At 48.4% G+C, this 72089-nt stretch overlaps 2 protein-coding genes across 4 annotated transcripts; both read right to left on the bottom strand.

The window, feature by feature from the left end:
* Positions 1–2591: 2591 nt before the first annotated feature.
* Positions 2592–8320, bottom strand: INKA1 (inka box actin regulator 1). Of its 2 annotated transcripts, none has more exons than XM_075832466.1 (2): positions 7571–8320; positions 2592–3558 (listed from the first exon to the last, which is right to left on the bottom strand). In XM_075832466.1, exons 1-2 carry the CDS (start codon positions 7595–7597, stop codon positions 2686–2688), a joined length of 900 nt encoding a protein of 299 aa, XP_075688581.1. In that variant the 5' UTR covers positions 7598–8320; the 3' UTR covers positions 2592–2685. The 2 variants fall into 2 exon arrangements, with proteins under 2 accessions (XP_075688581.1, XP_075688582.1); XM_075832467.1 differs by having other exon boundaries at positions 2592–3555.
* Positions 8321–19615: 11295 nt separating this feature from the next.
* On the bottom strand, positions 19616–37772 carry LOC142656950 (RNA-binding protein 5-like). 2 transcript variants are annotated; one of them, XM_075831986.1, is made up of 24 exons: positions 37664–37772; positions 33971–34043; positions 28584–28749; positions 28324–28482; positions 27783–27852; positions 27163–27236; positions 25652–25735; positions 25507–25567; positions 25232–25294; positions 23468–23646; positions 23277–23374; positions 22898–22985; positions 22628–22702; positions 22410–22547; positions 22082–22187; positions 21902–21993; positions 21631–21807; positions 21404–21550; positions 21245–21322; positions 20978–21160; positions 20820–20894; positions 20641–20738; positions 20429–20558; positions 19616–20023 (listed from the first exon to the last, which is right to left on the bottom strand). In XM_075831986.1, exons 2-24 carry the CDS (start codon positions 33985–33987, stop codon positions 19898–19900), a joined length of 2484 nt encoding a protein of 827 aa, XP_075688101.1. In that variant the 5' UTR covers positions 33988–34043; positions 37664–37772; the 3' UTR covers positions 19616–19897. The 2 variants fall into 2 exon arrangements, with proteins under 2 accessions (XP_075688101.1, XP_075688102.1); XM_075831987.1 differs by having other exon boundaries at positions 23468–23628.
* Positions 37773–72089: the final 34317 nt, after the last annotated feature.

Raw genomic sequence — 72089 nt, 5'->3', positions numbered from 1 at the left:
TGATAACAGTGTAATTATATTATATATCAGTGATGTCAGTAACAGGGGGCGGGGCTGTGACAACCTCTCACACATGATATACAGGCTGGTTGTCAGTAGTAATAGATGAATAGCTGTTACTGTATATAAGATGTGTGGATCTCATGTCTGATCACAATGTAATTATATTATATATCAGTGATGTCAGTAACAGGGGGCGGGGCTGTGACAACCTCTCACACATGATATACAGGCTGGTTGTCAGTAGTAATAGATGAATAGCTGTTACTGTATATAAGATGTGTGGATCTCATGTCTGATCACAGTGTAATTATATTATATATCAGTGATGTCAGTAACAGGGGGCGGAGCTGTGACAACCTCTCACACATGATATACAGGCTGGTTGTCAGTAGTAATAGATGAATAGCTGTCACTGTATATAAGATGTGTGGATCTCATGTCTGATCACATGTAATTATATTATATATCAGTGATGTCAGTAACAGGGGGCGGAGCTGTGACAACCTCTCATACATGATATACAGGCTGGTTGTCAGTAGTAATAGATGAATAGCTGTGACTGTATATAAGATGTGTGGATCTCATGTCTGATCACATGTAATTATATTATATATCAGTGATGTCAGTAACAGGGGGCGGGGCTGTGACAACCTCTCACACATGATATACAGGCTGGTTGTCAGTAGTAATAGATGAATAGCTGTGACTGTATATAAGATGTGTGGATCTCATGTCTGATCACAATGTAATTATATATCAGTGATGTCAGTAACAGGGGGCGGGGCTGTGACAACCTCTCACACATGATATACAGGCTGGTTGTCAGTAGTAATAGATGAATAGCTGTTACTGTATATAAGATGTGTGGATCTCATGTCTGATCACAATGTAATTATATTATATATCAGTGATGTCAGTAACGGGGGGCGGGGCTGTGACAACCTCTCACACATGATATGGGGGCTGTGATGATTTGGTCTCTCATGTTCTTCCTCTTCTTATCTTCAGTCCTGTCAGGGGGATAATCACCTCTTTGTAGGATGTTGGGTGTAATGGTTCCTAATTATAGCAGATGGAGCGCAGGCTCCGCGAGGTGTGAACATTCAGATCCTTCAATGTGTCCTGAGCGCTCGCTGCCTCATTAACCCCTTACACCCCTGCAGCAGCCTCCTCAATTGTATTATATGTCGTGGTAAAATGTGGGGGATCAGCTGGATTATTTTGGGGCGCCCCTTTTCTTTGTCCATATGATTATTATCAGTCTTGGAGTCGTCTGTTTTTGGGCGAGGTGGGTGACAACCAGTATGGCCGCCATCACAGCTTCACCAGGCTCCTGAATGGCAAATCTACCGAGCGGTGTGGGGGACGGATCTCCGGACATCTTGGTCATGACTCCACCTTCCCTGTATAGGACCAGAGATGAGCGGAATCCATCACCGTTTCCGCGGTCTGTAAATCTTTCCTCGTCGCACTCCAGGATCTGCTGCTTCTTACATTGGATTCTCGAACGGATCCAGATTTACAAACCGATAAACTGCGAAACGCGGCGTTGGCCCAACTGCTAATTCATGTCCATTGTTTGCCTCCCCTTCTAACCTGCAGCGAGGAGTGTAAACCTGACTGGTAGGAATGTCGCCGTGCGATGTAGCGCCGGCCGCTGCGTTATAACGTCACATATAGATCGGAAAGTTGTTTAAGGACGGAGCGCTGCAGCGCAACACGGAGCAACCATCGCTTGACACGCAGAGTTGGCGTCCATAATGACGGATCTCCTGTAACGCCGTCTCAAACCAACCACGACCATTACGGTAAGAGCGGACGCCATCGTACAATCCGACGGTCAACATGGCCGATTAGGGACGTAAAACAAAGTGGTGAAGAAGCGTCTGTAGTCGGCGATCACACCACAGATCACGAACGATGGTCGGCGACTTTTATGTCGTGTCGGAAGCTCCAGTGATGAATTGCTGGTTGTGGATCCCTCCCCCCCCCATCTGTGCCCCCCCCCCCCCCTGGAGGTGCCAGGACATGGAGCTTCACATTTACATAACAAGAGGGGGGGGGGGGGTCTGACGTCTATGAAGATGGCGCCTTCCTGCGGAGACGCCACCGATGCTGCTGAACACAAGGACTATTTGTTGCTCTGCAGATTAAAGGGCCGGTGCCGTATTATCAGACTAGAGAAACGCTCTGCAGCTTTCTAATGGACTTTGTGTTTCAATGGCTCACTTTTTTTTTTTAAATATAATTTCTGCTTGCTGTCAGTGAATTAAAGCATTCTTATTTACATCCAGAGGTTTCCAAATACTTCTCACTATACTCTGGACAATCCTCTGTGAGCTAAACATCTGGACTCTGGACTGATACATTGTAACAAACTATCAGGACAGGAGAGATCGGTGCGGCTGCTGTGTTCAGCTCAGAGGATTGTCTGCACTGATACATTGTAACAGACCGGTCACGTTATAGAGGATTGTGGTAACTGGCTCCGTTTTTTTATAATTGACACAGATCAGGCAGCATCGCGGCTCCGGCCTCGGGGGTCACCGGTCGCAGCCGATTCTACTGAAGGCGCGGACAACGTCTCATTCCAGGAAGAAAAGTGTTTAATATAAAATAATTATAAAAATATAATAATAATATTAGCTCTGTACATATGAACATTGGCGCGGCCCCTCCGGCCTAGAAGAGTCCATCGCTGCATATGATTGGCTGCCGACTGCGGCAATGTAAGAGGCCCGATGACGCCTCGGCAATGTCTGACAGGGATTGGTGGTAATAGGGGGAGAGCGGCCGGCAGCCCAGCTGGGGGCAGGATAAGCGCTTGCCGGCCTCTTGTTCGGGGTGGTCGCGCGTCCGTGACATGTTACCCAGGCGTTTCTTTACGTTACCGGACAGGCTGACCAGGAAACCGTGCGGCTTGTGTAACCAGCGCGTCCTCCGGTCGTCTTCAGCCCCGTTTTCCGGTAAGTCCATCCACTGTTTGACCAGGTCAGCAAAGCTGTTGTCCCCCAGAACTAGCGGCTGCCGGCTCCGGCTCTGGGACAGTAAACAGCCCGTCCAATCCTGGGAGCCGCTCCCCACGGCAAGGCCCCCCCACTGTTCCAGGCAGACGTCCGATGTAGATTTAGGGCGGATTCTCCCCTGTCTAGAGCGTAGTAACCCCCCGGAGGTCAGGCGTGAACATAGCGGCTGGACGTGCCGGCGCAGGACTGGGGGGGCTGCCACCTGTTCATCTTCCACATCATCCTCCTCCTCCTCCCCCTGCAGCGAGCTCCCCGACACCTCCGAATAGCCAGAGTCCCATTCTAGACCGCGCTGTCCGCAGCTCACCGGAGAGACGTCACTGGGCAGATCCACGCAGCAGGCGGAGTCCGCCTCAGACAGGTCCGAGGTGCGATGGGAAGAGCGAATGTCTCGTTTCAGAGGTCGGCGGGCAGGAAGCGCAGAAGATTCCTCTGCAGAAGCGGGGGAGGAGCGTTTCAGGTCCTGCAGCACACGGAGCATACAATCCATCTGATCAGACGCCACCGATCCGGGAATCTTCACACGCTGCTGAGGCGAGAGGAGAATATGAGGTGAGAACAATGTAACGAACAATGCAGCGACACAAAATATTCAACGTCTACCCCCCACTAATGGCCGCTATACCACCAATAATGGCTACTACACCACCAATAATGGCTACTACACCACCCCCACTAATGGCCGCTACACCACCAATAATGGCTACTACCCCCCACTAATGGCCGCTACACCACCAATAATGGCTACTACACCCCACTAATGGCCGCTACACCACCAATAATGGCTACTACCCCCCACTAATGGCCGCTACACCACCAATAATGGCTACTACACCCCACTAATGGCCGCTACACCACCAACAATGGCTACTACACCACCCCCACTAATGGCCGCTACACCACCAATAATGGCCACTACACCACCAACAATGGCTACTACACCACCAATAATGGCTACTACACCACCAATAATGGCCACTACACCACCCCCACTAATGGCCGCTACACCACCAATAATGGCTACTACACCACCAATAATGGCCACTACCCCCCCCCCACTAATGGCCGCTACACAACCAATAATGGCCACTACCCCCCACTAATGGCTACTAGTGGCCACTACACCCCACTAATGGTCGCTACACCTCCAATAATGGCTACTACACCACCCCCACTAATGGCCGCTACACCACCAATAATGGCCACTACACCACCAATAATGGCCACTACACCACCAATAATGGCTACTACACCACCAATAATGGCCACTAACCCCCCCCCACTAATGGCCGCTACACAACCAATAATGGCCACTACACCACCCCCACTAATGGCCGCTACACCTCCAATAATGGCCACTACACCACCAATAATGGCTACTACACCACCAATAATGGCCACTAACCCCCCCCCCACTAATGGCCGCTACACCACCAATAATGGCCACTACACCACCCCCACTAATGGCCGCTACACCTCCAATAATGGCTACTACACCACCAATAATGACCACTGCCCCCCAGTAATGGCCGCTACACCCTCAATAATGGCCACTGCCCCCCAGTAATGGCCGCTACACCCTCAATAATGGCCGCTACCCCCCCATGTCATGTTTGCTGCCTCTACACTGACAATGTTATTATACGCGACTCCTACTCTCTCCACGTAGACGCTCAGCGCAGATTTATTCAGGCGGGAGACGAGCTGAAACACGACGTGACGGAGCTGGTTTTGGCAGTGGCTGAGTGGGCTACAACACTCCCCAAATCCCTGGCACACGCCCGACAGCCGTGGGGAGGGGGCACAGCCAGCAGAATCCATACCCTGAGGCAGAGCCCTCCCCGCAGGGAGCAAGAAGAGACACGAGCCCCACCGAGCACGGAGCCTCAGGGCCACCACCTACAGCAGCCATGCTGTTAACCCTTTACTGCCAGAAGGAAACTGCTCCCCCCTCCCCCTTCTGTTTGTTTTGGCTGCAGTTTAACATTTCTCTCCCATCTGCTCAACATCTGTGTGCGGAGCCAGACACGCAACTACTCCGAGAGATCAATATACATGTAGCAGAGCTGAATTTGTTATTTAACTTTCTTTTTGTGTATTGTGAGAAGTCTGATTACAGATAATGTAGTAGATGTTACCCGCAGTCCTATGTAACATCACAGATAACACAGTGATAACTCTCTGATTACAGATAATGTAGTAGATGTTACCTGCAGTCCTATGTAACACCACAGATAACACAGTGATAACTCTCTGAGTACAGATAATGTAGTAGATGTTACCTGCAGTCCTATGTAACACCACAGATAACACAGTGATAACTCTCTGATTACAGATAATGTAGTAGTGTTACCTGCAGTCCTATGTAACACCACAGATAACACAGTGATAACTCTCTGATTACAGATAATGTAGTAGATGTTACCCGCAGTCCTATGTAACATCACAGATAACACAGTGATAACTCTCTGAGTGCAGATAATGTAGTAGTGTTACCTGCAGTCCTATGTAACACCACAGATAACACAGTGATAACTCTCTGATTACAGATAATGTAGTAGTGTTACCTGCAGTCCTATGTAACACCACAGATAACACAGTGACACTCTCTGATTACAGATAATGTAGTAGATGTTACCTGCAGTCCTATGTAACACCACAGATAACACAGTGATAACTCTCTGATTACAGATAATGTAGTAGATGTTACCTGCAGTCCTATGTAACATCACAGATAACACAGTGATAACTCTCTGAGTACAGATAATGTAGTAGACGTTACCTGCAGTCCTATGTAACACCACAGATAACACAGTGATAACTCTCTGATTACAGATAATGTAGTAGATGTTACCTGCAGTCCTATGTAACATCACAGATAACACAGTGATAACTCTCTGATTACAGATAATGTAGTAGATGTTACCTGCAGTCCTATGTAACACCACAGATAACACAGTGATAACTCTCTGATTACAGATAATGTAGTAGTGTTACCTGCAGTCCTATGTAACACCACAGATAACACAGTGATAACTCTCTGATTACAGATAATGTAGTAGTGTTACCTGCAGTCCTATGTAACACCACAGATAATGTCTAGTTGCTGCACTTCCATTATAGGGGGCTTCATATTCTTCTATAGGGGCCATTATGAATCACATTAATATTACAATCAGAATGAGGTGACATCATGCACTGGGCTCCTTCCCTGGGGGCCACGGTTCTTCCATGTTAGTCACATGTCCCCCCGCACAGGATGCCAGTCCCAGGCCCTCTCCCTGCTGCACCCTGTGATTAAGTGAAGCTGCATTCTCAGACCCTGTGCCAGCACTACAAGCTGCGACAGGATGACGGATGTGCGCCCAGGCCCTCGTACGCCTGTCACATAGATTGCAAGCTCTGGGGGTTGATAAGCTGCCTCCCTGCTATTGACCTTGACTGCTAAATGACCACACTGACCCCTGCCTCACTCCACACACACAACAAGCTGCAGCTAATTTATGGTCCGGTGATGTGGAGGGTGTTTACACGGTGCAGTGATCTGTACACATTGGACAAGGACCGGAGAGGGGACCAGGACCAGGGAGTGGGGTACAGGGCTGAACCAGGACCAGGGAGTGGGGTACAGGGCTGAACCAGGAACAGGGAGTGGGGACCAGGGCTGAACCAGGAACAGGGAGTGGGGACCAGGGCTGAACAGGACCAGGGAGTGGGGACCAGGGCAGGACCGGAGAGAGGGGACCAGGGCTGAACGAGGACCGGAGAGAGGGGACCAGGGCTGAACGAGGACCGGAGAGAGGGGACCAGGGCAGGACCAGGGAGTGGGGACCAGGGCTGAACGAGGACCGGAGAGAGGGGACCAGGGCTGAACGAGGACCGGAGAGAGGGGACCAGGCCGGACTAGGGCTGAGCTTTATTAGGAGTTGTCTATGAGGAGGATTTGGGCTCCGTCTGACACATTCCTCCATCCTGTCCCAACTTGCCGCTTTCTCTATCTCGTCCCAACCCGGCATTAACCCTCACAGTCCGCAGGAAGAGCAGCAGAAGGAGTGAAGACAGAGGGGGACACCTGACTAATGGGGTAATAGCCCAGGAACCCCTCATGTAGGATATGAACAATGTACAATCTCCACATGTGACCCCCCCTCTCTGCAGCCTCCACATGTGACCCCCCTCTCTGCAGCCTCCACATGTGACTCCCCTCTCTGCAGCCTCCACATGTGACCCCCCCTCTCTGCAGCCTCCACACATGTGACCCCCTCTCTGCAGCCTCCACACATGTGACCCCCCTCTCTGCAGCCTCCACATGTGACCCCCTCTTTCTGCAGCCTCCACACATGTGACCCCCTCTCTCTGCAGCCTTGCACTAGGGGCAGTTTATATCCCCACTTTACTGTACACACAGGGAGAGCAGCATGTAGTGCCGCACTGGAGTGTAATGAAGTGGACACAATGACTTAACCCCTTCACTTCCACTCTTATAACGTGACATGAAGCGCACGGAATAGGCAGCAAATGATATTCTATGTAATACTCACCAGCTGCGCGGTGCGGGGTCGCTGCATGCCCCAGATATCCAGGGAGCAGCAGGCTCAGTCTCGGGGTGCAGGCTCTGGCTCAGTCTCGGGGCTCTGGCTCAGTCTCGGGGCTCTGGCTCAGTCTCGGGGCGCCGGCTCTGGCTCAGTCTCGGGGTGCTGGCTCAGTCTCGGGGTGCAGGCTCAGTCTCGGGGTGCAGGCTCAGTCTCGGGGTGCAGGCTCAGTCTCGGGGTGCAGGCTCAGTCTCGGGGCGCCGGCTCTGGCTCAGTCTCGGGGTGCAAGCTCTGGCTCAGTCTCGGGGTGCAAGCTCTGGCTCAGTCTCGGGGTGCAGCTTCTGGCTCAGTCTCGGGGTGCAGGCTCTGGCTCAGTCTCGGGGTGCAGGCTCTGGCTCAGTCTCGGGGTGCAGGCTCTGGCTCAGTCTCGGGGTGCAGGCTCTGGCTCCTTCTCGGGGTGCAGACTCTGGCTGTCTCGGGGCGCAGGCTCTGGCTCAGTCTCGGGGCGCAGGCTCTGGCTCAGTCTCGGGGTGCAGGCTCTGGCTCAGTCTCGGGGTGCAGGCTCTGGCTCAGTCTCGGGGTGCAGGCTCTGGCTCAGTCTCGGGGTGCAGGCTCTGGCTGTCTCGGGGTGCAGGCTCTGGCTCAGTCTCGGGGTGCAGGCTCTGGCTGTCTCGGGGCGCAGGCTCTGGCTCAGTCTCGGGGCGCAGGCTCTGGCTGTCTCGGGGGTTCCTAATCTGCTGCTTCTGTCCTGATCTCTGAGCTTCAACTTTCTGTTCTGTCCCTTTACATCCTAAATTTCCCTTAAAGCTCAGCCTGACCCCGCCCCCGTCTGAGGAGCAGCCAATCACAGGGCCAGGATCACACCCCCTGGATTTGGGGTCCGGCTCAGAGTAATTTGGAGAAATCTGACCCTGGGGGAGACTGAAGGAGCAGGAAGAAGAGGGGAAAGTCCTTACATTACAGATTATTACACATGGAAAGAATCAGGGGGGGTTAACTCTTTATGTGACAGCAGGAAGAGACAATGTAACCAAGAAGGAAACTCATAGAATACACGTGGTCTGTTAACCCCTGTGTGGCTGGAGGGTCCAGGATGGAAGATTGATACCTGGAGGGGGCGCCGGGGGCATTCACTGCAATAATTGGATCTGACCTCGCAGGGGGTAATTACCCGGCTGCTTACAGTAAATCTGGCCTCAGGCTGCGGCATATTATGGAGATGAACATGTAAATCAGACGCGGGGGGAGGGGCAGACCTGAATCGGGATTGTTCACACTATACCACAAAACGCGATTTTTACAGATTCTCAAATCATCGATAAACCAACCGATCCGAGTTCTGAATCATCATTTCCAAACCTCTGCTTGCTATCAGCTAATGGAAACATTCTTGTTGACATCTAGAGGTTGAAAACCCCCTCCTGTTAAGGCGACATTATACCGGCCGGTGCCGCGAGCGCCGATCAATGAGACATGGTTGATCGGCGCTGGTTTGCTCCTGTCACACGGCGCTATGAATGGGGAGGAGCGCTCGTTACTCCGATCCCTCGTCCCCGCACATCATCATGTCGGCAGCGCGTCTCCTGTTTACACACAAGTTGTGCTGCCGACGATAATATTTCACTTTTTTTAAAACGATGCGACCGGCAGATGATCAGCGATTTCTCAATTATCTCCAGCGTTTGCTCGTCGCATCGGCTGATCGCTGCCCTGTTTACACGTCCTGTGACCCCCCTCGTCCTGCTCACACAGCTGAGGCCATCAGCCTGACGTCTAGAAAAGAAAAAAAAGATCTGTGCGGCTGCTGTGTTTAGCTCACAGAGGATTGTCTGCACTGATACATTGTAACCGACACTCAACTGTAAGAAGTATTAGTTCGGGACGAGTATTATAGCCTTTGGATGTAAGCAATGAATGTTTCCATTCACCAACAGCAAGGAGAGATGTTAAAAACGATGACTTGAAATGCGAAGGAGGCAGCTCTACTACTGTGTCTGCGTCTACGTGACGCAAAATGTCATTTTAGACTAATTTAAAGAGGCTCTGTCACCAGATTTTGCAACCCCTATCTGCTATTGCCTGTGATCGGCGCTGCAATGTAGATTACAGTAACGTTTTTATTTTTAAAAAACGAGCATTTTTGGCCAAGTTATGACCATTTTTGTAGTTATGCAAATGAGGCTTGCAAAAGTCCAAGTGGGCGTGTTTAAAAGTACAAGTCCAAGTGGGCGTGTATTATGTGCGTACATCGGGGCGTGTTTACTACTTTTACTAGCTGGGCGCTGTGAAGAGAAGTAACATCCTCTTCTCTTCAGAACGCCCAGCTTGTGACAGTGCAGATCTGTGACGTCACTCACAGGTCCTGCATCGTGACGGCCACATCGGCACCAGAGGCTACAGCTGATTCTGCAGCAGCATCAGCGTTTGCAGGTAAGATCGACTTACCTGCAAACGCTGATGCTGCTGCAGAATCAACTGTAGCCTCTGCTGCCGATGTGGCCGTCACGATGCAGGACCTGTGAGTGACGTCACAGATCTGCACTGTCACAAGCTGGGCGTTCTGAAGAGAAGAGGATGTTACTTCTCTTCACAGCGCCCAGCTAGTAAAAGTAGTAAACACGCCCCGATGTACGCACATAATACACGCCCACTTGGACTTGTACTTTTAAACACGCCCACTTGGACTTTTGCAAGCCTCATTTGCATAACTACAAAAATGGTCATAACTTGGCCAAAAATGCTCGTTTTTTAAAAATAAAAACGTTACTGTAATCTACATTGCAGCGCCGATCACAGGCAATAGCAGATAGGGGTTGCAAAATCTGGTGACAGAGCCTCTTTAAGAACAAATATTTGCGCCTCACTGGTATTAAATACGTCTAGAAAAGGGGTGTGGCTTAAAATGCTCCAAACGAAAACTAAGCCAAGCAAGCGGAGGAATAAGGAGAAGCGTCTGACGTGTCTACAAGATGCGCTAATGATCACACGCCTCATCATGGTCACGTGGCAGGAGGTCTCCGCATACGCATAACAGCCCTGGCGCTATTAGGGAATGTTCACGCGGCAACGCCAAATACGTATGAAATTACGGAGCAGGCGAAAACAGCTCCTGAACTTCAGACGTTTTTACAAGTGCACGCGTTTTTTGCGGCGTCCATTACAAACGTAATTGGAGCTGTTTTTCAATGGAGTCAAATGAAAAACGTCCCAAGAGGTGTCCTGCATATAATGTATAGAGGTGTCCTGCATATAATGTATAGAGGTGTCCTGCATATACTGTATATAGGTGTCCTGCATATAATGTATATAGGTGTCCTGCATATACTGTATATAGGTGTCCTGCATATACTGTATATAGGTGTCCTGCATATAATGTATAGAGGTGTCCCGCATATAATGTATAGAGGTGTCCCGCATATAATGTATATAGGTGTCCTGCATATACTGTATATAGGTGTCCTGCATATAATGTATAGAGGTGTCCTGCATATACTGTATATAGGTGTCCTGCATATACTGTATATAGGTGTCCTGCATATACTGTATATAGGTGTCCTGCATATAATGTATAGAGGTGTCCTGCATATACTGTATATAGGTGTCCTGCACTTCTTTTTACGCGCCGTCTTTTGACAGTGACGTGTAAAATGACAGCTCGTCTGCACAGAACATCGGCAAACCCATTGCAAGCAGCGGGCAGATGTTTGCCGACGTATTGGAGCCGTTTTTTCAGGAGTAATTCGAGGCATTAAACGCCAGAATTTCATCCGTAAATAGGCCGTGTGAACATCCCCTAAGACTTTACCTTTTTGGTGTAACATAAAGACGATCGGATGACGGAAAACATTTACCCTGTGATTGTCTCATCTACGGGACACACAAAAATTATACATATATATATGCTTGAAAAAGTCCCAATGTTGGACTGAAACGTCGCACCTTTATATGTTGGCTTGAATAAACGACACTTTTTTTTCACCTACTTCATTTGAGTGCTGCAAGATTTATTTTTGGATATCGATTTGGTCTTTGGATCTGGACTACTTGCTCGGCCCCTGTTTACATGTAAACTCGATTGTGTTTGAGTGCTGCTGTCTTTTCTGCTGGTATGTTATATGATAGATAGATAGATAGATAGATAGATAGATAGATAGATAGATAGATAGATAGATAGATAGATAGATAGATAGATAGATAGATAGATAGATAGATAGATAGATAGATAGATAGATATGAGATAGATAGATAGATAGATAGATATGAGATAGATAGAGATATGAGATAGATAGATAGATAGATAGATAGATATGAGATAGATAGATAGATATGAGATAGATAGATATGAGATAGATAGATAGATATTAGATAGATAGATAGATAGATAGATAGATAGATAGATAGATAGATAGATAGATAGATAGATATGAGATAGATAGATAGATATGAGATAGATAGATAGATAGATAGATAGATAGATAGATAGATAGATAGATAGATAGATAGATATGAGATAGATAGATAGATAGATATGAGATAGATATTAGATAGATAGATATTAGATAGATAGATAGATAGATATGAGATAGATATTAGATAGATAGATATTAGATAGATAGATAGATATGAGATAGATAGATAGATAGATAGATAGATATGAGATAGATAGATAGATAGATAGATAGATATGAGATAGATAGATAGATAGGAACAAGGGGGTTGGATCCAGCGCTGTAGATGCGATGTCTGTTAAAACGGGAGTCTGTTCCCAAGTTTTATTTTGTCTTGATTAAAATCGTAGCATGTGAGCTACGTGTAGTGGTTGAAGTGACAAGTGGGTATCGTCCAAATACAGAGGGAAGAAGAAAGATAAAGATAGCTTTAGTGCATATTTATTTATATTTAGTGGTTTAGGTGGCATTAGTGTCGCAGGGTGCTGTCACCATTCTATGTTTGCTAGATAGATAGATAGATAGATAGATATGAGATAGATAGATAGATATGAGATAGATAGATAGATAGATATGAGATAGATAGATAGATAGATAGATATGAGATAGATAGATAGGAGATAGATAGATAGATAGATAGATAGATAGATAGATAGATAGATAGATAGATAGAGAAGTCCAAAAGCAAATGGCCAGCTCTCCAACATACCATAGATTAGGCCATTTGCTCGTTTCCAGGGGATGAATCAGTTCCCAAATTTCAATACAAAATGACCATACAACAAAGTAACGGCACCAGGACCTCAGAACAGATGAAACGCAGGATTTATTTACCTCCAGTGAGCGACTTTTTGCCTCGGTCCCTGGGGGCTTTGGTGGGTGGTTTTATTCGAAGGTGTACTTGGCTTATACAGTATATATATATATACACACGATTTGGAGACTTATTTGGACCCTTCTCACCTCTTTTTATCTAGATTGTATTTCTTTGACATGCTGTAGATGAATTCTCTTCTCTTGTATTTTGTAGATGATGTTCTTGTTGTTGTGGCGGCCGCAGGTTTATCCTTTATTCAGGTCATAATGTGTCAAACCAAAGAGATATTTTTCTGTCTCTTTGATAATATTATGTGGTATAAGGTGGGTCTGAGCCCGGTCATTGGTTCTGGCTCTGTCCCTTTGATAATATTATGTGGTATAAGGTGGGTCTGAGCCCGGTCATTGGTTCTGGCTCTGTCTCTTTGATAATATTATGTGGTATAAGGTGGGTCTGAGCCCGGTCATTGGTTCTTGCTCTGTCCCTTTGATAATATTATGTGGTATAAGGTGGGTCTGAGCCCGGTCATTGGTTCTGGCTCTGGCCCTTTGATAATATTATGTGGTATAAGGTGGGTCTGAGCCCGGTCATTGGTTCTTGCTCTGGCCCTTTGATAATATTATGTGGTATAAGGTGGGTCTGAGCCCGGTCATTGGTTCTGGCCCTTTGATAATATTGTGTGGTATAAGGTGGGTCTGAGCCCGGTCATTGGTTCTGGCTCTGTCTCTTTGATATTATGTGGTATAAGGTGGGTCTGAGCCCGGTCATTGGTTCTGGCTCTGGCCCTTTGATAATATTATGTGGTATAAGGTGGGTCTGAGCCCGGTCATTGGTTCTGGCTCTGTCTCTTTGATATTATGTGGTATAAGGTGGGTCTGAGCCCGGTCATTGGTTCTGGCTCTGGCCCTTTGATAATATTATGTGGTATAAGGTGGGTCTGAGCCCGGTCATTGGTTCTGGCTCTGGCCCTTTGATAATATTATGTGGTATAAGGTGGGTCTGAGCCCGGTCATTGGTTCTGGCTCTTTGCTAATATTATGTGGTATAAGGTGGGTCTGAGCCCGGTCATTGGTTCTGGCTCTGTCCCTTTGATAATATTATGTGGTATAAGGTGGGTCTGAGCCCGGTCATTGGTTCTGGCTCTGTCTCTTTGATATTATGTGGTATAAGGTGGGTCTGAGCCCGGTCATTGGTTCTGGCTCTGGCCCTTTGATAATATTATGTGGTATAAGGTGGGTCTGAGCCCGGTCATTGGTTCTGGCTCTTTGCTAATATTATGTGGTATAAGGTGGGTCTGAGCCCGGTCATTGGTTCTGGCTCTGTCTCTTTGATATTATGTGGTATAAGGTGGGTCTGAGCCCGGTCATTGGTTCTGGCTCTGGCCCTTTGATAATATTATGTGGTATAAGGTGGGTCTGAGCCCGGTCATTGGTTCTGGCTCTGGCCCTTTGATAATATTATGTGGTATAAGGTGGGTCTGAGCCCGGTCATTGGTTCTGGCTCTTTGCTAATATTATGTGGTATAAGGTGGGTCTGAGCCCGGTCATTGGTTCTGGCTCTGTCCCTTTGATAATATTATGTGGTATAAGGTGGGTCTGAGCCCGGTCATTGGTTCTGGCTCTGTCCCTTTGATAATATTATGTGGTATAAGGTGGGTCTGAGCCCGGTCATTGGTTCTGGCTCTGTCTCTTTGATATTATGTGGTATAAGGTGGGTCTGAGCCCGGTCATTGGTTCTGGCTCTGTCTCTTTGATATTATGTGGTATAAGGTGGGTCTGAGCCCGGTCATTGGTTCTGGCTCTGTCTCTTTGATATTATGTGGTATAAGGTGGGTCTGAGCCCGGTCATTGGTTCTGGCTCTGGCCCTTTGATAATATTGTGTGGTATAAGGTGGGTCTGAGCCCGGTCATTGGTTCTTGCTCTGGCCCTTTGATAATATTATGTGGTATAAGGTGGGTCTGAGCCCGGTCATTGGTTCTGGCTCTGTCCCTTTGATAATATTATGTGGTATAAGGTGGGTCTGAGCCCGGTCATTGGTTCTGGCTCTTTGATAATATTATGTGGTATAAGGTGGGTCTGAGCCCGGTCATTGGTTCTTGCTCGGTCCCTTTGATAATATTATGTGGTATAAGGTGGGTCTGAGCCCGGTCATTGGTTCTGGTTCTGGCCCTTTGATAATATTATGTGGTATAAGGTGGGTCTGAGCCCGGTCATTGGTTCTGGCTCTTTGCTAATATTATGTGGTATAAGGTGGGTCTGAGCCCGGTCATTGGTTCTGGCTCTGGCTCTTTGATAATATTATGTGGTATAAGGTGGGTCTGAGCCCGGTCATTGGTTCTTGCTCTGTCCCTTTGATAATATTATGTGGTATAAGGTGGGTCTGAGCCCGGTCATTGGTTCTTGCTCTGTCCCTTTGATAATATTATATGGTATAAGGTGGGTCTGAGCCCGGTCATTGGTTCTGGCTCTGGCTCTTTGATAATATTATGTGGTATAAGGTGGGTCTGAGCCCGGTCATTGGTTCTTGCTCTGTCCCTTTGATAATATTATGTGGTATAAGGTGGGTCTGAGCCCGGTCATTGGTTCTGGTTCTGGCCCTTTGATAATATTATGTGGTATAAGGTGGGTCTGAGCCCGGTCATTGGTTCTGGCTCTGTCCCTTTGATAATATTATATGGTATAAGGTGGGTCTGAGCCCGGTCATTGGTTCTTGCTCGGTCCCTTTGATAATATTATGTGGTATAAGGTGGGTCTGAGCCCGGTCAGTGGTTCTTGCTCTGGCCCTTTGATAATATTGTGTGGTATAAGGTGGGTCTGAGCCCGGTCATTGGTTCTTGCTCTGGCCCTTTGATAATATTATGTGGTATAAGGTGGGTCTGAGCCCGGTCATTGGTTCTTGCTCTGGCCCTTTGATAATATTATATGGTATAAGGTGGGTCTGAGCCCGGTCATTGGTTCTTGCTCGGTCCCTTTGATAATATTATGTGGTATAAGGTGGGTCTGAGCCCGGTCAGTGGTTCTTGCTCTGGCCCTTTGATAACATTATGTGGTATAAGGTGGGTCTGAGCCCGGTCATTGGTTCTTGCTCTGGCCCTTTGATAATATTATATGGTATAAGGTGGGTCTGAGCCCAGTCAGTGGTTCTTGCTCTGGCCCTTTGATAATATTATGTGGTATAAGGTGGGTCTGAGCCCGGTCATTGGTTCTTGCTCTGTCCCTTTGATAATATTATGTGGTATAAGGTGGGTCTGAGCCCGGTCATTGGTTCTTGCTCTGTCCCTTTGATAATATTATGTGGTATAAGGTGGGTCTGAGCCCGGTCATTGGTTCTGGCTCTGGCCCTTTGATAATATTATGTGGTATAAGGTGGGTCTGAGCCCGGTCATTGGTTCTTGCTCTGGCCCTTTGATAATATTATGTGGTATAAGGTGGGTCTGAGCCCAGTCATTGGTTCTGGCTCTGGCCCTTTGATAATATTATGTGGTATAAGGTGGGTCTGAGCCCGGTCATTGGTTCTGGCTCTGGCTCTTTGATAATATTGTGTGGTATAAGGTGGGTCTGAGTCCGGTCACTAGGGGACTTCACTATTCGATCCTCCGATCGCCATTATAATACACTGCAATACTTTTATATTACAGTGTATTACTGCCTGTCCGTTTACGGACAGGGATCTGCTAGGCCTTCGGCATGATCTAGCAGGCATTTGCCAGCCCTGGGGGCCATTATTAGGCCCCCGCCTGCCATTGGAGACACAGACACTCGGTGATCTTATCGCCGGGTGTCGGTGGGATGAGAGGGAGCCCCCCCCCCCCCAAAACAACTCCGATGCGGCGCACGCTATTGAGCGCCGCATCTGAAGGGTTAAACGGGTGAGTTAGATATGAATATCGATCTCACCCAGCAGAGCAGGGACGCCCCCAGCCCTCAGCTACATCTGACAGCTCCCTGCTCTGTAAACTTATTCCGATGCAGCGACGTAAAAAGGCGTATGTATCAGAATAAAGCCGTTAGTGGCCGCCGTGAACAGGTGTATTGGCGGTCACTAACAGGTTAAGTCACGGTTTGCTATGATCTGATATTTGTGTGTACTTTGTATGAGAACTAGGGTACGTTCACACGGCCTATTTTTGGTTGTTTTTCGGGCTGAAAAATCGGCGGCGGAACGCCTCCAAACATCTGCCCATTGATTTCAATGGCAAACCAGTTCTATTCCAACAGAGCGTTTTTCACGCGGGGGAAAAAAACCATTTGTTCACCATTGGATACATACACGGTATATTCCCCATGTGATACCTGATATGGGGGGTCCCCCTTCTTTTTGTTGGGAAAACCTTTCTAAAAGTTACTAAGGGGGATTTTCATGATATATGGGAACATGTCCAGTGCTTTTGCTGTAACGAGCTAGTCAGTAGACTGTGTGTAACGTACATCTGTGCAATATACGCACTGATCACCTGATCTTCCATTCATTTTTAGTGTCCACTACATACATATTCCTGTGGATGGGTGGAATATATATCTTGTCATGTTTTTGACCAGGTGCTTATATGCATTTTTTCCCCTGTGATTTGGCCATTTTGCGACGTGACCCAGCTATTACATGTCGTCTTTTAGATACCTCGTTGTGTTTTTATCATTATATATGTTATATTTGATATGTTTATGTATTTATATGCAATAAAAATTGTCCTTTTTATTACATGTAGCCTTGTGACTCATGTTTCTCATTGTTTTTGTATGATATAGTAGAGTCCTGCTACTCTGTGATGTAACAATTTGGGGGTACTTTGTACACATGTGCTGATTGGTACCTAACCACTTACTTGCTCCTGTGAGACATCTATCTATAATTTGTGTGTACTTTGTATGAGAACCAGGGTACATTCACACGGCCTATTTTTGGTTGTTTTTCGGGCTGAAAAATCGGCGGCGGAACGCCTCCAAACATCTGCCCATTGATTTCAATGGCAAACCAGTTCTATTCCAACAGAGCGTTTTTCACGCGGGAAAAAAAAACCGGACGCGAAAAAGTACAGGCCACTTCTTTAGACATTTTTGGAGGAGTTTTTCATTGACTATCGAAAAAAAAGCTCCAAAAACGGCCATAAAAAAACTACGCGAAAATCGCAAGTGGCTTAAAAAAAACGTCTGAAAATCAGGAGCCGTTTTCCCTTGAACAAACCAACTAAGCACTTCATACAACTATCCCAGGATGGGGAATTTCACTTCTATTTATATGATCGTTTTCTATGAAATATACACGAACGATTTATTCATCTGCCGAAACGTCGCTCACCATCTACCCTGAAGTCATAACACACAGAGATAAGTACCCACAGCAGCTTCAGTACAAGGGGAGGCCGGGTTCACACCAGCATGTTCGGTCCGTAATGGACGGAACGTATTTCGGCCGCAAGTCCCGGACCGAACACACTGCAGGGAGCCGGGCATCATAGTTATGTACGATGCTAGGAGTCCCTGCCTCTCCGTGGAACTTCTGTCCCGTACTGAAAATATGAATACAGTACGGGACAGTTGTCCTGCAGAGAGGCCGGGACTCCTAGCATCGTACATAACTATGATGCTAGGACCCCGGCTCCCTGTTGTGTGTTCGGTCCGGGAAATGTGGCAGATGTACAGACTGTATCACGTGTGCGTGCGCGTGCGTGTGTGTGCGCCTTATGCTCACCTTAAGTCGCACAACTCTGGATCAGGCTGCTGCAATACCTTTGATTCACTTTTCCAAATTATCGCAACGGGATTGTTTTTAAAAATTGTAAGAGATAAGGAGAAAAATCGTTGGACCACAAACGACGCTGCTAATCTCACCCGATGAAGACACTTGTCCAGCGTCGAAACGCGTAGCCCTGGTTATTATTACCATCACAATTGTTTGGATTAGCAGCTCCGTTTGTGGTCCTGCACTTTTTCCCCTCCTCTTAGATCTTACTCAGAGCAGAATCTGCTGCCAGCCAATCAGAATGAGGCACATTGACATTTTCCTGAGCCGCATTGGCTGGTGTTCTATAATACGGCGCCTCGTCTCCTACAAGAAGGTTTTACAGCAGAAATGTATCTGACAACGAGCCCAAGTCCGGGAATCATTGTACACGCTGCCTCATATACACGAGCTGTAATCCGATCAGGTGCTCTGGGCATCACAATACTTTTCTTTTGCTGTTAAAGTTCATGTAAACCTTTGAAAAGGCAAATTTATTTTTAACAAAAATATTTCAGTGTTTGGTGCGACTTCATAAATAAACTTCAAAAAAAGATACAGCTGCTTTGTATTCTCTATACAGAACAGTTGTATCGTTCGCTATTCACTGAATCCGTCAGTGCCGCGGACCTGACGGGTTCAGTGCGTGTCTGACAGTTCATAACTTAGATGTGAGAGATTACAGCTGAATCCTGCGTCAAGACGCGGGACCCTCTCACACAACCAGTCCGGTCCGTAGGATTCAGTGAATAGCGCTAGATACAGCTGCTCTATATGAATACAAAGCAGCTGTATATAAAAAAACTTTTTTAATAAAAATTATTTATCTTTACACAAAACACATTGATATACATTTAAAAAAAATAATATAAAAATTGCCTTTCAAAAGTTTTACATAGACTAATTCAGAGGCGGTCGTCGGTCTGATCAGGTTACCGCTGCAGCTCTCAGCAGTGACTGAACATGTGGGGCTATGCTGCCACCTGGTGGCCACTCTACAGATGGCACTGCACAGCTTCGGACCAGGACCCTGCAGTGACCAGGACATCACAGGAGACAAAGCCACAAGATTTTGCTCCGAAATTTATTTCTTTGGGAAAAAACAAAATTGTACAAATTGAATTTTGTAGAAAGGGTTATCCAATTTCATCAGTGATGACCTCTATTACTGAGGGGACAAATGTGTCACTCACACCCCTAACATACAAACTTCTGACAAAACATATTTACACTGTACAGTTGTATAATACATATTTACAGGGGACGCCCCACTTCAATGCTGGGGGTGGGGGCCGGCTCCATTGGCCACCAGTACCCCCCACCAGAGGGAAAAGTTCATATTTATCCATCATTCATTCCATCTCCGTGAATCGTGCAAACATGGCTTTCCTGACGGCGTCTTTGTAAGAATCCGATGTGTTGACCCCATAAGAGCTTCCTTTTGCTCCCAGCCCTGCACCCCTCATCCTGACCTGCGCCTGTGAAAAGAAAGGTGATCGTCACTACCCAGAAACAGGACAGCAGCACCTCCGGAGCAGAGAACAAGGAGGAATCTTTCCACAGGACCCGGCGTTCAGCAGCTCCACAGACTAAGCAGGTGACAAAGAACTCCAGCAATAACATGACTCCCCTGGATGGCCCCCTCCCCTCTAAACTACTATGGAAGGTTTATATGCAGTACGGACACTGATCATCCCGATGCCGCATGATTACTGGACCTCCGGTCAGATTGTAGAGCAACAAGCACAGAAGAGGCACCAGGTCCGGACGCCACACACGGCCCATAGCAAGCGGAGCGCCTGGTGATCCATGAGGAGAGGTCCAGGGGCGCACACCATATTACAGACATCTACAGGATCACTGGGGTCATATTTCACTCTCACCTGAATGGGGGCCGTGATTCCCTGACTCTTTCGGCCGAGCCCAGAGCCCTCCTTCCAGCCCATCGCCTGCAGCATTTTGTTGCCGATATTACTGATATCAATCCCATCCTTAGTTGGCTGCTCGTAGTTCCTGAGATAAAAGGCGGAAAAAGTGAACACACGTCATGGCAGAACAGTCCACCCCAACAGCAGCAGCAGCGCCGGACACTTACACTACGGTGGCATCGTACTGCTTCTTGCGCTTGGGCTCGGGAGGCTCCGGGATGCCGTACTTCTCCCTCCTCTCTGCTGCTCGATCACGGTATTTTGCCTACGTGACAGGAAGCCGCAGTTAACACTGATAATAGAGCCTCAGTTATAACCCCCCGCCACATGTGCTGCGGACCCTCACCTCCCTCTCCTGCTGCTCCAGATCTTCTAGATCTTGATCGGAGAGTCTGGATCTTCTATAAACATCTAGGTTTTGCTGTAGGACAAGAGTGGGATTATTATTTTATACTTTGGAGCTGTTCAGGGCGGATACAGAACCCGGAGTGACCCTGGACTCGCCTTGTGCAGGTCTGACAGCTGCTGATGTCTTGTTAGGGCATCTTTGTTTGGAAACTGCCGGCGACACAGTAAGCACGCCAGTTTCTTCCAATCCGTTAGCTTTTCTTCATCCAGCATTCCCTGCAGCCGATCTGCCTCGTCTTCGTTGTCACTGTCACCGCTGTAAGCTGCAACCAGCGCTCGCTGCACAAAACAAAAGGCATTTAAATGCGGAGCGACACAAACACCATGTGACAGTAGAGACGACTCGGGGACCCTCCTACTTACGTTGGGCGGCTTCTCCTCCTCTGCGCTCATCATCATCATCATGTCTGGCAGGAACTGCCTCTCCAATAACGCCCCTTGCTGTGGAGAGAGAAAACCGCTTAGATTGGGGTCGACAAAAACACGAACCACCCGAAACATGGCGAACGGTAGAACACGCACCTTCTTCTCAAACAAGGCAAATCCCGCATCCGCAGCGGCAGACTCCTTCCTCTCCTCATCGCGGGCGCTCAGGGGCTGGAAGCTGTTCTTGAAGTTTTCCTTCTGTTTGTTTAGACTCTTTGCCCAACGCTCCATGTCTTTGGCAATCTGAGGGGAAAACGAGATGATGAGTCCCATATAACATGATCCGGGGAGGGGTACGGAGCAGCTGGTTAGGCCCTGTGTACCTGCTGGGCAGTTTTGCTTTTTGGCTTCTCTTTCTTCTCCTTGCCCTCCCTGCCAGCAGCGTTTGTTGCCCCATTTGTCGGTGACGTGTTCTGTGCTGCTCCATCTGCTGCCGGCAGGTACGTCTGCTTCTCCCCATCCCAGTACAAGTATTGCTGGGTGGCAGAGTTGTAGTAATACTATACAAAGAAATAGGACATGAAATAATGTACATGACGCAGAATTTAATACATTACAAAGACATTGGCAATTTCAATGGCAAAAAAAAAGTACCTGAGAATTGGAATCATAGTAGAGGCTGGTCTGAGGGTCGTAGTAGTATCCGGACGATTCATCATACTGGTACGTGGAGGTGTCCGGAACAGCTGCCAAACACAGAGTAACAGCACATTACACAGCTCAACCATCGTGGGGGTCACAGGCAGGAATACAAAATCAAAGGAACGCACATACCGTATTTTACACCTGGGATAATGGAGTTGGGGGCAGTGGTGGTTTCTTCTGACGCGGCACTTGACGTGGGGGCGGTGTTGGCAGTAGCGCTAGTGCTCGGTTGTGTCTAGAAGGAGAAGATCTCTCATTGGTACCTAATAAGTCCGATCGTTCAGTGCTGACAACTTCTGGAATCTGCTTCAATTCCAGGCCATTAGATGCAGCAAGAACGAGCCCCTCAAAGAGACATTAAACATTGGAGCTGTCATAGGGAACTAAGGAAGGTTTGGCCCTGCGGCTCCGCGTGGTGGGGGACACTACCGCGCCTCATCTCCCAGCCCCCACTTACTGGAGATCCCGGCTGTTGGTAAAGCTGCGGACTCTGACACACCACTGCAGCAGTTGTGGCACTGCCTTCTGCTGGCGCTGCTGCCCCCTGGTCTGCTCCTCCATTCTGAGACGGATACTGCTGATATTCCTGCGAATACTTGGAAGACAAACATGTTTTTTGTCAGTGTAATCATAGAGCAAGCACAAAAATAAATTTATGGACTGAGCAATACCCACCTGTCCATATGGTGCATATCCCTCTTGCCCTTGCTGTGCGTATCCATATTCTGCATTGTCCCCGCTTTGCTGAGCCTAAAATAAAACATAAAAGTCTTACAATAAATGATAAACTGCAATGATTTACATCAGAACTGATTTTACAGATCAATAATCATTGAAAAGACTTCATTATGCGGAAAAGAAATGGAGACTGGAGCAAACAAGAATCAATGCAGATCCACACTCTGAGACTGGGCTGGATTGGCACGTCTATGGGTAGACACTCACCTGTGTGGACGACCATTGAGCTGCTGCAATGGCGGTGCTTGCTACGGAGAACGCGCTGACCCTGTTCCCATCCGGCAGTACAAGATCTCTGCAAAACACAAGGGAAACCATTATAAACCGACACGGCCCGTCACTCGTCATTAGTTCAGTTAACAATTAGCGGCTGTCTAAACCACTGGAAAATACGATCAGCACCTTCTGTAATAAGGAAATAGACAACGAATTGACAGCACGTGACATCTAAACCAGATCCAAGGCAGCGCGGGGAATTCTAGATCTCTCGTCTACGTGATTTAGTATGTTTATGGATTAACACTGTGTTTAGGTCCAGCCATGTAAAAATAAATGATATATTGTAACGGAATAAACTTGGACTCACTTTCTAGCACTCTTGGCAAAATCAACGCCAATTGTCTTCCCATCAATTTTGAGGGGAGGATGAAGTGTCTGGAGGATCTGCAGCAGCTGCGACGCTTCCTGGAGATGAATGGACGTGTTATCCTCTGACGAGACGCGAGACATATATATATATATATATATATATAATGTGGAAATGCAGCGAACACTTACCAGGGCAGAGGGCAGCTGTACAAAGGCAAATCCTCGGTTCTGTTGGGTCTGTTTGTCTTTGATAAGCCGGATGTTGCTCACCACCAGCGACACATAAGGAGCGAGGGCAGCCAGGATGGAATCCACCACAGTGTGTGGCCCGATGTTACGCAGAATAATGGCTGAGGATACATAGCCACCTAATAAGGTTACACCCAGTTGTCTGTAAAGAGGGGTGACCTCCCAAGCAAACTAAGCCCCCCAGGTAAGAGGTAAACGCCTGCCACGCATCCACCACCATTCTCACATTGCAGCTCATATCATAAAGTGATCAGATTGTATTTGAATAGTGGAAATTAGTAAACGTGTTCCCTTAGTATTAAAGAGGATCTGTCACTAATTCCCCATCTCCTGACCGTGTGATTGTTTTTCAAAAACGTTTATTTGCAAAGTTCTGAGAAAGTTTTCTGAATATGATAAAGTGGCTATACTTGCCAAATGGGAGGTGACTCACTCTGGGTGGAGTAATGTTTTCTGTAGGACGCTGTCCAATCAGCTTACAGCTTCTCCCCCCCTTCCCTGCAACACAGCGTGATCATATAGTATACAGCTTCCATTCCCAACTGGTGAGATCTCTGGTTGTGTCACAGCGAAACTGGTGTCATATGAAAGACTAGAATCCCCTCTTTCACATGCCATCAGAACCGCTGTTCTAGGGGGTCCACAGCCCGAGATATGGCTGTTTGAAGTGATCCCCCTTCCCTCCAGCCTCAGTCTCTCACACGGTGTGAAGCAGCTTCATGCTGATAGGTCAGAGTCAGAGGCTGGGAGGAGCTCCACCTCCAGAGAATCGCTGATGTTGACACCCATTTATCAAATATAGGCTCATTTGCATATTTGAAAAAAAAAAAAAGCAAACCTCAACTTCTAAAATAAAAAACATTTTGGGACACGGTTTTCACTACCAATATCAGCGCCTATTAGATTAGCTGGGAGATTTGGCATTATTAAACTAGTGACAGATCCTCGTTAACATGTTCTACACTAAACACAAATGTAAGGAAAAAAGAAAAGAAAATGGTCTATACAAGGGGTTAAAATAATCAGTCATAAAATGAAAAAAGGAAGAGGTCAGCCCGTGCAAGGAGCAGATCCAGGAGCAGATCCAGGAGCCGTTACAATGGAGAGGGCGTGGATTATTAATATAAAGATATACATCTATTACACACACCATTTTTAGAACTGGTTCATTTTAGGCAAAGATCAGACAAATCAGACCCCACATCTACAGTCACCAACAGTGTAAGGAGTTGGAATAAAAGAATAGCCATATTTGAGCTCCGGCACGGGGGATGACACCAAACCGGAGGCTCGTTTCGGCGACGTCTTCTAGCAGAGTGGCCTGTCAGTCACATCAGACCACGACAAGCCACATATTTAGTCAGTTCCACATTACGTGCAAATGTCACTAAAGCCACTTTAAGTATCTAATATTTCCTTCTGTCCATAGTCCCTGCATTGTGCGACACCCCTTTATTAACAGCTGAGCTCTGGTAGAAGTAAATACGTAAATCTATAGAAAAATATTTCACAAATTTGACTCAAAGCCTCATGTATAAAAACTGGCGCAGGTAATAAGTATAGCAGATGCCCCCACAACGAGAAAAATAAAAGCCGGCGTTTGCTTATCATGGAAAACGTCTTTATTTTTTGCTAGTCTGCATTCAGCTCCGCTCCCCCCCCCCCCCTTATTGGATTTGAATGCAAAGCATTGGAAACACTTACTGTCACTGTAGTAATCAGCCGACGGAGGGGCCTCTGGGGCGCCAGGAGGAGCCTCTGAGGAATCTGATGGAACACAAAGAAGTGGCGTTAAAGCATGAAATCCGTCCAGAGTGACTTGTTCATCCGCATTGCTGACATAATCTGATCTATAAACGCTGCAAACTGAGCATCTGACTCCATCAAGATCATTCAATGAAGCAACAGATGGATCATAAAGAACTGCCTGAAACAGACGAATCTGAAGAACAACCGGAACATTCATCTCAAACACTCACCAATCTTGGCTGCTCCACAGCGGAAGCATTTTAGTCTTCTTCGAAAGTTGTACAGGCCACACTATAAAACCAGAGAGCTTTACACTTAATATTTACTGTTGAATTGCCTGACACCCCAGCCCCCACACCTCGCGCATGAACTCACCTTGTTGCACAGCCAGTCCTCAAACTTGGGGCGGGGGTTGCTGTAATGCATGGCGATGGTCTTCCCCTGGATCACCAGCTTCTTCTGCAAGAACATAAAAGAGAGGCAAGTTATTGCCAGCATTGTGACAAGCGGACGTCTATCCCCCGGCGGAGGGGAATGAGCTCCCGACTAATATGGACGGCAATGTGGGGAAGGACCACCCACTGCCAACTAAATGCTTTTGCCAGCCCCCACCACAAGGGGTGGATTGAGAAGAGGGATTCAGAGGCGCACAGAGCTGCCGATGGAAGAAACAGAAAGAGTGGGGTGTAGTCAGGGGCATGGGGCTCCAGAAAGAGATGAACGTTTAATACTGCACGCAGTATTCCCAATCTTTGAACATGGCATCTGTAAATACAGGTGTGATTATCAGGGGTAGCCCCCTCATGGCCTAACCACAGGGCAAAATATGCAACCTCTTCTGGCACCGGAAGGGTCAAGATGAGGAAACCATGAACACGTTTTTGGGGTTCACAAATACCATTACTGTAGCAGAGGTAACACCCTCCCCCCTAGCAGCCCCCTATTCCCAACCCTGCAGGCAAACTTCAATAGAGGGGTTTCGAGAAAGTGACTTCTCGGATTCTTCTGCAAGTTCTCATGAAAAGATGGGTTTAAAGTCCCAGCTAAATGGATGATCCCGTCAGATCCTAGTTATAATTACTGGGACTGTACTGTTATGCAGGGGTTAAATATCATTCTCCTGCAAGCTACTACTTGCCCTCCCACCATTACTATAAAATGTCGTTTTGGGAACCAGGATGAGATGTCTAAAGTACGTAAAATCTCTGACTGCTGCCCGGCTCCCAGGAGTTTTACACTCCGATCATATGAATATTCTGTGTACATACACATCTCGGCTGCACAATAATGAGCTCACACACGTGTACCCCCCCCCCCCCCAGTACATTTAGGAGCTGTGCGGCCCATGTGGAGTTATTACAGGACATGTGTCTGTCAGATGTACTCAGCAGTAACCCAGGGAGAGGGGGGGACCTGCACATCATACAGTCCATACACTGGGGCTCTGTGTACATGAAAGAGGTGCTGCTTCACCAGACACCTGGGATCAAGGTGCACCAAGTCATGCAGTCAAATAAGCTTCTATAATGCAGACAGGTTAAGTGAGATTTAGGGGCGGCCGCTACAAAGTGAAGACCATTAACCACTATACGGCAGCTAAGCCCCGTTTATAATCGCTAACCTAGTGAAAGGTCGTCATGATTACGTATTGTCGCTGATCTGCATGGAAGAACTCAACAATGAGGTGAGACGACAACTACACACCGACGGTCAATATTCAGACAGCAGAGCGCTTTAATGTACATAGAGCTTGTCCCCCATGATCACCTGAAAGCCTCTCTCCCTTCACCCCCTCCCCCATCCTCATTCTGCTTTTCGATCTCGGTTACAGACATATGTCATGTGCCATTTCTCAGGAGTATTCTAGACTTGGAGAGTGAAGCAACCTGATTGGCTTCCATCCAGCTGGTAGCATCTTGCAAGTGATAAAACTCCACGAAGGCGAAACCGCGGCTTAAACCTAGAGACAGCATTCAGATATAGACGGGATACTAGTGTTAGTCACTTCCTTTTACAGAAAACACAGCTGCATCTCTCCAACTGACAAAGCCCATGGTTCTAGCAGTGCTTTATGGCATGGCTTCCATGGGTGCAGTCCTGTCACCTGTCTTAAATGGGTTGCCATGAAAAGGAACCTCTAAAACAAACATCCCCAGCAAACTACACATTCCACCACCTGAACTGAGGGGCTCCCATGAGGCAGCAGCCCACGCGCTGGAGACAAGGCCGCAATACCGGAGGTTCTCAGCAGACATAAGGGTGGTGAATCAGTCATGCGGAAGACATTACATCCCAACATATCTACTTACCAAACCCAAACAAAGAAATTATGCAGAATATACAAATAAATTTCTATAGGAGAGGTTCCTAAGTCATGGCAAGTCCATTCAGTACCTGATGGTGTATGGGGGTGAAGAGGGGGCTAGTCCCCAGGGGAAAGCAATCTCAAAGGGTGGGAAATCAGAACGAGTGGGAGCGTATCACGTCACGTCGGAGAGAACCTCACCTGTCTTTCTCTTCATCAGCCTCACGTCGGCAGGCTGAGGGCCTTCAAAGGACTCCACCAATTCTCGAATCTAAAAAGGCATCACCAGAACAAATGAATAAAATCAAGTGACGATGGTAGAGCGGCCATTCATCCCAATATGACATTTCTCTCCATATACATTAAGCAGCTCTGTATTATTCCAGTGCATCACAGAAACAGTCGCACAAAGAAGGATTCCGCTGCAGGACGGATGGCAGCGGCCAGTGACCGCTACACATCCAACAGAGAACACAAACCAGATCGTAAAAAAGTCACAACACATAAAAGACATATCCATGGCCCTGATCCGAACACAGCAAACCATAGAGAAGGGTGAACATACTCTACGGTATGTATGGAAAGAAACGGAGGTCTCACAGGCTAAACCCGAATCACTAGAAAACTATGTCCAGACAAAAAAAAAGTGAAAAACTGGTCAGAAAAAACGACTAGCCACGGTGAGACTGCTGCGCGTGCGTGCGTGCATGCGTGTATATTTTCCAGATTTGGATGCACTCACATCACTCTCACTAATGTTTATAGGGAGACCTCTCAGCATGATGGTCTTGCTCTCCTTCTCATCCATATAGTAATCATTACGATAGTCGTGGTCCATGTAGTCACCGTCTGAATGGTAACCATCTTCTGAGCGGTCGCTGTTCCTCCTCTCACGATCCCGCTGGAAGGAGCAGAGGTTTTATTACACGCGGACAGTAAACGCTGCAGAACAGGAACATCTGACGTATTCAGTGTCCACACGATTATATCGGGAGCACTTACCTCAGGACTGTCATAATCTCGGTAATCATCATATCGGTCATCACGATCGTCCCGGTATCTTTTGTATTCGTTAGAGTCCCTGCGCCTGTTTCTGGACACCCGGTCATCGCGTTCATCTCTATCAAACGCTGAACCGTATCTTCCGCTGCGCTCACTGCGGCTTATACTGAAAAACAAGACAACAACGTCAATATCTGCCAATAAGTATCATCGTACACAGTGGATATAAAAAGTCTACACACCCGTTACAATGCCGGGTTTTTATCATGTTATAAGATCAGTCCAAGATTAATCATTGCAGAACTTTTTCCACCTTTAATGTGACCCATAATCTGTATAAATCCATTGAAAATCAAACAAATCTTTGAGGGGAAAAATAACAAATCTACAATACTGTGGTTGCATAATGGTGAACACCCTCTTATAATTGGGGATCTGGTTGTGTTCAGAATTAGCCGATCACATTTAAGCTCATGTTACATAGTAGTCAGTACTCCGCTGCCATTATTTAGTGATTCTGAGTAACCCCCATATAAGGCTATGTTCACACGGAGTATTTTGGGGGAGGAATATCTGCCTCAAAATTCCGTTTGGAACTTTGAGGCAGATTTTCGCGCCGTTTTTTGCCCGCGGCCATTGAGCGCCCTGGGCATAAAACAGCGCGAAATACGCTTTCTCTGCCTCCCATTGAAGTCAATGGGAGGTCAGAGGCGGAAGCGCCCGAAGATAGGGCATGTCGCTTCTTTTTCCCGCGAGGCAGTTTTACTTCTCGGGCCGTTTTTGCCGAGTTTTGCGACGCGGTTTCCGCGTCCAAAAACTCTGCAAAATACCCCGTGTGAATATAGCCTAAAGTTCCGCTCTTCTATTAGGATTTTCCTGACATTTTCTTTGTTGCATGTGACAGTAAAAGCCATGGTCTGTAAAAACACGTCAAAGGGATCGGATTGTTGAAAGGCATCAGTCAGGAGAAGGGTACCAAAGAATTTCCAAGGCATTAGCTATACCATGGAACACAGTGAAGACGTTATCAAGAAGTGGATTACATTTGTTACAACAGTAACATTACCAAGAACTGGACGTTCCTCAAAACTTGATGAAAAGACAAGACGAAAATTGGTCCAGAAGGCTACCAAGAGGCCTACAGCAACATTAAAGGAGCTCAGGACTTTCTGGCAAGGTTCTGGTTGTGTAGTGCATGTGACAACAATCTCCCATATTCTTCATATGTCCGGGCTGTGGGGGTGGGTGGCAGGACGGAAGCTTTTTTGGCAAGAATTCCAAAAGGTTTGTTTGTCGCAGAGCCAACACTGCACATTATCAAAAGAACCCCGTACCCGCAGTGGGGCTCGGCGGGGGGCGGCATTACGGAGCACGGCGGGGGGCGGCATTACGGAGTACGGCATTACGGAGCACGGCGGGGGGCGGCATTATACTTTGGGGCTGTTTTTCTGCAGGTGGAGGGGATTGTGAACAGTTCCAAATATCAGTCAATATTGGCATAAAACCTGCAGATGAAGAGAAATTTCACCTTTCAGCACGACAACAACCCAAAGCAACAAATGATCAGCCGGAGCCCAGACCTGAACCCCACTGACAATATGTGGGGTGACGTGGATGGGGCGCACACAGGAGACGCCAAGTCACGATCTGCCATGTGACTTCTACCCAACAAGACTGAAGCGTCATAAAGTCAAAAGGTAATTCAACAAAGTATTAGTTTAACCCCTTCAGGACTGAGCCTGTTTTGGTCTTGAGAACGAAGCAGACTTTCTCAAATCTGACGTGTGTTACCTGATGTAGTAATAACTTGGGAATGCTTTTACCTATCCAAGTGATTCTGAGACGGTTTTCTCGTGACAAGTTGTACTTTGTTAGTAAAAAAAAATATTTGGTCGATAAATTGTATATTTTTGTGAAACCCCAAAATTGTGCAAAAATTTTAATTTTTCTAAAATTAAATGTATCTGCTTGTAAGACTGCCTGTAATAGACACAAAATAGTGACCATTTCATATATCCCACGCATCTACTTCAGATCGGCATCGTTTTTTGAACGCTCTTATTTTTCTAGGACGTTACAAGGATTACAACTTTAGCAGCAATTTCTCATATTTTCAAGAAAGTTTCAAAAAGGCCGTAATTACAGGGACCAGGTCAGATGTGAAGCGGCTTTGAGGGCCTTTTATATTAGAAACCCCCAATACAATCATCCCATTTTGAAAACTGCCCCCCTCAAAGTATTCAAAACCACATTCAGAAATTTTAACCGTTTAGGCGTTTCTCAGGAATTAAAGCAAAGTTGAGGTGAAATTTACAAATCTCATTTTTTTTTGCCAAAATTCATTTGTAATCTATTTTTCCTGTAACACGAAAGGTTTTACACCAGAAACGCAACTCAATATTTATTGCCCGGGTTCTGCAGTTTTTAGGAATATCCCACATGTGGCCCTAGTGCGATAATGGACTGAAGCACCGGCCGCAGAAGCAAAGGAGGACCTAGTATACACATATTCGGTATTGGCGCGGCCGTAATAACCTGCACAACTATTTGTTTGCGTCATTTATGCTGTTTGGGCGCGCTGCAGGGCTCAGATGGGTGGGAGCGGCATTTGGAGCGCAGATTTTGCTTGGTAGTTGTTCTGTTTGGCGTTTTGCTGGTATTTCAGTTTATAATGTGGGGGCATATGTAGGCTGGGCAGAGTATATCAGGGGCATAGACAGGGGGTATAATAATGGGGTAAATAAATAATCTGCAGATATGTGGCCGGCGTCGCACTGATAAATGGCGCCCGATCTTATCCACTTTTGGAATACTGAACATTTTGCATCGCCATATTCGGCGAGCCAGAACTTTATTTTTTCTCCTCCGGGCCGGTGTGAGGGATTATTTGTTGTGGGACCGGTGTGAGGGAATTATTTGTTGCGGGACCGGTGTGAGGGATTATTTGTTGTGGGACCGGTGTGAGGGAATTATTTGTTGCGGGACCGGTGTGAGGGAATTATTTGTTGCGGGACCGGTGTGAGGGAATTATTTGTTGCGGGACCGGTGTGAGGGAATTATTTGTTGCGGGACCGGTGTGAGGGAATTATTTGTTGCGGGACCGGTGTGAGGGAATTATTTGTTGCGGGACCGGTGTGAGGGATTATTTGTTGCGGGACCGGTGTGAGGGATTATTTGTTGCAAGACAATCTGTAGTTTTCATTGCTACCATTTTGGAGTAGATGCGATTTTTTTGTTCACTTTTTATTCAATTTTTTGGCGAGCAAGGTGACCAAGAACAAGCAATTGTGACTTTTTTTTACGGCGTTCACCCTGGGCTATAAATGCCAATTTTACTTTATTCTGCGGGTCGGTACGATTACGGCGATACCAGATGTACATAGTTTTTTTTACGTTTTTCAGCGTTTGCGCGATAAAATCACTTTTTTTTATAAAATAATTTATTTTCTGTCACCATATTCTGAGAGCCAGAACTTTTTTATTTTTTAGTCAAAAAAGCGGTGTAAGGGCGTGAATTTTGCGGGACGGGTCTTAGTTTTTATTGGTACTGTTTTGGGGTACATGCGACTTTTTGATCACTTTTTATTGTATATTTTAGGAGGGGTGGTGACCAAAAAAATAGTGATTCTGGCATGGTTTTGTACTTCTATTTTTTGTGGCGTTCACCATGCGGGAATATTCGTTTTATAGTTTGGGTCATTACGAACGCGGCGATACCAAATAATAGACTTATTATAGGAAAAAAAGCATTTTTTGTTTATGTAACAACTTTTATAAAACATTTTTATTATCTTTTTTTTACTTGTCCCACTAGGGGACTATGAGACTTGCAGCACTGATCGCTGCTGGAATACATCACATTACCTACATAGTGTAACGTGTTCTAACTGTAATTGTGGCCGCAATCGACCACCACATCTAAGGGGTTAACTGCCAAAATCAGCGGCGATGGGACGCTGATCGGCAACAGGGAATGCAGGGTAGACAACCTGCACAGTTCACCGCCGCTGTGGTGTAGCGGCGCGCGGCGGTTAACTGTCAAAGTACAGACGTAACCTCACGTCAGGGTGCGGAAAGGGGTTAAGGGTGTGCAGATTTATGCAACCACATTATCATAGTTCTTTATTTTTCCACTGTTTGTTTTTGTACAGATTATGGGTCACATTAAAAGGTGGAAAAAGTCTGGACATTGTTCATCTTGGACTGATTTTGTAACATGACGACACCCGGCATTGTAACAGGGGTGTGTAGACTTTATATCCACTGTACATTCTGCAGCAGCATCGCTTCATGTCTCACTTTAAATGGGAAAATGTGACGCTGAAATGCTGATAATCCGGCACAGAGCGGAGACAGAGCGGAGACAGAGCGGAGACAGAGCGGAGACAGAGCGGAGACAGAGCGGAGACAGAGCGGAGACAGAGCGGAGACAGAGCGGAGACAGAGCGGAGACAGAGCGGAGACAGAGCGGAGACAGAGCGGTAAGGCAGCGCCTGCAGTCCGTGTATCCACGCTTGTCAGATCCTATTGACGCCAGATTACCAGTAATGCTACGCGCTGCCAAAGTCACGGTCCTTATTATTTTTTAAGCTGTCTGAAGTTAAAGGCTATGTTCACACGGAGTATTTTGCCGAGTTTTTTTACGCGGAAACCGCGTCACAAAACTCGGCAAAACCGGCCCAAGAACGCCTCCCATTGATTTCAATGGTAGGAGTCGGCGTCTTTTTCCCGCGAGCAGTAAAACTGCCTCGCGGGAAAAAGAAGCGACATGCCCTATCTTCGGGCGCTTCCGCCTCTGACCTCCCATTGACTTCAATGGGAGGCAGGAGAAAGCGTATTTCTCGCTGTCTTATGCCCGCGGCGCTCAATGGCCGCGGGCGAAAAACGGCACGATAATTGCCGCGAAAATCGGCGTGCAGGGAGAGGAATATCTGCCTCAAAGTTGCAAATGGAATTTTGAGGCAGATATTCCTCCCCCAAAATACTCCGTGTGAACATAGCCTAAAAGAAGTGGAAACTCTCTAATAAAAAACAAAAAGGAAGTACAGTCTCTGAGCAAATCAAAGCGCATTAGCACCAATACATAATAAATCTTGTATCAGGGGTCCGGGTGGTGGGACCGGCCTTGTTTTGTGTGTGCGCTGGATTATAGGGGGTGGTCGTGTGCCGTATACAGACATCACCTGATAAATACAAGGCGCTACTACAGGAGAAGAATCCATCGCCCTCTGTGGGACTGCGTTGACTGAGCAGACACGTCCACTCCACCAGAACCCCACAGCACGTGACCTGTGACACTGCACCAAATGTCAGATAATATACAGCACTGATGTTCTCAGTAGGATTCCGCAATGAACATGTCTGCTGAACAGAGGTGCCCGACTTACCGCTTATCCGAGCCCATGGCTGGTCCCCGAGTGCACAGTCCGGGTCCTCCGGAGGTTGGTATGGCCGATTCGTCTGAACATGAAAAAGAAAAAATATACTCCAGTCAGTTGCCAAATCTCCATATTCATACATTACCGCGAGACGCATGGCAACCGCAGCATACACCTCTACCAGCGGGGGCGCACAGCTGTGCAGTATGCTGCCGGGGGAGGGGTATACGTGACAATCCTCATATTCAGGAGCAGCCGCCGCAATCTCTCCAAATCACCAACAAGAAGCCAAAAACCCCAATAACCGCTGAGCAGCCGAGAAAACCCAACACAAAGGACAACCCCGAACACAAACGTCCTGCGCCAGCCTGACCGAGCACAGGGTAAAGTGACAGTCCCTGAGCGGCGTCTACAGGGGGGTCAATGAAACGACACAAATGTGTGAGCTGGAGCTCCAGGGAGGGGGTGTTTAGGGGGAGCTCCAGGGAGAGGGTGTTTAGGGGGAGCCCCAGAGGTTCAGGGCAGCAGCGACATTAACCCCCGCACGGCACAAAGGAAAGAGACGACAACAAGTTCCACAGACACCAAAATAACAACGAAGGAAACGACAGACAAGAACTGCGACCGCCCAAATCACATACAAAACCGAGCCGCACCTCATACAGATCTCAAGCTCCATGGTCAAACGGTAACCCTGCATCTATAATAGCAAGACAAACCGTACCCCCAAAATATACAACACCCCCGAAGACCCTGACCCGTCCCAAGTACTCCCCCTCAGAAGATACCCCCCCGGTACTCCCCCTCAGAAGATGCCCCCCCTCAGAAGATGCCCCCCCCTCAGTACTCCCCCCTCCTCCCCCTCAGAAGATGCCCCCCCCGGTACTCCCCCCTCCTCCCCCTCAGAAGATGCCCCCCCGATACTCACCCCTCCTCCCCCTCAGAAGATGCCCCCCCCATACTCACCCCTCCTCCCCCTCAGAAGATGCCCCCCCGATACTCACCCCTCCTCCCCCTCAGAAGATGCCCCCCCCCGATACTCACCCCTCCTCCCCCTCAGAAGATGCCCCCCCCGATACTCACCCCTCCTCCCCCTCAGAAGATGCCCCCCCCGATACTCACCCCTCCTCCCCCTCAGAAGATGCCCCCCCCCCGATACTCACCCCTCCTCCCCCTCAGAAGATGCCCCCCCCCGATACTCACCCCTCCTCCCCCTCCGAAGATGCCCCCCCCGATACTCCCCCCTCCGAAGATGCCCCCCCGATACTCCCCCCTCCGAAGATGCCCCCCCGATACTCCCCCCTCCGAAGATGCCCCCCCGGTACTCCCCCCTCCGAAGATGCCCCCCCGGTACTCCCCCCTCCGAAGATGCCCCCCGGTACTCCCCCCTCCGAAGATGCCCCCCCCCTCCAAAGATGCCCCCCCGATACTCCCTCCCCCTCAGAAGATGCCCCCCGATACTCCCCCCTCCTCCCCCTCAGAAGATGCCCCCCCTCCAAAGATGCCCCCCCGATACTCCCCCCCAGAAGATGCCCCCCCCGGTACTCCCCCCACCTCCCCCTCAGAAGATGCCCCCCCTCAGTACTCCCCCCTCGGGTACTCCCCCCTCCGAAGATGCCCCCCCTCAGTACTCCCCCCTCCGGTACTCCCCCCTCCGAAGATGCCCCCCCTCAGTACTCCCCCCTCCGGTACTCCCCCCTCCGAAGATGCCCCCCCTCAGTACTCCCCCCTCCGGTACTCCCCCCTCCGAAGATGCCCCCCCTCAGTACTCCCCCCTCCTCCCCCTCAGTACTCCCCCCTCCTCCCCCTCAGTACTCCCCCCTCCCCCCTCCTCCCCCTCCTCCCCCTCAGTACTCCCCCCTCCTCCCCCTCAGAAGATGCCCCCCCTCAGTACTCCCCCCTCCTCCACCTCAGAAGATGCCCCCCCTCAGTACTCCCCCCTCCTCAGTACTCCCCCCTCCTCCACCTCAGAAGATGCCCCCCCTCGGTACTCCCCCCTCCGAAGATGCCCCCCCTCGGTACTCCCCCCTCCGAAGATGCCCCCCAGTACTCCCCCTCAGAAGATGCCCCCCAGTACACCCCCTCAGAAGATGCCCCCCAGTACTCCCCCTCAGAAGATGCCCCCCAGTACTCCCCCTCAGAAGATGCCCCCCACGGTACTCCCCCCTCCTCCCCCTCAGAAGATGCCCCCCCCGATACTCACCACTCCTCCCCCTCAGAAGATGCCCCCCCCGATACTCCCCCCTCCGAAGATGCCCCCCCCCGGTACTCCCCCCTCCTCCCCCTCAGAAGATGCCCCCCCCGATACTCACCACTCCTCCCCCTCAGAAGATGCCCCCCCCGATACTCCCCCCTCCGAAGATGCCCCCCCCCGGTACTCCCCCCTCCTCCCCCTCAGAAGATGCCCCCCCCGATACTCACCACTCCTCCCCCTCAGAAGATGCCCCCCCCGATACTCCCCCCTCCGAAGATGCCCCCCCCCGGTACTCCCGCCTCCTCCCCCTCAGAAGATGCCCCCCCCCGGTACTCCCCCCTCCTCCCCCTCAGAAGATGCCCCCCCCCGGTACTCCCCCCTCCTCCCCCTCAGAAGATGCCCCCCCCCCGGTACTCCCCCCTCCTCCCCCTCAGAAGATGCCCCCCCCCGGTACTCACCCCTCCACCCCCTCAGAAGATGCCCCCCCCCCGGTACTCACCCCTCCTCCCCCTCAGAAGATGCCCCCCCCCCCGGTACTCACCCCTCCTCCCCCTCAGAAGATGCCCCCCCCCCGGTACTCACCCCTCCTCCCCCTCAGAAGATGCCCCCCCCCCGGTACTCACCCCTCCTCCCCCTCAGAAGATGCCCCCCCCCCGGTACTCACCCCTCCTCCCCCTCAGAAGATGCCCCCCCCGATACTCCCCCCTCCGAAGATTGCCCCCCGGTACTCCCCCCTCCGAAGATGCTCCCCCCTCCAAAGATGCCCCCCCGATACTCCCCCCTCCTCCCCCTCAGAAGATGCCCCCCGATACTCCCCCCTCCTCCAAAGATGCCCCCCCGATACTCCCCCCCCCTCAGTACTCCCCCCTCAGAAGATGCCCCCCCTCGGTACTCCCCCCTCCGAAGATGCCCCCCAGTACTCCCCCTCAGAAGATGCCCCCCAGTACACCCCCCTCAGAAGATGCCCCCCAGTACGCCCCCTCAGAAGATGCCCCCCAGTACACCCCCCTCAGAAGATGCCCCCCAGTACGCCCCCTCAGAAGATGCCCCCCAGTACACCCCCCTCAGAAGATGCCCCCCAGTACGCCCCCTCAGAAGATGCCCCCCAGTACACCCCCCTCAGAAGATGCCCCCCAGTACGCCCCCTCAGAAGATGCCCCCCAGTACACCCCCTCAGAAGATGCCCCCCAGTACGCCCCCTCAGAAGATGCCCCCCAGTACGCCCCCTCAGAAGATGCCCCCCAGTACGCCCCCTCAGAAGATGCCCCCCCCCCGGTACTCCCCCTCCACCTCAGAAGATGCCCCCCCTCCTCCACCACCTCAGAAGATGTCCCCCCCGGTACTCCCCCTCCACCTCAGAACATGCCCCCCCCCGGTACTCCCCCTCCACCTCAGAAGATGCCCCCCCCCCGGTATTCCCCCCTCCTCCACCTCAGCGGACATGTTTCTACATGACACCTCCAGGCAGCGGCACAGACCTCCTCACGTCCCCCCGGCCTCGCACTCACCGTCAGGCCGCACCTCTGACGCACCGTCCTCTCTCTTCTCACTGTCTTCACGAAATGGCCGCTGTTCCACCCGTCTCCTACCCAGAATTCAGCGCGCATAGCTCAGCGCCTCGAAGCTTCCATGCCTGACACGCATGCGCGGCTTCTATAACAGCAAATAGCAGCAAAGCAGGAGGTGTGACGCGGGGCATTATGGGAGGTGTAGTCTTTACTCAACAAGTTCGTGGAGCGCCCCGCCCCTCACCGAATCATCACAGCAGGGGACAGTAAACGATCTCTAGCCGATACCTGCGGAGGGGAGCGCTGCCCTAGCTGCTGCAGAACCTCATATGACACGAGCTATATATGGAATAATGCCCCTCCCCTTACTGTAAATGATACGATGGTATATCACTGTGGAGCTCCATAAACATGCAGGAGGCCTGTGTACAGTCACAGCTCCAGGAGGACGCCTAATAGTCTTACAATACACCTCAGCTGCTGCAGAACCTCCCTGAGGAGGAGCCGATGTCAGGATCAGCCCCATGTGATAAAGCAGCGCCGCTTCTCGTACCTCCAACCGTCCCTGATTCCGGGTGGCCCGGGGAATGTCCCGCTGTCAACTGGATCTGCGTCCTCAAGAGGCAGAGAACCATCAGCTCCCTGCCCCAGAATTAGTTCAGAGCAGAGGGAGCTCCTCCCCTGTGCTCGGGGAAGCCCTTGACGTCATTGTCCATATATGGTCTGTGACCTCAGTGGCTACTCCTTGAGCTTTATCCCCGTTGCCGATGATCTGGCCGGGAATTCCGTTCCTAGAGGCTGCCCCAATAGCGCTACATACATGGACACTAGCACTAGGGGCAGCTATGGGGGCATTATACTGTGTGGAGGCAGCTATGGGGGTATTATACTGTGTGGGGGCAGCTATGGGGACATTATACTGTGTGGAGGCAGCTATGGGGGCATTAGACTGTGTGGGGGCAGCTATGGGGACATTATACTGTGTGGAGGCAGCTATGGGGACATTATACTGTGTGGGGGCAGCTATGGGGGCATTATACTGTGTGGAGGCAGCTATGGGACATTATACTGTGTGGAGGCAGCTATGGGGGCATTATACTGTGTGGGGGCAGCTATGGGGACATTATACTGTGTGGAGGCAGCTATGGGGGCATTATACTGTGTGGAGGCAGCTATGGGGACATTATACTGTGTGGGGGCAGCTATGGGGACATTATACTGTGTGGAGGCAGCTATGGGGACATTATACTGTGTGGAGGCAGCTATGGGGGCATTATACTGTGTGGGGGCAGCTATGGGGACATTATACTGTGTGGAGGCAGCTATGGGGCATTATACTGTGTGGGGGCAGCTATGGGGGCATTATACTGTGTGGGGGCAGCTATGGGGGCATTATACTGTGTGGAGGCAGCTATGGGGACATTATACTGTGTGGGGGCAGCTATGGGGACATTATACTGTGTGGGGGCAGCTATGGGGGCATTATACTGTGTGGAGGCAGCTATGGGGACATTATACTGTGTGGAGGCAGCTATGGGGACATTATACTGTGTGGGGGCAGCTATGGGGGCATTATACTGTGTGGAGGCAGCTATGGGGACATTATACTGTGTGGAGGCAGCTATGGGGGCATTATACTGTGTGGGGGCAGCTATGGGGACATTATACTGTGTGGAGGCAGCTATGGGGGCATTATACTGTGTGGAGGCAGCTATGGGGACATTATACTGTGTGGGGGCAGCTATGGGGACATTATACTGTGTGGAGGCAGCTATGGGGACATTATACTGTGTGGAGGCAGCTATGGGGGCATTATACTGTGTGGAGGCAGCTATGGGGGCATTATACTGTGTGGAGGCAGCTATGGGACATTATACTGTGTGGAGGCAGCTATGGGGGCATTATACTGTGTGGAGGCAGCTATGGGGGCATTATACTGTGTGGAGGCAGCTATGGGGACATTATACTGTGTGGAGGCAGCTATGGGGACATTATACTGTGTGGAGGCAGCTATGGGGATGTGATGGTGCATTATGTGTGGTTTATTGTGAGTCCTCAGCAGAGAGGGATGACTCTCTAATCAAGTACCACAGGTCGCGTCTCCAGCCTATGGACAATCCGACAAGTCAGAGGTGAAGTCCACAAGACCTAAAGTGTTGTCATTGTCCAGTCCCCACAGGGGGTCATCAGGAGGCACCACAGTTATATTCAGCTCAGGTGCAGACCAGCAAACAAAGGTGATCCAATTATCTCCCCCATTGTGTCCTCATCCCTGCTGTGGCATTACACATGATAGCACAAAGGACCACAACTCACATACAGACAGTGAAACTGAAAAGATGTTCCTCCCCCTGAGGGTATATAAGGGCTTGTCCTGGGGAGGATGGAGATCTTCTGGATTTAGACCTGAAGGAGAGCTGAAGCTGAGGCCAGCACTCTGAAGATGTTCCTGTGACTACCTTATTTTGTGGACTGTGTGTTGTTCCTGCATTGAACGTGACTTGTTCTGTCAACTTTGGATACAATAAACCCTGTTGGAGTTACCCTGTCGTCACTGGCTCTGTTGATCGTGTATTAACGTAACGAACCCCATGACAACTGGTGTCAGAAGTGGGATCAACAGAGTGCAGGAGAGATGGACAGAGGTCTTAACACCAGGATGTCTATCGTAAGGAGAGCAATTGTATTTTACCAGGAGGCAATGGACTGCCTTGGACCAAAGTTTACAGAAGACATTGAATGTTGGGCTTGGGATAAGGCTCTAACTATGGCAAGGAAGGAACAAGTTCTTGTGCGAGCTCGGGAGTTGCACCAGGAGACCATGGATGCTCTGGGATGTTTGGCCTCCAAGGATGATAAGTTCTGGGACTGGGACTGGAATTGGTGTCTGGCAACAGCGGAGCGAGAGGTGCCGCAAACATGGTGTGAACGGCCAGCACAGTGTTATAAGGATTGTGCTGCTGCTCCAGGGCTCTGATCGCTACAGATCTCCAGAGAAAGCTCCAGAGTGTCCTGAGGTGAGTGATGTGACGTCTGTGGGAAGCTTATACCATAAGACATGGGAGCACCAGGAAGAGGGAAAAGATTCTGGGCTTGATTCAGGACCGGAAGGAGTGCATACAGAGAATGTCAGTGTATCTGCAGAAACGGGTCCTGTGGATGATGAAGATGCAGGAGATGTGGCTAGCATTCGTGTGGATGATGAAGATACAGGAGATATAACTAGCACTGGTGTGGATGATGAGGACACAGGCGATATGGCTAGCACTAGACCTCCTGAAATCTTTGGCACTGAGATCACCAGTGCCAGTTCTGAAAGCCCAACTGAGGTTAAAGGGAACCTGTCACCAGCATTTCACCTATTGAACTTTACTTCTCCCTCACTGGCCGCTGCTATCAAAAGTTCATTGCCGTTATCCCCGCTCCTAAACTCCTCTTCCGACTGTAAATAACGGTCTGGAAACGTTTTGCGCCTTTTATCGTAATTATGTGGTGTCCCTTTGTGCGCACACACCAAAAGAGGACATCAATGCACAAGCGTCGGATATTGTGTGCTGGGGGGAAGGTGAGGAGCTGTCAATCAAAAGTAAGGAGGCGGGGTAAACTCGGAAAGACTTGAGGAATGAAGATCTGACTCTTTCCAAACGAAGATTTGACTCTTTTCAAATGAAGATCTGACTCTTTTCTGCTCATTAGCATACGGTGCGGGGACACTAAAAAGCTAAATACTAAAGCTACAGAGCTGACTAAGAAGACAATTATAGGTTATATAGAAATGATCTATCACCCACTACCACCAGGTATAGTCGGTTTAATAGGTGAAATGCTGGTGACAGATTCCCTTTAAGTCACATGATACAGCCCCACTAGTGAGCAATGATGTTTGTGCTCCTCCTGGCGATGTGTTTCCTGCATTCCCTTCACCCCAGGATTTCCAAGAGGTTGAGGAACCCAACTGTATTGTTACCTTGAGGTCTGATTTGTCTGAGTCCAATGATTATGGGGATGTTACAGTCAGTATTGACTCTCCAGGCAAACAGTCTTCCAACCTGGATGAGGATGACACTGGAGTGTCAGCGAGTTCTAAGGTGGAAGAAGGATCATTGGGGGAGCAGGTCTGCGAAGGACAACAAGACACTGGTCCCAACAGCAGTGGTGACCTTCATGATGGGGAGACTTCAGACCCTTTTCAAATATGCCCAAGGCCCTTGTTTTCTAAAAAACGGTTGGACTTCTATCACCCCATCTTCTGCCACCAACTTCTCTGGACTCACTACAATTCTGAACAGTGACTGTATTTTCTGGAATGATCTTTGCCTGGGTGATGGGTCAGATAGCCGGCCAGCATTACCCAATATATTGTGGTGGGATGCAGTGGGGAGGAAAGCGTCTGGATGGGCCATGTGGAGTCTGCGGAGATCTGGAAACTGGATAAAAGGTCCCAAGAAACCCCCTGACCCCAGAGACTCCATCTCACGGGCGGGACTGTCCTGGAGGCCACCGGATCAGCTCTTCCAAAGTGAACAGATGACGTGGAACTTTTGTGGAAGTGTCTTGAACTTTGTGATTGTGTTTCCAGACATTGCTCTTAGCCCCGGATATACATGTGCACTGGACTTTCTTTACAGCCTGTGGACTGTTCTTATTGAACTGTAATAAGTGGCTTATGAGTGAGGTGGCCAGCGGCCTGTGTAGGCCACATGGCCAGCTCACTTATTATATGAGGGGAGAGGTTGTGATGGTGCATTATGTGTGGTTTATTGTGAGTCCTCAGCAGAGAGGGATGACTCTCTAATCAAGTACCACAGGTCGCGTCTCCAGCCTATGGACAATCCGACAAGTCAGAGGTGAAGTCCACAAGACCTAAAGTGTTGTCATTGTCCAGTCCCCCACAGGGGGTCATCAGGAGGCACCACAGTTATATTCAGCTCAGGTGCAGACCAGCAAACAAAGGTGATCCAATTATCTCCCCCATTGTGTCCTCATCCCTGCTGTGGCATTACACATGATAGCACAAAGGACCACAACTCACATACAGACAGTGAAACTGAAAAGATGTTCCTCCCCCTGAGGGGATATAAGGGCTTGTCCTGGGGAGGATGGAGATCTTCTGGATTTAGACCTGAAGGAGAGCTGAAGCTGAGGCCAGCACTCTGAAGATGTTCCTGTGACTACCTTATTTTGTGGACTGTGTGTTGTTCCTGCAGTGAACGTGACTTGTTCTGTCAACTTTGGATACAATAAACCCTGTTGGAGTTACCCTGTCGTCACTGGCTCTGTTGATCGTGTATTAACGTAACGAACCCCATGACAGGGGACATTATACTGTGTGGGGGCATTATACTGTGTGGGGGCAGCTATGGGGACATTATACCGTGTGGAGGCAGCTATGGGGGCATTATACTGTGTGGGGGCAGCTATGGGGGCATTATACTGTGTGGGGGCAGCTATGGGGGCATTATACTGTGTGGAGGCAGCTATGAGGACATTATACTGTGTGGGGGCAGCTATGGGGACATTATACTGTGTGGAGGCAGCTATGGGGACATTATACTGTGTGGAGGCAGCTATGGGGGCATTATACTGTGTGGAGGCAGCTATGGGGGCATTATACTGTGTGGAGGCAGCTATGGGGGCATTATACTGTGTGGAGGCAGCTATGGGGACATTATACTGTGTGGAGGCAGCTATGGGGACATTATACTGTGTGGGGGCAGCTATGGGGACATTATACTGTGTGGAGGCAGCTATGGGGGCATTAGACTGTGTGGAGGCAGCTATGGGGCATTATACTGCGTGGTGGCAGCTATGGGGACATTATACTGTGTGGTGGCAGCTATGGGGCATTATACTGTGTGGTGGCAGCTATGGGGGCATTATACTGTGTGGGGGCAGCTATGGGGCATTATACTGTGTGGTGGCAGCTATGGGGGTATTATACTGTGTGGAGGCAGCTATGGGGGCATTATACTGTGTGGAGGCAGCTATGGGGACATTATACTGCGTGGTGGCAGCTATGGGGACATTATACTGTGTGGTGGCAGCTATGGGGCATTATACTGTGTGGTGGCAGCTATGGGGGCATTATACTGTGTGGGGGCAGCTATGGGGACATTATACTGTGTGGAGGCAGCTATGGGGGCATTATACTGTGTGGAGGCAGCTATGGGGGCATTATACTGTGTGGAGGCAGCTATGGGGACATTATACTGTGTGGGGGCAGCTATGGGGACATTATACTGTGTGGGGGCAGCTATGGGGACATTATACTGTGTGGAGGCAGCTATGGGGACATTATATTGTGTGGAGGCAGCTATGGGGACATTATACTGTGTGGAGGCAGCTATGGGGACATTATACTGTGGGGGCAGCTATGGGGACATTATACTGTGTGGAGGCAGCTATGGGGGTATTATACTGTGTGGAGGCAGCTATGGGGACATTATACTGTGTGGAGGCAGCTATGGGGACATTATACTGTGTGGAGGCAGCTATGGGGGCATTATACTGTGTGGAGGCAGCTATGGGGACATTATACTGTGTGGAGGCAGCTATGGGGACATTATACTGTGTGGAGGCAGCTATGGGGACATTATACTGTGTGGGGGCAGCTATGGGACATTATACTGTGTGGAGGCAGCTATGGGGACATTATACTGTGTGGGGGCAGCTATGGGGACATTATACTGTGTGGAGGCAGCTATGGGGACATTATACTGTGTGGGGGCAGCTATGGGGACATTATACTGTGTGGAGGCAGCTATAGGGACATTATACTGTGTGGGGGCAGCTATGGGGACATTCTACTGTGTGGAGGCAGCTATGGGGACATTCTACTGTGTGGAGGCAGCTATGGGGACATTATACTGTGTGGAGGCAGCTATGGGGACATTATACTGTGTGGAGGCAGCTATGGGGACATTATACTGTGTGGAGGCAGCTATGGGGACATTATACTGTGTGGAGGCAGCTATGGGGGCATTATACTGTGTGGAGGCAGCTATGGGGGCATTATACTGTGTGGAGGCAGCTATGGGGACATTATACTGTGTGGAGGCAGCTATGGGGACATTATACTGTGTGGGGGCAGCTATGGGGACCTTATACTGTGTGGAGGCAGCTATGGGGACATTATACTGTGTGGAGGCAGCTATGGGGACATTATACTGTGTGGGGGCAGCTATGGGGACATTATACTGTGTGGAGGCAGCTATGGGGACATTATACTGTGTGGAGGCAGCTATGGGGGCATTATACTGTGTGGAGGCAGCTATGGGGACATTATACTGTGTGGAGGCAGCTATGGGGACATTATACTGTGTGGAGGCAGCTATGGGGGCATTATACTGTGTGGGGGCAGCTATGGGGACATTATACTGTGTGGAGGCAGCTATGGGGACATTATACTGTGTGGAGGCAGCTATGGGGGCATTATACTGTGTGGAGGCAGCTATGGGGGCATTATACTGTGTGGAGGCAGCTATGGGGACATTATACTGTGTGGAGGCAGCTATGGGGACATTATACTGTGTGGGGGCAGCTATGGGGACCTTATACTGTGTGGAGGCAGCTATGGGGACATTATACTGTGTGGAGGCAGCTATGGGGACATTATACTGTGTGGGGGCAGCTATGGGGACATTATACTGTGTGGAGGCAGCTATGGGGACATTATACTGTGTGGAGGCAGCTATGGGGGCATTATACTGTGTGGAGGCAGCTATGGGGACATTATACTGTGTGGAGGCAGCTATGGGGACATTATACTGTGTGGAGGCAGCTATGGGGGCATTATACTGTGTGGGGGCAGCTATGGGGACATTATACTGTGTGGAGGCAGCTATGGGGGCATTATACTGTGTGGGGGCAGCTATGGGGACATTATACTGTGTGGGGGCAGCTATGGGGACATTATACTGTGTGGGGGCAGCTATGGGGACATTATACTGTGTGGAGGCAGCTATGGGGACATTATACTGTGTGGAGGCGGCTATGGGGACATTATACTGTGTGGAGGCGGCTATGGGGGCATTATACTGTGTGGAGGCGGCTATGGGGCCATTATACTGTGTGGGGGCAGCTATGGGGCCATTATATTGTGTGGGGGCAGCTATGGGGACATTATACTGTGTGGGGGCAGCTATGGGGACATTATACTGTGTGGGGGCAGCTATGGGGACATTATACTGTGTGGAGGCAGCTATGGGGACATTATACTGTGTGGGGGCAGCTATGGGGGCATTATACTGTGTGGAGGCAGCTATGGGGACATTATACTGTGTGGAGGCAGCTATGGGGACATTATACTGTGTGGAGGCAGCTATGGGGACATTATACTGTGTGGAGGCAGCTATGGGGACATTATATTGTGTGGAGGCAGCTATGGGGACATTATACTGTGTGGAGGCAGCTATGGGGGCATTATACTGTGTGGAGGCAGCTATGGGGGCATTATACTGTGTGGAGGCAGCTATGGGGGCATTATACTGTGTGGAGGCAGCTATGGGGGCATTATACTGTGTGGAGGCAGCTATGGGGACATTATACTGTGGGGGCAGCTATGGGGACATTATACTGTGTGGAGGCAGCTATGGGGGTATTATACTGTGTGGAGGCAGCTATGGGGACATTATACTGTGTGGAGGCAGCTATGGGGACATTATACTGTGTGGAGGCAGCTATGGGGACATTATACTGTGTGGAGGCAGCTATGGGGACATTATACTGTGTGGAGGCAGCTATGGGGACATTATACTGTGTGGAGGCAGCTATGGGGGCATTATACGGTGTGGAGGCAGCTATGGGGACATTATACTGTGTGGGGGCAGCTATTTGGGGCATTATACTGTGTGGGGGCAGCTATGGAGGCATTATACTGTGTGGAGGCAGCTATGGGGACATTATACTGTGTGGGGGCAGCTATGGGGGCATTATACTGTGTGGAGGCAGCTATGGGGGCATTATACTGTGTGGAGGCAGCTATGGGGACATTATACTGTGTGGAGGCAGCTATGGGGACATTATACTGTGTGGGGGCAGCTATTTGGGGCATTATACTGTGTGGGGGCAGCTATGGAGGCATTATACTGTGTGGAGGCAGCTATGGGGACATTATACTGTGTGGGGGCAGCTATGGGGGCATTATACTGTGTGGAGGCAGCTATGGGGGCATTATACTGTGTGGGGGCAGCTATGAGGGCATTATACTGTGTGGAGGCAGCTATGGGGACATTATACTGTGTGGAGGACAGCTATGGGGACATTATACTGTGTGGGGGCAGCTATGGGGGCATTATACTGTGTGGAGGCAGCTATGGGGACATTATACTGTGTGGGGGCAGCTATGGGGCATTATACTGTGTGGGGGCAGCTATGGGGACATTATACTGTGTGGGGGCAGCTATGGGGACATTATACTGTGTGGTGGCAGCTATGGGGGCATTATACTGTGTGGAGGCAGCTATGGGGACATTATACTGTGTGGAGGCAGCTATGGGGACATTATACTGTGTGGAGGCAGCTATGGGGACATTATACTGTGTGGTGGCAGCTATGGGGCATTATACTGTGTGGTGGCAGCTATGGGGGCATTATACTGTGTGGGGGCAGCTATGGGGCATTATACTGTGTGGTGGCAGCTATGGGGGTATTATACTGTGTGGAGGCAGCTATGGGGGCATTATACTGTGTGGAGGCAGCTATGGGGACATTATACTGCGTGGTGGCAGCTATGGGGACATTATACTGTGTGGTGGCAGCTATGGGGCATTATACTGTGTGGTGGCAGCTATGGGGGCATTATACTGTGTGGGGGCAGCTATGGGGACATTATACTGTGTGGAGGCAGCTATGGGGGCATTATACTGTGTGGAGGCAGCTATGGGGGCATTATACTGTGTGGAGGCAGCTATGGGGACATTATACTGTGTGGGGGCAGCTATGGGGACATTATACTGTGTGGGGGCAGCTATGGGGACATTATACTGTGTGGAGGCAGCTATGGGGACATTATATTGTGTGGAGGCAGCTATGGGGACATTATACTGTGTGGAGGCAGCTATGGGGACATTATACTGTGGGGGCAGCTATGGGGACATTATACTGTGTGGAGGCAGCTATGGGGGTATTATACTGTGTGGAGGCAGCTATGGGGACATTATACTGTGTGGAGGCAGCTATGGGGACATTATACTGTGTGGAGGCAGCTATGGGGGCATTATACTGTGTGGAGGCAGCTATGGGGGCATTATACTGTGTGGGGGCAGCTATGGGGACATTATACTGTGTGGAGGCAGCTATGGGGGCATTATACTGTGTGGGGGCAGCTATGGGGACATTATACTGTGTGGGGGCAGCTATGGGGACATTATACTGTGTGGGGGCAGCTATGGGGACATTATACTGTGTGGAGGCAGCTATGGGGACATTATACTGTGTGGAGGCGGCTATGGGGACATTATACTGTGTGGAGGCGGCTATGGGGGCATTATACTGTGTGGAGGCGGCTATGGGGCCATTATACTGTGTGGGGGCAGCTATGGGGCCATTATATTGTGTGGGGGCAGCTATGGGGACATTATACTGTGTGGGGGCAGCTATGGGGACATTATACTGTGTGGGGGCAGCTATGGGGACATTATACTGTGTGGAGGCAGCTATGGGGACATTATACTGTGTGGGGGCAGCTATGGGGGCATTATACTGTGTGGAGGCAGCTATGGGGACATTATACTGTGTGGAGGCAGCTATGGGGACATTATACTGTGTGGAGGCAGCTATGGGGACATTATACTGTGTGGAGGCAGCTATGGGGACATTATATTGTGTGGAGGCAGCTATGGGGACATTATACTGTGTGGAGGCAGCTATGGGGGCATTATACTGTGTGGAGGCAGCTATGGGGGCATTATACTGTGTGGAGGCAGCTATGGGGGCATTATACTGTGTGGAGGCAGCTATGGGGGCATTATACTGTGTGGAGGCAGCTATGGGGACATTATACTGTGGGGGCAGCTATGGGGACATTATACTGTGTGGAGGCAGCTATGGGGGTATTATACTGTGTGGAGGCAGCTATGGGGACATTATACTGTGTGGAGGCAGCTATGGGGACATTATACTGTGTGGAGGCAGCTATGGGGACATTATACTGTGTGGAGGCAGCTATGGGGACATTATACTGTGTGGAGGCAGCTATGGGGACATTATACTGTGTGGAGGCAGCTATGGGGGCATTATACGGTGTGGAGGCAGCTATGGGGACATTATACTGTGTGGGGGCAGCTATTTGGGGCATTATACTGTGTGGGGGCAGCTATGGAGGCATTATACTGTGTGGAGGCAGCTATGGGGACATTATACTGTGTGGGGGCAGCTATGGGGGCATTATACTGTGTGGAGGCAGCTATGGGGGCATTATACTGTGTGGAGGCAGCTATGGGGACATTATACTGTGTGGAGGCAGCTATGGGGACATTATACTGTGTGGGGGCAGCTATTTGGGGCATTATACTGTGTGGGGGCAGCTATGGAGGCATTATACTGTGTGGAGGCAGCTATGGGGACATTATACTGTGTGGGGGCAGCTATGGGGGCATTATACTGTGTGGAGGCAGCTATGGGGGCATTATACTGTGTGGGGGCAGCTATGAGGGCATTATACTGTGTGGAGGCAGCTATGGGGACATTATACTGTGTGGAGGACAGCTATGGGGACATTATACTGTGTGGGGGCAGCTATGGGGGCATTATACTGTGTGGAGGCAGCTATGGGGACATTATACTGTGTGGGGGCAGCTATGGGGCATTATACTGTGTGGGGGCAGCTATGGGGACATTATACTGTGTGGGGGCAGCTATGGGGACATTATACTGTGTGGTGGCAGCTATGGGGGCATTATACTGTGTGGAGGCAGCTATGGGGACATTATACTGTGTGGAGGCAGCTATGGGGACATTATACTGTGTGGAGGCAGCTATGGGGACATTATACTGTGTAGAGGCAGCTGTGGGGACATTATACTGTGTGGAGGCAGCTATGGGGACATTATACTGTGTGGGGGCAGCTATGGGGACATTATACTGTGTGGAGGCAGCTATGGGGACATTATACTGTGTGGAGGCAGCTATGGGGACATTATACTGTGTGGGGGCAGCTATGGGGACATTATACTGTGTGGGGGCAGCTATGGGGACATTATACTGTGTGGTGGCAGCTATGGGGGCATTATACTGTGTGGGGGCAGCTATGGGGGCATTATACTGTGTGGGGGCAGCTATGGGGGCATTATACTGTGTGGAGGCAGCTATGGGGACATTATACTGTGTGGGGGCAGCTATGGGGACATTATACTGTGTGGAGGCAGCTATGGGGGTATTATACTGTGTGGAGGCAGCTATGGGGACATTATACTGTGTGGGGGCAGCTATGGGGACATTATACTGTGTGGAGGCAGCTATGGGGACATTATACTGTGTGGAGGCAGCTATGGGGACATTATACTGTGTGGAGGCAGCTATGGGGACATTATACTGTGTGGAGGCAGCTATGGGGACATTATACTGTGTGGAGGCAGCTATGGGGGCATTATACTGTGTGGAGGCAGCTATGGGGACATTATACTGTGTGGAGGCAGCTATGGGGACATACTGTGTGGGGGCAGCTATGGGGACATTATACTGTGTGGGGGCAGCTATGGGGACATTATACTGTGTGGAGGCAGCTATGGGGACATTATACTGTGTGGAGGCAGCTATGGGGACATTATACTGTGTGGAGGCAGCTATGGGGACATTATACTGTGTGGAGGCAGCTATGGGGACATTATACTGTGTGGAGGCAGCTATGGGGGCATTATACTGTGTGGAGGCAGCTATGGGGACATACTGTGTGGAGGCAGCTATAGGGACATTATACTGTGTGGGGGCAGCTATGGGGACATTATACTGTGTGGAGGCAGCTATGGGGACATTATACTGTGTGGAGGCAGCTATGGGGACATTATACTGTGTGGAGGCAGCTATGGGGACATTATACTGTAGGGGCAGCTATGGGGGCATTATACTGTGTGGAGGCAGCTATGGGGGCATTATACTGTGTGGAGGCAGCTATGGGGACATTATACTGTGTGGTGGCAGCTATGGGGACATTATACTGTGTGGAGGCAGCTATGGGGACATTATACTGTGTGGAGGCAGCTATGGGGACATTATACTGTGTGGAGGCAGCTATGGGGACATTATACTGTGTGGAGGCAGCTATGGGGACATACTGTGTGGGGGCAGCTATGGGGACATTATACTGTGTGGGGGCAGCTATGGGGGTATTATACTGTGTGGAGGCAGCTATGGGGGCATTATACTGTGTGGGGGCAGCTATGGGGGCATTATACTGTGTGGGGGCAGCTATGAGGACATTATAGTTACATAGTTACATAGTTTGTACGGTTGAAAAAAGACACATGTCCATCAAGTTCAACCAAGGGATGGGAAAGGGGAAGTGGGATAGGAAAGGGGAAGTAAAAAATTTCTACACATAGCAGTTAATATTTTTTTGTTCTAGGAAATTATCTAAGCCTTTTTTAAAGCCATCTACTGTCCCTGCTGTGACGGCTCCTGCAGTGTCTACTGTCCCTGCTGTGACGGCTCCTGCGGTGTCTCCTGTCCCTGCTGTGACGGCTCCTGCGGTGTCTACTGTCCCTGCTGTGACGGCTCCTGCGGTAGGCTATTCCATAGATTCACAGTTCTCACTGTAAAGAAGCCTTGTCGCCTCTGCAGCTTGAACCTTTTTTTCTCCAGACGGAGGGAGTGCCCCCTTGTTTTTTGAGGGGGTTTTACAAGGAACAGGATATCACCATATTTTTTGTATGTGCCATTAATATATTTATATAAGTTAATCATGTCCCCCCTTAGTCGTCTTTTTTCAAGGCTAAATAGGTTTAATTCTTTCAATCTTTCCTCATAACTTAGATTCTCCATGCCCCTTATTAGCTTCGTTGCTCTTCTTTGTATTTTTTCCAACTCCAGGGCATCCTTTCTATGAACTGGAGCCCAGAACTGAACTGCATATTCTAGATGAGGCCTCACTAATGCTTTGTAAAGTGGTAATATTACATCTCTGTCCCGCGAGTCCAGGCCTCTTTTAATACACGACAATATCCTGCTGGCCTTTGAAGCAGCTGATTGACACTGCATGCTGAAATTTAGTTTATGATTTACAAGTACACCCAGATCCTTCTCAACAAGTGAATCCGCCAGTGTAGCGCCCCCTAGGACATATGATGCATGCAGGTTGTTGGTACCCAGATGCATAACTTTACATTTATCTACATTAAACTTCATTTGCCAAGTGGACGCCCAAACACTTAGTTTGTTTAAATCTGCCTGTAATTCATGAAAATCTTCCATAGTCTGAACTATATTACATAGCTTGGTGTCATCTGCAAAAATAGAAATAGTGCTATTAATCCCATCCTCTATATCATTAATAAATAAGGTGAATAATAGTGGTCCCAGCACTGAACCCTGGGGTCACCACTTATAACCGGTGACCATTCAGAGAAGGAATCATTGACCACAACTCTCTGGATACGGTCCTTGAGCCAATTCTCAATCCAATTACAAACTATACTTTCTAAACCTATAGTCCTTAATTTACCCATTAGATGTCTATGGGGGACAGTGTCAAATGCCTTTGCAAAGTCCAAAAACACTAAATCCACAGCGGCCCCTCTGTCTAGACTTATCCTCACCTCTCATATAATCATTATATCCACAGCGGCCCCTCTGTCTAGACTTCTGCTCACCTCTCATATAATCACTAAATCCACAGCGGCCCCTCTGTCTAGGCTTCTGCTCACCTCTTCATAAAAACAGATTAGGTTAGTTTGACAGCTTCTGTCCTTAGTAAAACCGTGCTGGCTGTCACTTATAATACTATTTATTGTCACATAATTCTGTATATAGTCCCTCAATAGCCCCTCAAACATTTTCCCCACAATTGATGTTAAGCTTACTGGTCTATAATTACCCGGCGAAGACCTAGTGCCCTTTTTGAAAATAGGCACCACATTTGCCCTGCGCCAGTCCCTTGGCACTATACCACTCATGAGAGACTCTCTAAATATTATGAAGAGGGGGACAGAAATAACTGAACTAAGCTCTTTAAGAATTCTAGGGTGTAACCCATCTGGTCCCGGGGCCTTGTGTACATTTATTTTATTTAATTTAGCTTGGACCATCTCTACATTCATCCAATTCAGTATATCAACTGATATATTAACAGCACTGGCACCGGCTACATCAGCTCCTCAGCACTGGCACCGGCTACATCAGCTCCTCAGCACTGGCAGCGGCTACATCAGCTCCTCAGCACTGGCCCGCCTATATCAGCTCATCACTGGCACCGGCTACATCAGCTGCTCCTTCTTCTGTTGTATATACAGAGCGGAAGAACCCATTTAGTAACTCTGCCTTCTCTTGATCCCCTGTGATCAACTCCCCATTACCACTATCTAGGGGTCCTACATGTTCAGACCTTGGCTTTTTTGCATTTATATGCTTGAAGAATTTTTTAGGATTTGTTTTACTATCCTTGGCCACCTGCCTTTCATTTTGTATTTTTGCTAATTTTATTACATTTTTACAGATTTTATTAAGCTCTTTATATTTTACAAAGGCTACAGCTGTACCCTCAGATTTGTATTTTTTAAATGCCCTTTTTTTGTCATGTATTGCCCCTTTCACAGAAGGTGTAAGCCATGTGGGGTTTAATTTTAGTCGTTTATACTTGTTACCTGTAGGAATAAATTTTGCACTATAATTACCCAAAGTAGATTTGAAAATCTCCCATTTATCATTTGTCCCATTATTTGACATTAGTTCTTCCCAGTCTATATCCTGAATTGCCGCCCTCATCCTGGGGAAATTGGCTTTCTTAAAATTAAATGTTTTTGCCCTCCCAGCCTGCGTTTGTTTTTTACAGTATAGGTAAAATGTAACTATATTATGATCACTGTTACCGAGGTTTTCACGAACATTGACGTTCCCAACAAGCTCTGCATTATTAGAAATGACCAGATCCAACAGAGCTTCACCTCTAGTCGGGTCTTCCACAAACTGGCCCATAAAATTTTCCTGCAACAGGTTGAGGAAATGTCTCCCCTTTGCAGTTGAAGCCGAACCATGACACCAATTAATATCCCGGAAATTAAAATCTCCCATTATCACTACAGTACCCGCCTGTGCAGCCCGCTCCATCTGTTTATATATTTGACCTTCTATCTCTTCAGTTATATTGGGGGGTCTATAGACTACACCAAAAGTAATTTTTTCAGTGTTTACTTCCCTTTGTAATTCCACCCACAAGGTTTCAACCTCCTCACAGTATTCACCCTCTAATGTCTCATTTACACTCACCTTCATATCGCTTCTCACATACAGACATACACCACCGCCTTCATATCACTTCTCACATACAGACATACACCACCGCCTTCATATCACTTCTCACATACAGACATACACCACCACCTTTCCTATTTGCCCTGTCTTTCCGAAACAGTGTAAAACCCTGTAGATTTACAGCCCAGTCATGTGAAGAGTCCAGCCATGTTTCAGCAACACCAACTATATCTATATCTTCTTCCAGTATCAAGGCCTCCAGCTCCCCCATTTTGCTTTCTAGACTTCTGGCATTTGTGAACATACACTTTAACTTGCCTTTAAATGTTTCAATTTCACTATCAGGAGGCTGTGGAGGCAGCTATGGGGGCATTATACTGTGTGGAGGCAGCTATGGGGACATTATACTGTGTGGAGGCAGCTATGGGGGCATTATACTGTGTGGAGGCAGCTATGGGGGCATTATACTGTGTGGAGGCAGCTATGGGGACATTATACTGTGTGGAGGCAGCTATGGGGACATTATACTGTGTCGGGGCAGCTATGGGGACATTATACTGTGTGGAGGCAGCTATGGGGACATTATAGTGTGTGGAGGCAGCTATGGGGACATTATAGTGTGTGGAGGCAGCTATGGGGACATTATACTGTGTGGGGGCAGCTATGGGGACATTATACTGTGTGGAGGCAGCTATGGGGACATTATACTGTGTGGGGGCAGCTATGGGGACATTATACTGTGTGGAGGCAGCTATGGGGACATTAAACTGTGTGGGGGCAGCTATGGGGACATTATACTGTGTGGAGGCAGCTATGGGGGCATTATACTGTGTGGAGGCAGCTATGGGGGCATTATACTGTGCGGAGGCAGCTATGGGGACATTATACTGTGCGGAGGCAGCTATGGGGACATTATACTGTGTGGGGGCAGCTATGGGGACATTATACTGTGTGGAGGCAGCTATGGGGACATTATACTGTGTGGAGGCAGCTATGGGGACATTATACTGTGTGGGGGCAGCTATGGGGACATTATACTGTGTGGAGGCAGCTATGGGGACATTATACTGTGTGGAGGCAGCTATGGGGGCATTATACTGTGTGGAGGCAGCTATGGGGACATTATACTGTGTGGAGGCAGCTATGGGGACATTATACTGTGTGGAGGCAGCTATGGGGGCATTATACTGTGTGGGTGCAGCTATGGGGACATTATACTGTGTGGAGGCAGCTATGGGGGCATTATACTGTGTGGGAGCAGCTATGGGGACATTATACTGTGTGGGGGCAGCTATGGGGACATTATACTGTGTGGGGGCAGCTATGGGGACATTATACTGTGTGGAGGCGGCTATGGGGACATTATACTGTGTGGAGGCGGCTATGGGGGCATTATACTGTGTGGAGGCGGCTATGGGGCCATTATACTGTGTGGGGGCAGCTATGGGGACATTATACTGTGTGGGGGCAGCTATGGGGACATTATACTGTGTGGAGGCAGCTATGGGGACATTATACTGTGTGGAGGCAGCTATGGGGACATTATACTGTGTCGCTGCAGAATTTAGTATGTCCGTTAACGTTGGACATTATCTGCATTTGTCTATGAGCTCCAAATTAGTGAATGCCCTCTCAATGGTGGATCTGAGAGAGGCCGGAGAGAGACCATGACACGCAGCTTCAGTGTTCAAACGATCTCTGCCCACAGGGGGCGGATCCATCTTTATTTATAGGAAAATGAGAGTAGGTGGTAACCTTATACTTGCAAACATAAACATTCTATATATGGTAATATCCCAAAACTCCACATATGGTATAATGACAGGAAAGGTGTAGGCTTTGGTTTCAGCCAATCATCTACAATATGATAATGACTCTGATTCAGCCAATAAGAATTATATCAATGCATTATAATAATTCTTCACCCTCCAAGCCCCAGGTGGCCTGAACCTTGTCCCATGGGAAGACACACATTTCAGAGACACAAGTTAATTTGTCTCTACTTCTTATCTCACTAGAGAATGGAGACTGCAGAGAAGTTTAAATTAATTAAACAGAGGCCTGAATCCAAGGCTGACTTATGGTAAACAGCCATTGTCCATTCGGCCAAGGCTATTTGATCTGCTCCTTAAAAGAGTAATAAAACATTAAATTCAAGAACACTTAACATAGAATTGCTTCAGGACATCTGCTGATATTTACTTTTTACTTATTAACCTCAAGATAGCTCCTTCAGGCCAAAAGATAGATTCCAATGATCCAAAATGGATGCCTACCATACAAGATGGAGTCCATGCAAAATGTTATCTTTGAAACCCATTCTAATCACTTTCACAAAAGCAATATATGTTCACACATATAAAAATAATTAAAAATATTTTTGACAATTCCCTTCTTTTGAACATAAAATTGCTTAGCCATGTATTCGAATATTCACCCGAGATTACGTTCTGGCTAGATCCCCTAGACCAGGGCATTTTTAATGCCATTCACCTCGAGACGAATACTCAGGATACGTGTCTAGCAATAGGTGAGTGCACAGCGTTACATACTGTACACACCTGAAGAGTTAGGGAATTACAGGTTTCACAATTCGGGCAATACCATCTATCTTGGTGGTTTTCTACGGCTTGACAGATGACTTTATCAGGTGTAGAAGCATTTAGTGTCACGTAAACAGGTGGCTCTGAATGTTTCCTCCCACCTCGGTTCTTAGGGTGGTGGGTGGTCTGGACCTCATGCACTTTTATATCCTGTGCTGTTTTCTTGACTGCTGATACTTTTGCAATAAAACATGTTACAAGTTTAAACATAAAATATCTCTATCTAAGTAGCTGATTGTGGTCTGGCTCGGGTACATACTCCTGGTCTGGCTCGGGTACATACTCCTGGTCTGGCTCGGGTACATACTCCTGGTCTCCTGGGTGGCAACCACTTATATGCTTTACAACCACATATATGACATACATGTTGGGTTGAAGCACATCCCTGGAGTGATGAAACTCCTGCAATCCAGGAGGACAAGATCATGTCCCGTTCGGTGGCATTCATCGATGCCACCCCCTTTATCAGTTAAATTACCTCGTGTTACACCCTCTAGACCCTGAGATTAACCATTTTCTAGCTATCTCTGAGCACTGGGAGCCGCCAGTTGCTCTTATCCCCAGACTATACATATATTGTGTCTCTTCCCAAACAGCCGGTGAGGTTTACAGCATCAAACAACATGTCATTTTTATTAACCTGACCCATGTTTACACATCACACACTGTCATTGGGGTAACATCCAATCATGGACGGCAGTATTCCTGGCCTGAGATCTGTTTTCCACAGCGCTTCCCTCTTTGAATATCTTACACGGTAAAACAGCCAGGGAACCAATGCCCACGCTGCTATTACACGAAGGACAACTCCAGGAGAGTGAGGGTTAAGCGCTAGAGAAAAGAGATGGGACTGCAAGGCCAAGGCAATAACTTCATCTATCTTCAGATATGGCATCGTCTTTGAATGGAGACATATACAATAGTCCAGCAATTTAGTCAATACTGATATCACTTGATGTTTGATAAACTTGTCATTAAACTCTTCTTCTAGCTCATCATTTAGACAATAGGTAAAGTAGAGATGACAGAGAAGATGAAGGTCAGCCGGAGCTTGACGAGACCCACAGTTCAGCCTCGTGATTGGGGACCTGTCAGCAGTGACCGGCGTGTCCAAGTTCTTTCCTTCCAATTTAACGGATGTGGAAGTTGTGAGCTGGACTTGGTGCGGACGTCACAGTGCGGCTGTGGTGCTTTACGGTGTCTCTTTAAACACGCCAAGTCCCCGGCTGTAAACAATGTCCTCCTTTCGCTTAGGATCTGGAATGGAATCATAAACATATTTATACATCTGCGTGAGCTGTTTCTTCAGAGCTCCCACATAACTGGTGAGGTCAGAGGGCAATAGGCAGGCGCTCAGTCCAGGGTTTATGGGTTTCAGACATGACCTTCTGGATCTTTAACTTCAATGTCCCATTCAACCTTTCTACCTTCCCATTGCTCTTGGGATACGGGGTGTGAAAAGCTGCTCTATACCCAGGACCTGCAAGATTTCTTGGAGTATCTTCCAGTAAAGTGAGTTCCTCTATCACTTTCTATTGTCTCAGAGACCCCATATCTACATACCACTTCTGAGAGCCATCTTTTAATTTTGCTGTGGCCCACGTTACTGGCCACACCTTAGGCCACCTCGAGAACAGATCTACACAGACTGCTACATGGCATACTGTCCCACCTTTGGTAACTGAGTTAATCTGCAATCGCTGATATGGGTAGTCTGGATTTACCATATGCCTTTTTGCAACCCGCATAGTTTTGCCTATGTTATGGCGGACACATATCCTGCACCTCTGGACAAATCTGGCAGCAGCACCTGCTGAAACCCCGGGGGTACCCACCATTTGGTCACCATTGCACTCATTCCTTCTCTTGACACATGCGTTGGTCCGTGCATTAGTTGGGTTATCATGGGGAAGAGGACTCTGGGTAGGCACATCCTGTTACCCACCTTCCATATTCCATCCTCCCCTTCACTGGCACCTTTTGTCTGCCAATGTCCTTTTTCCTCTTTTGTGGCTAGACTTTGTAATCTACTTAATATTATCATGTCTATGGGACCAGATACTATGCTGGTCAAGAATACTACGTCCTCCTCTATGAGGGACATGAGAGCCGCAGCTTTTGCAGCCTTGTCTACTAGTCTATTCCCCCTCGCTTCAGGGGTAGCTTGCACTTTGAGTATACCTACATGCTTTGGCAGTGTCAGAGCCTCAAACAGTTCTCTCACTCTCTCAACATTATGGGTTTACCCGTGGATCCAGCAAAATCTCTGCTCCTCCAGATTAGGCCATAATCATGTGCAATACCAAAAGCATATCTAGAGTCAGTATATATAAATTTACCTTCAGCCAGTCTACACACCTCAGCGAGTACCTTCACCTCCACCTCCTGTGCGGACACAGAGGATGGGAGTGGTTGTTACTTTATTACCTCTGTTTCGGTAGTGACAGTATATACCCAGTCTTGTAGCATACTTCATGGTGGTACCTGGAACCATCTACAAGAGAAACTCAAAAGCTGGATTAGATATTGGATCCCCTGTTACATTTTCTAATGTTTTCATCTCTATTTTCATTAATTCAATACAATTATGTTGGTGACCTGTGTACTGGGGAATCAAATGTGCTGGGAAACCAACTTCCCACCAGGCCGGAAATTCACTGTCTGCTGTTTCCTGCGACTTATCCCATTCCCTCTCAAGTCTCCCATTGACCATATAACCTATCCATGTAACCCATCCATTTCTTCCTCCTCTGTTGAACCCTGCGGAAGCAATGTAGTAGGGTTTAACACTGTAACACTGTACATCAATGTATGGTTCGGTTATCAATACTTTTCAACTGTGGGAGGCTCGGAGGGCACGGCTTCAACTGGGGTTTGGGGCTGTTTGCAAACAATTTTAACAATCACAGGGGCCACAGAAATGCGTCCTACATCTGTTTACCCTGTGCCCAGAAGGAGGACAGGACCACCCTCAATAATACCTGAGGTGTGAGGTCTCCTCCTAGTGCAATCCCCATAGAGTGCAGCACACATACAATTTTGCATCATACATACATCATCAGTAACATCAATCTGTCCATCAGACTTATATCGAATGACAACCTGAATTGCTGCAACGATGTCAGAAACTATAAGATTGACTGGACAGGAATCTGACACCATAAACGTGACAACAGCTCCTGTGAATGCTGTAATCTTATTTGCATTTCCATTTCATAAATTATATTCCCAATATGTGTTTGTGTGTGTGTGTGTGTGTGTGTGTGTGTGTGTGTGTGTGTCATGTGTATATACCATCATTAAACAGAAAGGATACTCTTATAAATTAATAAGAGGTTTGCAAAATATTTCTTTCCTTAATTAGTTTATGTCAATTATTAAACAAACCAATCTATTAAGACAAATGATGAAACATATCGTGCACTATACGCGTCATCACATGCCAATAGAAACTTTCATATCAAATAATAATAACCTAAAATGTAACAATGAGATAAAAAAATATTTCTTGTCGAATCACTTATCATGTGGTGATTTCAAAGAAACCATTTCCCTTTAAAAATAGTTCAGCACACACACCAGTCACTCACACACCAGTCACTCACACACCAGTCACTCACACACCAGTCACTCACACACCGGCCACTCACACACCAGTCACTCACACACCAGTCACTGACAGCACCAGTCACTCACAATACCAGCTGTTCCCAGACACTCTCAGTACTGAGAATACAATCTCACACAGGTATACCTTTTGTGTGTATCTTTGGTAAAACAAGTATATAACTAGAATGACTGTGTATAAACTCCTAATCTTGGATTATTCATCCAATGAACTATAATCTTCATTTAGTAATGCGCATCATATTACATTTAAATATGAATGAAGTTTTTCATTGTGGTCGACACATAAAACACATATAACGTAACATATAACATATAAACATAAAACATATAATACTCAATCCTGTGTTCTTATTAGGCTTTTTTTTTTCCTATTAATCTTTAAGTTACAGTTCTTATTTTGCACTTTCTGCAGACACCGCTATACCACAGATAACAGAGAATGTAGTATTAACCCCTTACTAGCTAAAATTTATGAGCTACAAGGTCAAAATGTCACCATGTGCTCCTGTCAATCAATGACCAAACATCCTCACGTTAACACACGTTATTCTCTTATCATCAGTTCTATTAGTCTAACACGGTTACTATACATTAACAATATCTTGTTAGACATTCCATGCAATTATTAAAATGACTGTTAAATAAACCGAAAAGGAAAAAGATTTACAGTAATGTTTAAAACGTCTTGGAAAACTCCTATAACGAGAGGAAATTTCATTAGTGACAATTTAGGACAGATGATATACAGAATATTCCAACAAGCAGATCTGGATAGAAATCCATAAGAATCTTCACTTTATCAATCTCACGTCTTCTACAATCCGGGGTCATTACACTTATAATTATCCTATTAGCATTAACTCTATTTCTAGCCAATTCCTAATCCACGTCCATCTATCTCTCTATCAATAATCCCTGAACATTGCACCCAATGTTCCCTATTTAGGAAGTGAAGAATTAATTGATTCCTTTATGAATTCTGATGACGCCTTTCTCTCTATGTTTGGCTGATAACTGATCGCCTGTCACCCCGGGAAACCTCTTGTTTCTGGAAACCTTTGGTTTATAAAGCTGTACATAGAAGAATTATACGTTGGCACATTCTTTTCTACTGGAATGTCTCTATCTATAGAATTAGACGCTGGTTAATTCTTACTGACAACTGTGTTTCCTTGTGTTTTTTTTTTTTGTTTTTGTTTTTTTCTGGTACATTCAATCACTTCTATCTGTTCTCTGCAACTCTGTCTATTAATCCAGGGCCCATCATCTCTCAAGAAATCATCCCATCTGGTATAACTGAGGATTCCACTACTCGGACATTCCCGCCTTTTTTGTTATTTTCTCCAGGTTCTTTACTGCACCGTCCCCGCATCGTTTCCAAACAATATCTGCTGCTGTTTGTCCACACCCTATACCTTGGGTGTTATGCCCCCATTCCCGGCTGGCCAGCACTTTACCTTGGGCATACTTTGAATCAGAAGTCCCCATGCCCTCTGCTAGACTTTCGGCTTTCTTAGTCTGTCAATGAGAATTCCCTAGGCCCTCTGCTAACTCCTGTGTTTAGTCTGTCCGTAGGGCTCCTCAAAGCACTCTGCTAAATCCTGGGCCTATTTCTAGTCTGTCATGGTGGTTTCCCCCAACGCGCTCTGCTAAATATTTTAGACTGTCATGGAGTTTACCCCCCCACGCGCTCTGCTAAATATTTTAGACTGTCATTGGGCAACCACGTCTCTGATCCTGTCTCCTAAACAGCAGCCAAATAACTATTGTCAACAAGATCAATTATTGCAAGTCCCTCGGTGCAGTGTACGTTAACCTACTTTATGTTGTATTTAAAAGGGATGGGTGTGATTTATAACTATCTCACTGTCTCAGGGGCCCCTGGATATTCCATAAACTTTCTAGTTACAGAGATGTTACTTAATGATCAGCAACTCATTCAGATCGGGCGTCGGAGGATTAGCCCACATACATACTCTTACTTCCGGCCAGGTGCGCCTCCTATGGGTCACAGTCTGGATACGCGAAAGTCCTAACAATCACTTGGGCGGGGATGGTTACCCGTCACTTCTGCAAGGATCAATTTGCAACCTGATCTTAATACACACTAAACCCAGGGGCCGGAGGGAACACTTCGGACAGGCCGTTTAGTGTTTTCTCTGTATTTGGTTTTTTTCTGTATGTTTTGGGATCAGAAAACAAACGCTCCCTTATCTCAGCCTCTCACAGATACACTCACAGATTCATTTCTACTCACACACCTATTCCTATAATTCATACATACAACTCATAGACAAATGGTGTTCATAGTTCCCAAATAGTCAAAAGAGACAATACCTGGACGGCAGCTAAAACAAGAGAGAAGTGCACAGTAAGAATAACATTTCTTACTCACCGGTTTTGTGTGCAGTTCTCCGTTATCTTAGCCGTCATCCACCTTCGATTGTCGCCTTCGATCTGTGTTGAGAATCCCGGACAAGAGCCCCCAAGTAATGTCGCTGCAGAATTTAGTATGTCCGTTAACGTTGGACATTATCTGCATTTGTCTATGAGCTCCAAATTAGTGAATGCCCTCTCAATGGTGGATCTGAGAGAGGCCGGAGAGAGACCATGACACGCAGCTTCAGTGTTCAAACGATCTCTGCCCACAGGGGGCGGATCCATCTTTATTTATAGGAAAATGAGAGTAGGTGGTAACTTCATACTTGCAAACATAAACATTCTATATATGGTAATATCCCAAAACTCCACATATGGTATAATGACAGGAAAGGTGTAGGCTTTGGTTTCAGCCAATCATCTACAATATGATAATGACTCTGATTCAGCCAATAAGAATTATATCAATGCATTATAATAATTCTTCACCCTCCAAGCCCCAGGTGGCCTGAACCTTGTCCCATGGGAAGACACACATTTCAGAGACACAAGTTAATTTGTCTCTACTTCTTATCTCACTAGAGAATGGAGACTGCAGAGAAGTTTAAATTAATTAAACAGAGGCCTGAATCCAAGGCTGACTTATGGTAAACAGCCATTGTCCATTCGGCCAAGGCTATTTGATCTGCTCCTTAAAAGAGTAATAAAACATTAAATTCAAGAACACTTAACATAGAATTGCTTCAGGACATCTGCTGATATTTACTTTTTACTTATTAACCTCAAGATAGCTCCTTCAGGCCAAAAGATAGATTCCAATGATCCAAAATGGATGCCTACCATACAAGATGGAGTCCATGCAAAATGTTATCTTTGAAACCCATTCTAATCACTTTCACAAAAGCAATATATGTTCACACATATAAAAATAATTAAAAATATTTTTGACAACTGTGTGGGGGCAGCTATGGGGACATTATACTGTGTGGGGGCAGCTATGGGGACATTACACTGTGTGGAGGCGGCTATGGGGACATTATACTGTGTGGAGGCAGCTATGGGGGCATTATACTGTGTGGAGGCAGCTATGGGGACATTATACTGTGTGGAGGCGGCTATGGGGACATTATACTGTGTGGAGGCAGCTATGGGGACATTATACTGTGTGGAGGCGGCTATGGGGACATTATACTGTGTGGAGGCAGCTATGGGGACATTATACTGTGTGGGGGCAGCTATGGGGGCATTATACTATGTGGGGGCAGCTATGGGGGCATTATACTGTGTGGAGGCAGCTATGGGGACATTATACTGTGTGGGGGCAGCTATGGGGGCATTATACTGTGTGGATGCAGCTATGGGGGCATTATACTGTGTGGGGGCAGCTATGGGGGCATTATACTGTGTGGAGGCAGCTATGGGGACATTATACTGTGTGGAGGACAGCTATGGGGACATTATACTGTGTGGGGGCAGCTATGGGGGCATTATACTGTGTGGAGGCAGCTATGGGGACATTATACTGTGTGGGGGCAGCTATGGGGGCATTATACTGTGTGGGGGCAGCTATGGGGGCATTATACTGTGTGGAGGCAGCTATGGGGACATTATACTGTGTGGGGGCAGCTATGGGGACATTATACTGTGTGGAGGCAGCTATGGGGGTATTATACTGTGTGGAGGCAGCTATGGGGACATTATACTGTGTGGGGGCAGCTATGGGGACATTATACTGTGCGGAGGCAGCTATGGGGACATTATACTGTGTGGAGGCAGCTATGAGGACATTATACTGTGTGGAGGCTGCTATGGGGGCATTATACTGTGGGGGCAGCTATGGGGGCATTATACTGTGTGGGGGCAGCTATGGGGCCATTATACTGTGTGGGGGCAGCTATGGGGACATTATACTGTGTCGCTGCAGAATTTAGTATGTCCGTTAACGTTGGACATTATCTGCATTTGTCTATGAGCTCCAAATTAGTGAATGCCCTCTCAATGGTGGATCTGAGAGAGGCCGGAGAGAGACCATGACACGCAGCTTCAGTGTTCAAACGATCTCTGCCCACAGGGGGCGGATCCATCTTTATTTATAGGAAAATGAGAGTAGGTGGTAACTTCATACTTGCAAACATAAACATTCTATATATGGTAATATCCCAAAACTCCACATATGGTATAATGACAGGAAAGGTGTAGGCTTTGGTTTCAGCCAATCATCTACAATATGATAATGACTCTGATTCAGCCAATAAGAATTATATCAATGCATTATAATAATTCTTCACCCTCCAAGCCCCAGGTGGCCTGAACCTTGTCCCATGGGAAGACACACATTTCAGAGACACAAGTTAATTTGTCTCTACTTCTTATCTCACTAGAGAATGGAGACTGCAGAGAAGTTTAAATTAATTAAACAGAGGCCTGAATCCAAGGCTGACTTATGGTAAACAGCCATTGTCCATTCGGCCAAGGCTATTTGATCTGCTCCTTAAAAGAGTAATAAAACATTAAATTCAAGAACACTTAACATAGAATTGCTTCAGGACATCTGCTGATATTTACTTTTTACTTATTAACCTCAAGATAGCTCCTTCAGGCCAAAAGATAGATTCCAATGATCCAAAATGGATGCCTACCATACAAGATGGAGTCCATGCAAAATGTTATCTTTGAAACCCATTCTAATCACTTTCACAAAAGCAATATATGTTCACACATATAAAAATAATTAAAAATATTTTTGACAACTGTGTGGGGGCAGCTATGGGGACATTATACTGTGTGGGGGCAGCTATGGGGACATTACACTGTGTGGAGGCGGCTATGGGGACATTATACTGTGTGGAGGCAGCTATGGGGGCATTATACTGTGTGGAGGCAGCTATGGGGACATTATACTGTGTGGAGGCGGCTATGGGGACATTATACTGTGTGGAGGCAGCTATGGGGACATTATACTGTGTGGAGGCGGCTATGGGGACATTATACTGTGTGGAGGCAGCTATGGGGACATTATACTGTGTGGGGGCAGCTATGGGGGCATTATACTATGTGGGGGCAGCTATGGGGGCATTATACTGTGTGGAGGCAGCTATGGGGACATTATACTGTGTGGGGGCAGCTATGGGGGCATTATACTGTGTGGATGCAGCTATGGGGGCATTATACTGTGTGGGGGCAGCTATGGGGGCATTATACTGTGTGGAGGCAGCTATGGGGACATTATACTGTGTGGAGGACAGCTATGGGGACATTATACTGTGTGGGGGCAGCTATGGGGGCATTATACTGTGTGGAGGCAGCTATGGGGACATTATACTGTGTGGGGGCAGCTATGGGGGCATTATACTGTGTGGGGGCAGCTATGGGGGCATTATACTGTGTGGAGGCAGCTATGGGGACATTATACTGTGTGGGGGCAGCTATGGGGACATTATACTGTGTGGAGGCAGCTATGGGGGTATTATACTGTGTGGAGGCAGCTATGGGGACATTATACTGTGTGGGGGCAGCTATGGGGACATTATACTGTGCGGAGGCAGCTATGGGGACATTATACTGTGTGGAGGCAGCTATGAGGACATTATACTGTGTGGAGGCTGCTATGGGGGCATTATACTGTGGGGGCAGCTATGGGGGCATTATACTGTGTGGGGGCAGCTATGGGGGCATTATACTGTGTGGAGGCAGCTATGGGGACATTATACTGTGTGGAGGACAGCTATGGGGACATTATACTGTGTGGGGGCAGCTATGGGGGCATTATACTGTGTGGAGGCAGCTATGGGGGCATTATACTGTGTGGAGGCGGCTATGGGGACATTATACTGTGTGGAGGTGGCTATGGGGACATTATACTGTGTGGAGGCGGCTATGGGGGCATTATACTGTGTGGAGGCAGCTATGGGGGCATTATACTGTGTGGGGGCAGCTATGGGGACATTATACTGTGTGGGGGCAGCTATGGGGACATTATACTGTGTGGAGGCAGCTATGGGGACATTATACTGTGTGGAGGCAGCTATGGGGACATTATACTGTGTGGAGGCGGCTATGGGGACATTATACTGTGTGGAGGCGGCTATGGGGGCATTATACTGTGTGGAGGCAGCTATGGGGCCATTATACTGTGTGGGGGCAGCTATGGGGACATTATACTGTGTGGGGGCAGCTATGGGGACATTATACTGTGTGGGGGCAGCTATGGGGACATTATACTGTGTGGAGGCAGCTATGGGGACATTATACTGTGTGGGGGCAGCTATGGGGGCATTATACTGTGTGGGGGCAGCTATGGGGACATTATACTGTGTGGGGGCAGCTATGGGGACATTATACTGTGTGGAGGCAGCTATGGGGACATTATACTGTGTGGGGGCAGCTATGGGGGCATTATACTGTGTGGAGGCAGCTATGGGGACATTATACTGTGTGGGGGCAGCTATGGGGGCATTATACTGTGTGGGGGCAGCTATGGGGGCATTATACTGTGTGGAGGCAGCTATGGAGACATTATACTGTGTGGGGGCAGCTATGGGGACATTATACTGTGTGGAGGCAGCTATGGGGGTATTATACTGTGTGGAGGCAGCTATGGGGACATTATACTGTGTGGAGGCAGCTATGGGGACATTATACTGTGTGGAGGCAGCTATGGGGACATTATACTGTGTGGAGGCAGCTATGGGGACATTATACTGTGTGGAGGCAGCTATGGGGACATTATACTGTGTGGAGGCAGCTATGGGGACATTATACTGTGTGGAGGCAGCTATGGGGGCATTATACTGTGTGGAGGCAGCTATGGGGGCATTATACTGTGTGGAGGCAGCTGTGGGGACATTATACTGTGTGGAGGCAGCTGTGGGGACATTATACTGTTTGGAGGCAGCTATGGGGGCATTATACTGTGTGGAGGCAGCTATGGGGACATTATACTGTGTGGAGGACAGCTATGGGGACATTAAACTGTGTGGGGGCAGCTATGGGGGCATTATACTGTGTGGAGGCAGCTATGGGGACATTATACTGTGTGGGGGCAGCTATGGGGGCATTATACTGTGTGGGGGCAGCTATGGGGGCATTATACTGTGTGGGGGCAGCTATCGGGACATTATACTGTGTGGGGGCAGCTATGGGGGCATTATACTGTGTGGAGGCAGCTATGGGGACATTATACTGTGTGGAGGCAGCTATGGGGACATTATACTGTGTGGAGGCAGCTATGGGGGCATTATACTGTGTGGAGGCAGCTATGGGGACATTATACTGTGTGGGGGCAGCTATGGGGGCATTATACTGTGTGGGGGCAGCTATGGGGGCATTATACTGTGTGGAGGCAGCTATGGGGACATTATACTGTGTGGGGGCAGCTATGGGGACATTATACTGTGTGGAGGCAGCTATGGGGGTATTATACTGTGTGGAGGCAGCTATGGGGACATTATACTGTGTGGGGGCAGCTATGGGGACATTATACTGTGTGGAGGCAGCTATGGGGACATTATACTGTGTGGAGGCAGCTATGGGGACATTATACTGTGTGGAGGCAGCTATGGGGACATTATACTGTGTGGAGGCAGCTATGGGGACATTATACTGTGTGGAGGCAGCTATGGGGACATTATACTGTGTGGGGGCAGCTATGGGGACATTATACTGTGTGGGGGCAGCTATGGGGACATTATACTGTGTGGAGGCAGCTATGGGGGCATTATACTGTGTGGGGGCAGCTATGGGGGCATTATACTGTGTGGAGGCAGCTATGGGGACATTATACTGTGTGGAGGACAGCTATGGGGACATTAAACTGTGTGGGGGCAGCTATGGGGGCATTATACTGTGTGGAGGCAGCTATGGGGACATTATACTGTGTGGGGGCAGCTATGGGGGCATTATACTGTGTGGGGGCAGCTATGGGGGCATTATACTGTGTGGGGGCAGCTATCGGGACATTATACTGTGTGGGGGCAGCTATGGGGGTATTATACTGTGTGGAGGCAGCTATGGGGGCATTATACTGTGTGGGGGCAGCTATGGGGGCATTATACTGTGTGGGGGCAGCTATGAGGACATTATACTGTGTGGAGGCAGCTATGAGGACATTATACTGTGTGGAGGCAGCTATGGGGACATTATACTGTGTGGGGGCAGCTATGGGGGCATTATACTGTGTGGGGGCAGCTATGGGGGCATTATACTGTGTGGGGGCAGCTATGGGGACATTATATTGTGTGGAGGCAGCTATGGGGGCATTATACTGTGTGGGGGCAGCTATGGGGACATTATACTGTGTGGGGGCAGCTATGGGGACATTATACTGTGTGGGGGCAGCTATGGGGACATTATACTGTGTGGGGGCAGCTATGGGGACATTACACTGTGTGGAGGCGGCTATGGGGACATTATACTGTGTGGAGGTGGCTATGGGGACATTATACTGTGTGGAGGCGGCTATGGGGACATTATACTGTGTGGAGGCAGCTATGGGGACATTATACTGTGTGGGGGCAGCTATGGGGGCATTATACTATGTGGGGGCAGCTATGGGGGCATTATACTGTGTGGAGGCAGCTATGGGGACATTATACTGTGTGGGGGCAGCTATGGGGGCATTATACTGTGTGGATGCAGCTATGGGGGCATTATACTGTGTGGAGGCAGCTATGGGGACATTATACTGTGTGGAGGACAGCTATGGGGACATTATACTGTGTGGGGGCAGCTATGGGGGCATTATACTGTGTGGAGGCAGCTATGGGGACATTATACTGTGTGGGGGCAGCTATGGGGGCATTATACTGTGTGGGGGCAGCTATGGGGGCATTATACTGTGTGGAGACAGCTATGGGGGTATTATACTGTGTGGAGGCAGCTATGGGGACATTATACTGTGTGGGGGCAGCTATGGGGACATTATACTGTGTGGAGGCAGCTATGGGGACATTATACTGTGTGGAGGCAGCTATGAGGACATTATACTGTGTGGAGGCTGCTATGGGGGCATTATACTGTGGGGGCAGCTATGGGGGCATTATACTGTGTGGAGGCAGCTATGGGGATATTATACTGTGTGGAGGCTGCTATGGGGGCATTATACTGTGGGGGCAGCTATGGGGACATTATACTGTGTGGGGGCAGCTATGGGGGCATTATACTGTGTGGAGGCAGCTATGGGGGCATTATACTGTGTGGGGCAGCTATGGGGACATTATACTGTGTGGGGCAGCTATTGTGACATTATACTGTGTGGGGGCAGCTATGGGGGCATTATACTGTGTGGAGGCAGCTATGGGGGCATTATACTGTGTGGAGGCAGCTATGGGGGCATTATACTGTGTGGAGGCAGCTATGGGGACATAATACTGTGTGGAGGCAGCTATGGGGGCATTATACTGTGTGGGGGCAGCTATGGGGACATTATACTGTGTGGGGGCAGCTATGGGGGCATTATACTGTGTGGAGGCAGCTATGGGGACATTATACTGTGTGGGGGCAGCTATGGGGGCATTATACTGTGTGGGGGCAGCTATGGGGGCATTATACTGTGTGGAGGCAGCTATGGGGACATTATACTGTGTGGGGGCAGCTATGGGGACATTATACTGTGTGGAGGCAGCTATGGGGGTATTATACTGTGTGTAGGCAGCTATGGGGACATTATACTGTGTGGGGGCAGCTATGGGGACATTATACTGTGTGGAGGCAGCTATGGGGACATTATACTGTGTGGAGGCAGCTATGGGGACATTATACTGTGTGGAGGCAGCTATGGGGACATTATACTGTGTGGAGGCAGCTATGGGGACATTATACTGTGTGGAGGCAGCTATGGCGACATTATACTGTGTGGGGGCAGCTATGGGGACATTATACTGTGTGGGGGCAGCTATGGGGACATTATACTGTGTGGGGGCAGCTATGGGGGTATTATACTGTGTGGAGGCAGCTATGGGGGCATTATACTGTGTGAGGGCAGCTATGGGGGCATTATACTGTGTGGGGGCAGCTATGAGGACATTATACTGTGTGGAGGCAGCTATGGGGGCATTATACTGTGTGGAGGCAGCTATGGGGACATTATACTGTGTGGGGGCAGCAATGGGGGCATTATACTGTGTGGGGGCAGCTATGGGGGCATTATACTGTGTGGGGGCAGCTATCGGGACATTATACTGTGTGGGGGCAGCTATGGGGGTATTATACTGTGTGGAGGCAGCTATGGGGGAATTATACTGTGTGGAGGCAGCTATGGGGGTATTATACTGTGTGGAGGCAGCTATGGGGACATTATACTGTGTGGGGGCAGCTATGGGGACATTATACTGTGTGGAGGCAGCTATGGGGACATTATACTGTGTGGAGGCAGCTATGGGGACATTATACTGTGTGGAGGCAGCTATGGGGACATTATACTGTGTGGAGGCAGCTATGGGGACATTATACTGTGTGGAGGCAGCTATGGCGACATTATACTGTGTGGGGGCAGCTATGGGGACATTATACTGTGTGGGGGCAGCTATGGGGACATTATACTGTGTGGGGGCAGCTATGGGGGTATTATACTGTGTGGAGGCAGCTATGGGGGCATTATACTGTGTGAGGGCAGCTATGGGGGCATTATACTGTGTGGGGGCAGCTATGAGGACATTATACTGTGTGGAGGCAGCTATGGGGGCATTATACTGTGTGGAGGCAGCTATGGGGACATTATACTGTGTGGGGGCAGCAATGGGGGCATTATACTGTGTGGGGGCAGCTATGGGGGCATTATACTGTGTGGGGGCAGCTATCGGGACATTATACTGTGTGGGGGCAGCTATGGGGGTATTATACTGTGTGGAGGCAGCTATGGGGGCATTATACTGTGTGGGGGCAGCTATGGGGGCATTATACTGTGTGGGGGCAGCTATGAGGACATTATACTGTGTGGAGGCAGCTATGGGGGCATTATACTGTGTGGGGGCAGCTATGGGGGCATTATACTGTGTGGGGGCAGCTATGGGGGCATTATACTGTGTGGAGGCAGCTATGGGGACATTATACTGTGTGGGGGCAGCTATGGGGACATTATACTGTGTGGAGGCAGCTATGGGGGTATTATACTGTGTGGAGGCAGCTATGGGGACATTATACTGTGTGGGGGCAGCTATGGGGACATTATACTGTGTGGAGGCAGCTATGGGGACATTATACTGTGTGGAGGCAGCTATGAGGACATTATACTGTGTGGAGGCTGCTATGGGGGCATTATACTGTGGGGGCAGCTATGGGGGCATTATACTGTGTGGAGGCAGCTATGGGGATATTATACTGTGTGGAGGCTGCTATGGGGGCATTATACTGTGGGGGCAGCTATGGGGACATTATACTGTGTGGGGGCAGCTATGGGGGCATTATACTGTGTGGAG

This window comes from Rhinoderma darwinii, chromosome 7 (assembly GCF_050947455.1).
Source record: "Rhinoderma darwinii isolate aRhiDar2 chromosome 7, aRhiDar2.hap1, whole genome shotgun sequence".
Taxonomy (NCBI): Eukaryota; Metazoa; Chordata; class Amphibia; order Anura; family Rhinodermatidae; genus Rhinoderma; species Rhinoderma darwinii.
The sequence above is the reverse complement of the archived record's forward strand: the minus strand, read 5'-3'. Positions and strand labels throughout refer to the sequence as shown.

Bases quoted from the DNA above. Each gene is read 5' to 3' on its own strand.
- INKA1 (XM_075832466.1), bottom strand. From the start codon at position 7,597: ATGCAGCGACCCCGCACCGCGCAGCTG. The intron at 3,559-7,570 runs GTGAGTATTACA...CTCTCGCCTCAG, and splicing joins GACCCCGCACCGCGCAGCTG to CAGCGTGTGAAGATTCCCGG.
- LOC142656950 (XM_075831986.1), bottom strand. The intron at 21,994-22,081 runs GTATGTGCGTTC...TGTGTTTGGCAG, and splicing joins TATCCCAGGTGTAAAATACG to CTGTTCCGGACACCTCCACG. The intron at 21,323-21,403 runs GTGCGTGTTCTA...CTCTCTCCACAG, and splicing joins TTGCCTTGTTTGAGAAGAAG to CAAGGGGCGTTATTGGAGAG.